General features: G+C 36.2%; 3 protein-coding genes across 3 annotated transcripts; 1 reads left to right on the top strand and 2 right to left on the bottom strand.

Annotated features, from left to right (window-relative positions):
• Nucleotides 1-4,667: 4,667 nt before the first annotated feature.
• LOC131597896 (uncharacterized) lies at nucleotides 4,668-5,444 on the bottom strand. Its single transcript, XM_058870555.1, has one exon. The coding sequence runs from the start codon at nucleotides 5,442-5,444 to the stop codon at nucleotides 4,668-4,670; it is 777 nt and encodes a 258-aa protein (XP_058726538.1).
• Nucleotides 5,445-31,178: 25,734 nt separating this feature from the next.
• LOC131597894 (uncharacterized) lies at nucleotides 31,179-32,462 on the bottom strand. Its single transcript, XM_058870554.1, has one exon. It carries the CDS (start codon nucleotides 32,460-32,462, stop codon nucleotides 31,179-31,181), a length of 1,284 nt encoding a protein of 427 aa, XP_058726537.1.
• Nucleotides 32,463-33,698: 1,236 nt separating this feature from the next.
• On the top strand, nucleotides 33,699-34,889 carry LOC131599701 (disease resistance response protein Pi49-like). The gene is made up of 2 exons (XM_058871974.1): nucleotides 33,699-33,946; nucleotides 34,222-34,889. The coding sequence occupies exons 1-2, from the start codon at nucleotides 33,766-33,768 to the stop codon at nucleotides 34,515-34,517; spliced, it is 477 nt and encodes a 158-aa protein (XP_058727957.1). The 5' UTR covers nucleotides 33,699-33,765; the 3' UTR covers nucleotides 34,518-34,889.
• The last annotated feature ends 37,200 nt before the right edge of the window (nucleotides 34,890-72,089 follow it).

Below are 72,089 nucleotides of genomic sequence, written 5' to 3'. Positions count from 1 at the left end.
AATAATTTACTTGTTTACTAGTACAGTCTGAATCCCGGACTCTGCGCCTGCAAAAGATTTAATTCTGTACCAATTGCGTCAGTACTATTTATCTGTAAACAAATATCAAATAAATAGCGTGTGTGAAGCAATAAACAGTACTTGGCGTTTGCGTAAGAATAAATTCAACAGCAAGCCAAAATACTGTATAAGAAAAAATTCTAAAAATCAAGTATTCATAAATCAGGATGTGAAAATCCAAGATTATATGAAACTCTTAATTTTTAGATTGAAGTTTTCTTGAAAAAAGATGCGGGAAAATTTTGGGGTATAACAGAGTGTCTCTATCTCCTTCAGAAAAATTAGATGAAAAGGAAGGAGCGGTATGTAATTGACAATTGTGACGTTGTCTTTGATGGTATTCTTTGGAATCAGATTTAGAAGGGTAACATCTTAGGGAAGTAAGAGAACATGTTCTTCTTCAATGACCGTGTAGTCAGTGTTGTCAAGAAGACTCGAACTGTTCTTCATCGTGATACGTAAATATTTCATCATTAGCTCAGGACAGGCCTTTTGTGGGTCAAGGTGGTACATAATGCATGGGTCAATCGTTTTGATTCTCTGGAGTCATTCACTATATTTTTACAATATCTTCGATTGTCTCTAGACAACCATCAGTAGGTCCCATAGTAATGTGTTTGTTTTGTAAGTATGTATTAGTAGCTGTGAACAATTAGTTTCATGCATGTCAACCATTGATGAGTGCACAAGAAAAGAGAGAGAAACTGAATGTTAAAGAAGAAGAAGAGTGCAAGTCTATATTGATCAATCTCAAGAAGCATACATTGATTACATTGGTAGTTATATAGCTATCTAAGATAAGAAGTTCCAGCTAACTAGCTAACTGTCATAACAAACTTATTTAACTAACTAACTAACCCTAGAAGGTTAGTTATTCATCACACGTGGCTTTGTCATTCACAGCCCCCCTCAAGCTGGAATGAATATCAATCATTCCAAGCTTGGATTGAAGATGATTAAAAGGACCTGGATGAAGAGATTTGGTGAAGATGTCTGCAACTTGTTCTTGATAGGTAACCGACATTATATGTATTATACCATCAAGGACACGTTCACATACAACATGACAGTCTATCTCAATGTGCTTGGTTCTCTCGTGAAACACAGGCTTTGCAGCAATATGCATGGCTGATTTGTTGTCACAATAAAGAATAATGGGCAAGGCAGGTGGAAGATTAAAATCATTGAGAAGTGAGAGTAACCATATTCCTTCACAAGTCGCGTGAGCTAATGCTCGATACTCAGCCTCGGATGAAGAACTGGAGATTACAACTTGCTTTTTGCTTTTCCAACTAATGAGGGAATCCCCAAGAAAGAAGCAAGTGCCAGAAGTGGACCTGCGAGTGTCGGGACATGCCCCCTAGTCTGAGTCAGAAAAGCCAGTGAGACGCAGGCAGATGAAGACTTGAATAGGAGACCTTGGCTAGGGTTGTGCTTGAGATATTTAAAAACATGAATTCCAGCAAGCATATGCTTGTCTGTAGGATTGGCAAGGAACTGAGAAAGCTTACTTACAGCATAAGCTATCTCAGGTCTAGTGTGCGTGAGATACAATAATCGACCAAGGAGGCGTCTGTATGTTAAGGGCTCAGAAATGGGATTACCAAATGTTTGATGAAACTGGATATGAGGCTGCATAGGTGTATTGCAAGGTTTTGCACCAAGAAGACCAGCATCATTGATGAGGTCAAGAGCATATTTTCTTTGGCATATAGAAATTCCTTGGGCATTACGAGCAACTTCAAAGCCAAGGAAGTATTTGAGAGTGCCTAGATCTTTGATGCTAAATTTAGCATCTAATAATGCTTTGATGTTAATGATCTCTTCAGGATCAGTGCCTCCAAGTACCAAATCATCAACATAGACTAGGATGATAGTGAATCCTGAAGCTGATGGTTTGGTGAATAAGGAATAATCTGCTTTGGACTGTAAGTAACCAGATGCTATGAGGGTGTCAGACAGCTTAGTGTTCCATTGGCGGCTAGCCTGCTTTAATCCATATAAGGATCTTTGTAGTTTGCATACAAGACCAGGTTGAGGGAGTTCCAGACCTGGAGGAGGCTTCATGTAGACTTCTTCAAGAAGATCTCCATGGAGTAAAGCTGTATTCACATCCAGTTGATAGAGAGGCCAATTGGAAGCTGCTGCAATTGCAAGGAGAACTCGAATTGTAGTCATTTTGACCACAGGGCTGAAAGTATCTGTATAGTCAAGGCCTTCAGTTTGTGTGAAGCCTTTAGCAACTAGCCTAGCTTTGTATCTCTCAATAGTCCCATTTGCATGAAGTTTGACTTTAAACACCCATTTGCATCCAATTGATTTGTTCTGTGGAGGCAAATGCACAAGTAGCCATGTATTGGTTCCAGTCAGAGCAGACAACTCAGCTTTAATGGCTTTTTGCCAATTAACATCAAGCATAGCAGTCTCATAGGATTGTGGTTCATGAATGGAGGAGAGATTTAAAACAAAATGTTTGTGGTCAGGAGACAAAAAATTGTAATTGAGTGCATCAGAAATAGGATACTTACATGTGGAGGATGATGTGGACCCAGCTGAATCATGCTTGGTGATTGTATCTGATAATAGTGTGCAATGGTAATCTTTAAGATATGAAGGTGGCTGAGTATGTTTGGCAGATTTTGTGACAGGATTAGGAAAAGGATTAGGATCAGGTGACGAAGGATTAATGTTATGAACATGTGATGCAGGTATAGGGGAAGCTGACTTGGGAAGAGGAGAAGGATTGACACTAGGAGCAGGTGAAATGTTGGAAGGCAGTTGGGGAGAATTGGTTGGCTCAGTCATGAAATGATGATCAAATAAGTCATCCAAGGATGAGTTTGGAGGTTGTTGTGTAGAAGTGTTGGAATGAGAGTTAGGTTTGTAGGGAAAAATAGTTTCAAAAAATGTGACATCTCTAGATAGGAAAAGTTCCTTGCATTGAAGATCAAATAAGAGATGCCCCTTGACACCTGGTAGAACCACGATCATATGATCTGAGTTCGATCTCGGAATCCCTTTGGTTTATACCCTAAGTAGATACATTTTCTAGACCTAGCATCAAGTTTCTTTCTGTTAGCTTTCAGGGTAGTGGCATAGCATAAGGAACCAAACACTTTCATATAGGACATGTCTGGAAGGGTGTTATGAAGAACTTGGTAGAGTGACTTGTGCTTTAAGAAAAGAGTAGGTAGTCTATTGATGATGTGAACTGAGTGACTAACAGCATGAGCCCAAAAAATGTGTGGGAGATTGGCTTGAAATAAGAGTGCTCTAGAGATGCCAAGAATGTGTTGATGTTTCCTCTCAACAATACCATTTTGTTGAGGGGTACCAACACAAGAAGTTTGGTGTGTGATGCCAAGTGTCTGATAAAACTCAGGAATTTTAAATTCATGACCATTGTCAGATCTGATACTTTTAACTTGGCAATTAAATTGTGTCTTAACCAGGGCTATGAAAGATTGGACAAGTTTAGAAGTTTCAGATTTCTGTCTCATGAGAAATAGCCAAGTAAATCTACTCTTATCATCTACAATAGTGAGGAAATATCTAAATCCCATCATGGAGGGAGTGGCCAAAGGTCCCCATATGTCCATGTGGAGAAAATCAAATACATCCTGAGATATATGAGTGCTGTGTGAAAAGGGTAATCTCTTTTGTTTGGCATAAAAACACACATCACATGGTAAAGTAGGGTTGACAGGTTTGATAAAAGGAAAGATTTTATTGAGTTCAACAAGTTTTGAAAAAGAAGTATGACAAAGTCTTAGGTGCCATAGGCTACAATTGGAAGAACTATTTACAGGTACATGCACATTTGAATTAACAAAATGACTAGGTGGATTAGGGTACAAGGAAACAGATGGAGACTTGAGGAGATACAATCCACCATGCAGTTCAGTTGTGCCAATCATCATCTTGGATGATAAATCCTGTATGACACAATCAACATCAGTAAACATAAGTTGACAATTAAGGTTTTTGGTTAACTTGGGAACATAAATAAGATTCAAAGCAAAGTCAGGCATGTATAAGACATCTGTGATATAAAATGATTCAGTAAAATTTATGGTGCCTGAAAATTTAGTGGTTACAAGGCTACCATTAGGAAGTTTGATTGTGATAGGATTGATTTGTTTAATGCACTGAAAATAGTTTTGTGTAAAGCATACATGATAAGTTACCCCTGTGTCAAGTACAATAATTTCAGGATGAAAGGAATTTGGAAGAGCACAAATGATACCTAAACTAGGATTGGTTTGTGAAGTAATGTGATTAATGCTATGAGACTGTAAGTTTGATGCATCTTGGAGTAAAGCCAGCAAAGCTTTGTGCTGCTCAGGAGTAAAAGCCAATCCAGGGTTTACCTATGCACTAGCTTCAGAATCATCACTTGGATGAGCATTAGATTTGTCATGTGAAGTGGTATAATTGTTGACTGTACCATCTGGTTTCCAATTGGGAGGATAGCCATGCTTTTTGAAGCAAGTATCAACAGTGTGATTTGTCATTCCACAATGAGTACAGACACGATTACCTCTACCTCTGCCTCCAAGGGATCTTCCACCACGAGAATTACCTCTGCCTCGAGAATTACTTATGGATTATGGATCACGATTAGTGCTAGGAGTGGCTAACACTTTTGGTTCATCAAGAGGGATGCAAGATTGTCTTTCTTGTTGAACAAGCAAAGAGTAAACCTTGCTTATGTTAGGCAGTGGATCCATCATCATAATTTGAGATCGAATTGCGGCATACTGATCATTCAAACCCTTTAAGAATCGAATAACTTGATCACTATCTCTGTAGGTGCGAATCTTAGTGATAGCACAACATGTAGGATCACAGTCACACGTAGGAATGGGACGAAAATTATCTAACTCTTGCCACAAGATTTTTAACTTAGTGTAATAGGAAGAAATAGATGTGTCACCTTGCTTTAAAGTGCAGATTTCTTCCTGTAGATCAGAGTTGCGAAAAACATCACCATGATAGAATCTTTCCTTCAGTTCAATCCACATGTCAGCTGCATTTTCAATCCAAAGAATGCTTTGAGCAATTTCATGTTCTACAGAATTCTTGATCCATGACATGATCATGGTGTTGCATCTATCCCAAGAAATGGAATTGAAATCAAGATCTGATGGACGAGGAAAAGCACCATTGATGAAGTGAAGTTTGTTCTTAGAACGTAGCGCCATTGTCATGGAACGAGACCAAGAATGATAATTGCTGCTTGATAAGAGAGGAGTAACGAGAACCAACGCCGGATTTTTGTTTGGATGCATGAAGTATGGATTGAGAGTATCATTTTGATACCCTTTTTGCTGATTGCGAAGAATGGTTTCACCATGAACACTACCTTCTGAGGACGCGGACATGGTGATAACGAAGGTGTGGAGTTAACGAACGGAGAAGAAGGAGATATGGAGATTGAGGACTTGCAAAGTGCAGCGGAAGAAAGGATCACATGTCGATGATACCATGTGAACAATCAGTTTCATGCATGTCAGCCATTGATGAATGCACAAGAAAAGAGAGAGAAACTGAATATTAAAGAAGAAGAAGAGTGCAAGTCTATATTGATCAATCTCAAGAAGCATACATTAATTACATTAGTAGTTATATAGCTATCTAAAATAAGAAGTTCCAACTAACTAACTAACTGTCATAACAAACTTATTTAACTAACTAACCCTAGAAGGTTAGTTATTCATCACACGTGGCTTTGTCATTCACAGTACCAAAGGGGTCGAGGTGGGTGGTGCTTTAGTGCCTCCTTGTGTGATGGTAGGCGGTAGTAGGGTTTCCTCATTTGGTATGGATATCACCTGAGCTGGGAGATGCAAATGAGAAGTAGGAAACAACTCAATTGTTGGAGGTGGGGGATCGATGATCCCTGGTGAAAATAGGACATTATGAGTCTGTTGTTAAGTTTATGCTTGACCTTAATGACTTTACTAGCTATAGATCAACGAGGACATTTGGCTTTTTGAGTAATTCTTTTGTGGTTCACCATTCCGACGTTGATTTATGTGATAAAATGACAAATATTTCCATAGATGACACCAATGAGTGTAGTCTAGGGGTAAAGATGAAAATTTGTTTACACCCTCCAAGATTAGTCTGGCGTACGGGAGAAGTAGTTGCAATACTCTGACACTCAAGTGATCATCGATAGTAAGAAGTATTTTTAGGATAAAATTGCTTGTACTTGATTTCACGTCTTACTTGTCTTACTTTCCTTTTTACAATAGGGTTCTAAAGTTTTGAGAACATAAAACCTTCTATGCATAACATTTGTGTTAAAAGAAATGGTAGTTTGGATATTATTATGCAATCATGTTTGTCTTATGATTAAGTGTTTCTTCCAAGGCAAATCCATGTTTATTCCTAAGGCGTTAGAACCTTTCTTGAAATCATAATTAAAATAGTGACGTCTTTGGTCTGATGTCAATGGTGCGTTGTCTTCCTTAAAAATTTGTAGCCCTTCAAGGTTTTGGAAGAGGTTTCAAGAGGCTAAATGGTTTATGAGTTGATTGTTTGACAGGAGATGCACGCACACTCAGATTCCATAACATCTTGTGCAAGACATGGTCAGGCAAATGAGGCATCCCAACAAACCAAGGTGCAGCGAAATGGTTGGGGCTAGAACTTAATGGAAAAAGTAATACCTGCAGGATATGAGACATAAAAGTAACACAATTGATTTAAAATAAAGGTCCTATTTATGGAAAAATAGGAAATTATTGATGATAGTGGGGCAATTATTCTAGACAAAAGTTTTTAGGAGTGCAATTAATGTAGGGGATAGAGGTGGCAAATAAAAAGTGTGGTATTATTGGTAATGGCTCGGCATGACACAATATGGATGGATTAAATTATAATGGTGAACATGCAAGAAGCAAGGGATGCTGTCACTAAGGTGGAGCCCTTCAAAGTGATAAGAAAGTTGGCAATAGGTCAACTAAATAAAGTGCATACTATAATCTGTGAACATAACCTTAAATATAAAGTGGATAAAATATGAGTTGTGGTGTTGAGATTGTTCACTTATCTTGGGTCCCTAATTCTTCAAAGTGATATGAAATCTTCTCAGGTGGTTTTGATAAATCAGCAATATTGGCAATGCTGATACCCCACTTAAATGTATAAACTCTACACATTGCCGTCTCTAATTACATATATGTGTGCTGAACTTATTATTGATCAAAAGAATATGTGTGCGCTTAACTTATTTTATTAAAGAAGGATCCAAAAAAATCAATTAAGGTATTTAGTTTATTCATGATAAACAATTAAGTTACTTTGGTGCAACATGGTCGATCATTCAATCATAAGATTAATAAATAGGAAGCGGGAATCGAACCAGTATCGTTAGCTTGGAAGGCTAAGGGTTATAGTCGATGTTAACTTCACCTATAGCTATCTAAATATGCCTCTTACGTTATTGCAGTTCTATATATTCGGGACAACCTTCAGAATCTCAATTAATCAAATCTCCCGCTCCCGGTATTATTTCTAGACGTTCCGTGTATGAGCTATCTTTCGATACAATAAAATTGAGGTTGTGACTATTGATTTCTAGAGATTAAATATATGGGATGTCTGGATTCTCATAAATCGTTGATACTAGGGAATCCCTCTATCAACGTTGGTCATGTTCTTATGCACATATCATAGTTAGTCACATTCATTAAAAGAGGATAATCAACAAACGAAAGGAAAATGGATAGAGAATGGTACATAAGCAAGAAGATGAAGCGAAGAAACTAGCTACAGTAGGAACAACTTGACAATGCGTAGACCCTAACAAGAAAGGAAGATAGCAAGAACATGAATAACCAAAGTGTTGAAAATGAAGATGAAAGGTCACAAGAATGCCAAGGTCAAGTATGATAGGTGGCAAAAAGTTTTTTGAAATTGCAAAGCGGCCTTTATAATATAATAAAAGGGGTAAACAAAATGAATGCTACATAATAAAAGTGAATTAAAAGTGAAAAACAACCGTCCAAATATACATCGGAGACATAACTGCAGTTGACTGGACTCGAGCGCCCTAGATAGAAATGTCACTCTCTAACCTATAAATGTAACGCCCGAATTTATTTACATTGTTTTTCTAATTATTAATTATGTGGTGATGTGAATTACATATGTTGTTGGATATTTTGATGTGTTATGATACCCTTAGAATGGGGGTAGTTACCTTAGATAAAAAGGTAGATGTAGGAGTAGAGGAGATTAAGTGATCACTAATATTATTTAATTAACAATTGAAAGAATTAAATAATATTTAGCAATGGTTAAATATTAGTTAATTATTTAATTAGTTAGTGAAGGCACTTTATTGTTAGAAAATAATAGTAATTTTAATAGTAATAATTTTGTGTAGAGATGTGAAGGGCCTAATAGTAATTTTAAGTGGTTAAGTGAGGGCATATGGGGAAGATCACATTAGAGGTCTAAGGATCATATTTGGGAAAATAAGGAAAAGTGAACATAATTTTGTTGAACAGATTGTAGAAGTGAGAAGAAGAGAGAAGAAGCTAGAGCACATAGGAAGAAGAAAAGAAGGCAATAGAATCTGAAGGAGAGAAATCTTCGCCGAAGAAATTACTAAGGTAAGGGTGTGGTTCTTATAACACCCTTCTAAACCCCACGGCAAATTAAATAAGTTTATTTAGAGTACATGAAATAAGGGTGCCACAATTCGAAAATAAATCAAAAACATCGTTCAGTCATGTCATGCATTCACTGAGGCAATTCTCATTAATCATAACAATTCATGTCAACACAGCGGAATTAAATCTAACAGATTAAGTTTAACATCTTTCAAACTAATCCTTCAAACATCAAAACAAAACTAGAGTTACAAAACATAAACTCTAAACATCGCGTCCCCAGTGTTACAACTATCAGAGCATGACACCTGACGCTAACTAAACAACTGACTCATGAGCTAATCCTCACCGAGTCGAACATCCGCTATCCTCAATCTGAAAATGATCAACAGTAAGGGTGAGTCTCATTCACAATTAAACAGTGTTATCAGTTCATAAACGATAGAACAACAACAGTATAATATTCACCCAACATCAACATATATTCAGGCAAGTTTCATCATCATAAAGAACCAACACATTATCAATATTTATAACACTGGAAAACATCCAATCATGTTATAAAATTATGCATATGAATGCAACTGACACTATGCATGTGGTACCAACATCATCAAATGGGAATAACCCATGACCGATCCAACATCATCAAGATACGGCCCTGCCGGCACAGATTCCACACAATGGGAATCATGCCCTTCACTGATCCAACACACCCTTATGGATACAGTATCATCAATGAACATGAATGAATGCAAACATACATGAACATACTTATAACATCGTCAAGTCTAATGAGTAACATCTCCAAATACTCATTTCATCATCATCATCATCATCAAAGTATGTTTATATATATGCATCATCCAATCACAATAACATCATTAGACATCAAAACAATCACCACATGATCACATTATCAATATTATAATCACTTTATTACAACATCACCACTTCAATCATATGAGCAACATTATTATATCTCGACTCATCACACAATGCATACAACAATAATACATTCCACAATTATGTACCAAGTACATCAATCCACACAACGACACCATGAGATTTACATCATCATAATACTACGTCTAACACATCCATCACAATTCAACATATTGAATTATCCACCATTGGTATAACATACATTCATCATGTAACAATCACAACAATACATAGAAATTATCATTCATCAATTCCATGTATCACAATTAGCACATAATACACAATCTCCATACATGTTATTCTTAAATAACATTAATCCATGGCATACACAGATACAATTACATGTCGTTTTAAAATAACATAATAATTAAATTATCTAGTGCTAATTAATTTATTTTAATCATAAAGAGCATTCCGTTAGCTTTCTAGTGCTTCGAACGGCACCCAAAACGGACTTACGGATCAAAAGTTATGAGTTTTATAAAAACAAGTATTTTTCAAAAACGTACAGCGGTAACCGATTACCCAAACACCAGTAATCGGTTACTGAAGTTCAAAATCCCATATTTGCTATTTTTACTATGGGTAATCGATTACACCCCCTTTCGGTAACCGATTACCTCGTACCTGCAACCCAAAAACCAGTTTTCAGCACCTTGAATCCCCCCAAACATCCCCCAATCGAACCAATACGATTGTATACGAAAAACAGAGGGATTTCACATGCATTATGAGTTATATCATCAACCAACAACACTTTTAACATCAACAATCACTACCAACAAGTAATCACACAAAGTTCACAAAATTGAACCTAAATACCAAAACCCCAACCTATAACATATTCTCTATCGAATCAATAGTATACAATTTCAATCCTAACGCCTACGACCCGATAATAGAGGTTAACCGGAAGAGTCCCCCCTTACCTTAGTCAAATTCTTGAATCTTCCTCTTTCTCCATTCTCCTATTCCTCTGCTCTTTCACGTGTTTCAGTCTTCTCCTCTTTTGCTTTCTAACTCCTCTTCTCCCAATTTCCTTTATTTTATGGAAAATAGCATAACTTAGTAAAAGGCTCACTAATTAACAACTCCCCTTTACTAATTGTCACACTGGCCCAATTCTCTTATTTTCCATAATTTTCAAAGAAATGCCAATTAATTCCAATAAATAATTTAAATTCTAATTAAATTAATTTAAGGAAAAAATACGGATGTTACAACTCTCCCCCACTAAAAAAGTTTTCGTCCTTGAAAACATACCTCAAGTGAAAAGTTCCGGATAGGAGTCCTTCATCTGACTCTCCAGTTCCCAGGTAACATTTCCCTAGTCGATCCTCAAAATTCATCTGACATAACCAACATAAAGCGTGTCTCATGCATTCAATCTCAACTCTTACGTCGCATATGACCCTCCAAAGGTGTACCACTTGTTATCCCTCCAAAAGGTTAACAACAATGGAATAATTGAGGTACAACCCACACAATACGCCCAATGACTGAATAAGACATGAATAGTCAACCAAACGCGTACTCATAGTTGTACACTATCCTTCATCTTACCATCCCGAAATCAAATTCATCCTCAAACTGAAAGAGAACTCCACTCACGTCAGCAAGATGTATAGCATTGCTCTAACCTCTCCATCTTAGAAGGTTATACATACGCACTAGGATCCCATCCTAGAAAGCGAGATCACAACCTTATTTAGGACAAGGATCTTCCCACAATCCTATCCGCCCTTCTCAATATCCTACTACTTAGTATCACTTTCATTAGGACATTAACTTATCTGCATATGTGAACAAGGTTGTCATTTAACACTTATATAGATTTCCGCTACACACGTCTGTGTAATATCATTCCTTATCCATAGCATGATCACACCTGATCAACACTGCAGTAACACATTCCATCTAACGAATGTGCGAACCTTAAACATACTTTTCCATTTGAGCGATAACATAATACTAACACTTTTCACCAACTATTTCCTTCAAGAAAACTCAATAATCGTATTCCTCATATCATTAAATTTCAACTATCTGACTCCTCTCAAGTCAGACCAACAATCATCCAACACGTTACATTTCATTCCCGCTGCACTGCTCTGATTACTCATTACAATCATCATTACCAATTAGATTTTCGAGTTTTTACCCAATTCTGGCCCTCTTTACTCGTTCGTTCAAGAATCATTCTTTACCATACATGGTACCAATCTACCACTTAGCAATACTTACTCGTACTCAAAAACTAATTCCTGCTTTACTTTATTTATAAAAAAAATTCTAACCATCAGAACGAGTACACATAAGTAGTTATAATCACACCCATCAACCTCAATATACCATTGCTTACAAAATAGCTCAAACAGAGTTCCGCTCTTCTCTAAGAATTAAATCAACTTCGTCCTTCTTAGAGTATAATTCTTCATTATATCTGGAATCTACAATAACACTTTACAACAGCATAAAATTGTTATAGCATCATATAGTATCAACTCATCGTCCTCACTTCGCCGAATACATACTCGTTAACTACGTACAACCACAATAACATACTCATCGTCTCGGAAATTATTCAAAAGAGTCATAATCTTCCGGCACGACATCCTTACATCCACTAGATTCTAAATCCAACATATAGATCAATTCATATTCTCTACGTAGGCTTCCGACACATTAATTCCTCACTATCCACTAGTAGTACCCATAACACTACTCCACATCACACTTTCGTTGTGCGACTCCGATTACCCGTCTTAAGTCATCGTCCAATATGTCGCACTCTTTCACATTCATTTCTTCATAAATTCACACAACATGGTGAGTGATTATTCTCACGGCTTAGCATTCACCACATCTTATACCATTAAGGTAACAAACAATTTCATCCCATCCATATGATTCCGTCTACTATCAACAAGAGATTAAGAGTGATCAAGTCCTCAATTTGTCAATAGATAGCCGACAACCATATGTAAGCATAAACCGTCTTTACTACATAATAGTGTCCTTTTCGAGTTTGCACTCAAACTCATTAACATCGTCATAGTTCAATAATTCACTTTGAGTCTTTACAACTCGCGCACTTCCCTCTTATTGAATCTTATCGGTGAGACACCGACGTCCAAACATTTTACACAATCCGCTTCATAGTCACTTAGCATCACACACTTGTTAAGTACTTCCAAACTTCATAATCACTAATATACTTGTACATTACTATTCATCTCGTTCCAAATCAAAATCCTCCTCTTAGCAAAAGACCGCGACAACATTCATAACTCGTGGTTTTACTCTAAATTCCATGACATATTTCGCGCCCAAATGTCATTCCACTCAACATCTCAACAAAGTCTTCCTCACATCAACAGGTGTTAGAAATTCTCTACAATTCTTCCTTTATACTTGTTACTTTGGCATCACAAATACGACCTCAACCGTTCTAAAGTTTATTCCACCTTTACTACTAATTCACTTCTCACTAAAATCCATCGGTACTCAAATCATCTTTATTACCGAACATCTCATCAACTTATTCATCAACAACATGTTCTCCTCAATTTCGTTTCAAACAATCGCGGTAGTAGACATTCCTATTCAACAAGTTTCACGCTTCCTTAACCGACTTCAAAATCTATCTTTATAGGATCGCCTCACTGTATTTATAACTCTCTTATAAGGTAGAACATAATCTCTCTTCTTCGTAGGTTCAAATGGCACATAATTCCGACACTCGGAACTCAAGATATGAATTTTCCAATCTTTATCCGAAAATGCAGCACCGACGCCATACATCGACACTTTAAACGATATTTCCAAAACTCCTCAAATGGTACACTCAATCTCTAAAATTACTTCTCAGCAATCCTTTAATTATTCCTTCAATCCGTTCAACTCTGACACTAACATCCCGTGCAGTACCAATAAACAAATCTAGTTATAAGAACAAGAGTAATCGTAACTTCACCTCTTTCCAACGTCATCCCGTCACAATTAATTACGTTACAGCTGCTGCAACTATTTTTATAACAAAGTTCATCTCGTTAGCTTTCCGACGCTTCAAACGGAACTCAATTCGGATGTCCAGAACTCCAGTTATGAATTTTTGAAGTTCTGCACCTATTCAGCAATTTTCCTGCGTTTTACTTACGAAAATCTCACTCGAAAACTCATTCTCTTCAACTCGATCGCATTCCAAATAGCCCCTTATCATATCTCTTCACTTCCAAATGTTCTTATAACTTGAGTAACACATCCCATCACCGAAGTGCAATTTCTGAAATATTACGACGACAATCCTTTTTGCAACTTGCAGCTGAACCTCTTCTGAGACGTAAGGCTACTCAACTGACAACTTCGCAGCCCCTCAGCAGAGCTGATACATTGCAACTTCTTAATTTCCCTCTCCTACAACTAATCATCAATTACTTCTAATCATCTTCCTTCAAGATGTTCCAACTCAATTACCAGTCAAGTCTTAATTTCAAGTCACCTTCGATTCGGAAAACAACAACTCCAACAACGCTCGCACTGTTGCCAACAACAACCTACTGAATCAATCGTCTTACAACTGAAACATCAGCGAGAAGCCAAGCTTCTTCCCCACTTGTCTCAATCCAACACCTGCAACAAAACAAACAAGTACCGACAGTGATTCACTCACATGTCGTGTACCAAGGGATAAAACACCGACAGTATACAACTGTCGCGTAACTCAACTGACTCGACAATTGGCCGGACGGACCGACCTGCTCTGATACCACTATTGTAACACCCTTCTAAACTCCGCGGCAAATTAAATAAGTTTATTCAGAGTACATGAAATAAGGGTGCCACAATTCAAAAATAAATCAAAAACATCGTTCAGTCATGTCATGCATTCACTGAGGCAAATCTCATTAATCATAACAATTCATGTCAACACAGCGGAATTAAATCAAACAGATTAAGTTTAACATCTTTCAAACTAATCCTTCAAACATCAAAACATAACTAGAGTTACAAAACACAAACTCTAAACATCGCGTCCCCAGTGTTACAACTATCAGAGCATGACACCTGACGCTAACTAAACAACTGACTCATGAGCTAATCCTCACCGAGTCGAACATCCGCTATCCTCAATCTGAAAATAATCAACAGTAAGGGTGAGTCTCATTCACAATTAAACAGTGTTATCAGTTCATAAACGATAGAACAACAACAGTATAATATTCACCCAACATCAACATATATTCAGGCAAGTTTCATCATCATAAACAACCAAAACATTATCAATATTTATAATACTGGAAAACATCCAATCATGTTATAAAATTATGCATATGAATGCAACTGACACTATGCATGTGGTACCAACATCATCAAATGGGAATAACCCATGACCGATCCAACATCATCAAGATACGGCCCTGCCGGCACAGATTCCACACAATGGGAATCATGCCCTTCACTGATCCAACACACCCTTATGGATACAGTATCATCAATGAACATGAATGAATGCAAACATACATGAACATACTTATAACATCGTCAAGTCTAATGAGTAACATCTCCAAATACTCATTTCATCATCATCATCATCATCAAAGTATGTTTATATATATGCATCATTCAATCACAATAACATCATTAGACATCAAAACAATCACCACATGATCACATTATCAACATTATAATCATTTTATCACAACATCACCACTTCAATCATATGAACAACATTATCATATCTCGACTCATCACACAATGCATACAACAATAATACATTCCATAATTATGTACCAAGTACATCAATCCACACAACGACACCATGAGATTTACATCATCATAATACTACGTCTAACACATCCATCACAATTCAACATATTGAATTATCCACCATTGATATAACATACATTCTTCATGTAACAATCACAACAATACATAGAAATTATCATTCATCAATTCCATGTATCACAATTAGCACATAATACACAATCTCAATACATGTTATTCTTAAATAACATTAATCCATGGCATACACAGATACAATTACATGTCATTTTCAAATAACATAATAATTAAATTATCTAGTGCTAATTAATTTATTTTAATCATAAAGAGCATTCCGTTAGCTTTCTAGTGCTTCAAACGGCACCCAAAACGGACTTACGGATCAAAAGTTATGAGTTTTATAAAAACAAGTATTTTTCAAAATCGTACAGCGGTAACCGATTACCCAAACACCAGTAATCGGTTACTGAAGTTCAAAATCCCATATTTGCTGTTTTTACTATGGGTAATCGATTACACCCACTTTCGGTAACCGATTACCTCGTACCTGCAACCCAAAAACCAGTTTTCAGCACCTTGAATCCCCCCAAACATTCCCCAATCGAACCAATACGATTGTATACGAAAAACAGAGGGATTTCACATGCAATATGAGTTATATCATCAACCAACAACACTTTTAACATCAACAATCACTACCAACAAGTAATCACACAAAGTTCACAAAATTGAACCTAAATACCAAAACCCCAACCTATAACATATTCTCTATCGAATCAATAGTATACAATTTCAATCCTAACGCCTACGACCCGATAATAGAGGTTAACCGGAAGAGTCCCCCCTTACCTTAGTCAAATTCTTGAATCTTCCTCTTTCTCCATTCTCCTCTTCCTCTGCTCTTTCACGTGTTTCAGTCTTCTCCTCTTTTGCTTTCTAACTCCTCTTCTCCCAATTTCCTTTATTTTATGGAAAATAGCATAACTTAGTTAAAGGCCCACTAATTAACACCTCCCTTTTACTAATTGTCACACTGGCCCAATTCTCTTATTTTCCATAATTTTCAAATAAATGTCAATTAATTCCAATAAATAATTTAAATTCTAATTAAATTAATTTAAGGAAAAAATACGGATGTTACAGTTCTTACTTTCTAAGGGTAGACATGATGATGGGTATGGTAGATGTTAGGTGTTCATAATTTTATACTCATGTTTGTGTAGCATTTGAATGTTTGAAGTGTTGATGAGTTTGTGAATTGATGTGTAAATTGTGTGTAATTGACGAAGTGGATATGTGCAATTGGATAGTCTTAGAACACTATTGTTAGACTTGTAAAATGAAGAATTAAGAGATGTATTGAATTGGTGTGAAAGTGGGTGAATGAAATAGAGTAAAATGCTGTCAAAACTGATATTTTTGATTCTGGGTATGCTGTAACCGGGTAACAGCCCTGCTGTAACTGATTACAGCATGAAAAAAAACGAGAAATTAGAGATTTTTGAGTGCTGTAACCGGGTAACAGCCCTGCTGTAACCCGTTACACCTGACACTTTTTCAAAAATTAATTTCTTAAATAATTCATAACTTTTGATCTGTAAGTCTGATTTAAGTAACGTTTGGACCGTTGGAAAGCTAAAAATATTATCTTTAACATGATTATAATTTTGGGATTTTAAATTAATAATTTTCTGCAATAATTAATATTCGGTGTGTCAGTGTTGCGTATAATGCGATGATTTTGGTGATAATTGATGAGAAGGTTATTGGAATGATAATTCCATAATTTGTAAAATATATTATTATGATGTGATTGTTATTGTTGACCTGAAATGACATTATTATTGTGTAGGCTTATGTCTTATTGTTCATGATGAATGAATGTTGTTGTATTATGATATTGTTGTGTGATGATGATAATTGTTGTTTGCCTTGATCAGTAAATTGATGAAGGCTTATGCCTTGATGTTTCATAATGATGTTGTCGCTGGCCTTGATTGGCAATTATTGAAGGCTTATGCCTTGTTATTTCATAATGATGATAATGGCCTGGAATGACATAATTGTTGAAGGCTTATGCTTTGTTATTGCATATTTATGCTGTCGCACGTAGATGTCGCATATATTGCATTGTTGAAGGCTTATGCCTTGTTGTTGGCATAGATTGGCAAAATGTTGAGGGCTTATGCCCTGTTGTTGGCTTATGCCTTGTTATTGCCCATTATTTGAAATTTTGGAGAGGGCTTATGCCCTGATGGTACCACATGCATAGTAGGGAGTCGGTTGCATTGCATTATCATGGTTATGATATGATTAATGAATTATTTGTTGTTGATGATTACAAATGTGTTGTTGAATGATGAACGTTGCTAATGTCGTATGGAGCGATGAAATTATGTATGATCTATATCTCCTATATTATTTATCATGCATTCCTTTATATTGTAAGATATCTCATCCCTTTTGTTTGAATGTTACCCCTATGTCGGTAACGTGCAAGTAATCAGGAATGAAGGCTAGTTACCTTCAAGTAGATCGAGTCGGGATTGTCGCTCTGATACGTAACACTCGGGGAGATGAACGTTATTATTTGTTATTTGTTTCTTATTGATATTTTAAGTGCTTATTGAAGTATGTCTACAGCTTGAAGCTAAATTTGTTGGATTAAAATGTCACACGTTCCTAAGATTGAATATGTGGAATTCCGCTGCGTAATTGAAAGTTGTTTCATTTTGGAGATAATATCGTTTGAAAATATCATCCGTTTATATGTGTTATGTATCTATTATGATTAGGAGCAATTGTTTTTGTATTATGAAGAAAATGTGACATCCTGGTTTCAAAGAATTGTTTTAAATGAAGATTTTATACTCTGATTTTTATTAATGTTATGCGGGGTAAATCGGGGTGTTACAATAAACCTTAGGCCACGTATAAAGAAACCTATGAAACGCTTCAAAGATGAGATGGATATTTAATGAAATCGTCTCCTAGCCTTTCCGACTTCTCAACATGGGATCACAATTAGACGCATTCGACCTAGCTCCTTAGAAGCTTCCTATGCACCACGCCATATCAAGCCTTGAGGGAAACTATTATGTGTCGATCTGACTCAATAACAAGGAATGCCGAACTTTGTATACTACATAATACTACCATTTGGGCATAAATGCGTATGATTTTTCAATCCATAACTAACTCTATCCCCATTATTTCAAGAGTAACTAGAGAGTTTGAGTGGTAACCTTACAGATCTATTCTACACAACTGCACTGGAGCAACGCGTACCACCACCTTAAAGGTCTGCACCAACGATTCTAATTAGTATTATCTATTTTATGTCGATGGTAATGAATTACTTATTTTAATCTATTTTCATTTTTATTACTTGCTGATTTAAAAAAAAAAAAAACTTATATCACTTTATAAACTTACATATTTTATTTTTATTATTATTATTTCCTCTCCTATCAAATTACTTAATTATTATACTATTTTCTATTTTCATTTATTATTGGTTTTCTTTTCTTTTATCTTTTTTTCAACCGCCTATATTCGGTCAAAGCTGGCTGAATACTACTAATATTATAGAGCATGCCTACCGAATATTCTCTTATTTTTATTGTTATCTTTTTTTAATTTGTCAACATGTCAACATATTATATAAAAATGGGACCGAATCAACCTGTGAATAAAAAGTATTTCAATATTTTGTTAATATTTTATTGTTTTTGATCGATGTGTAAAATAAATTAATGATATATTATACACAAATTTATTAATTATAAAAATATTTATTAAATTTGTATATCTCATTTGATTTAATAATACTTATCAATCAGAGGTGAATTAATTCAATTGATATTTGGTAGTGTAAATAAATTATTGATAATTATAATAAATCAACAACTTAAAAAAAAATATAAACAAATACTTAAAAATTAACAATTAAAAAAAAACAAACTTGTGTACAATATATGACTTATTTCATTTGTACCCCCAACTTTTTTTATTTAGCACTTTAAACTTTCAAGCTAATAGACTAATAAGAATGAGAGATTGTGTTAAACCATAAAAATAGGAGTTTAACATGCTTTTATTGCTATTTAAAGTTTCCTCTTAAAATAAAAAGCCTTAATTGTTGTAACAAAAAAAAAAGGCTTAATTGTAATTTTAAACTATTTATTTAGTTTATTTTGGTCTTTTCATTTTTAAAACTGTGATTTTAGTTTTTTTTTAAATTTTTTGTTAAAAAAGAGAAAAAATAAAAATTAATTTTATGGTAAAAAGCAAAATAAATAGACGAAAATTATATAGAAAACTTAAAAAGAAAAATAGTGATATTTAAATTAGAGGAATTAAAATTTAAAAAAAAACAAAATTGTATAAAAAAATTTAAAAAGAGAGACTAAAGTTACAAATAAGCCAAATAAAAATTACATTCTAAAATCATAAAGTTTGTCATTATGAAAAAAATAAATAAATTGTGAAGTAAAAGTTCCATATAAATTTTAACAATAACAAATTCAAATAATTTAAATATGAATTGTTTTGCGATCATTGCAATCTCCCTTATCCTTGTGAGTGGTTATATTAAAACATTAACAATCATATTAAAGTTATTTAATGCTCATTTTAATCTACTGATGTATGAACTAAGTACTTCAACAAGATAATAAACTTACTCAAGTTATCAAAAATGTATATTAGTCCTATGGAACGTGGTCTTAAACTCTTGAAAAGATAAATATAATGGACAAATGATCCAACTCGTTTTTAAAGAGTTAATACATTCCTATATATTTTACATATTTTAGATGCATCTCATAAACAGTTTTAATGTCAACTCCTACAATAGGCATAAACAAAAATATCCAATTTACCACGGTTCTTTTAAACACCGTGATAATATTTTTAAACTATGTCGTTAATATTTTTTTAATTTTTTAATAAAAAATTATTAGGATAATATAAGGTTGATGACCAAACCATGGTGATACAATTAAAATTTCATGGAATCGAACCTCAACGTCCTCAAATATTTTATTTCTTTAATATTAAGAGTATTTTTTTTAAATAGAAATAAAAGGAATATCACTGCACTTGTGAAATTGTTTACCTATAGAATTGTTCAAAAAATTCAAGAATTGAACTGAACCGTCGAACTGAACTGAAGTTAAAATAATCGAACCGTTATATATGGTTAGTGAACCAAACCATTATACACAAACAATTCTAAAACCGAACTGTAACTGAAACTGAACTCGAACCGAACCAAAACTAAAAATAAAAAATATTTAAAACAAGTTTAAAATTTTTATAAAAAAAATTAAAAAATAGCTTAACGGTTCGGTTCTTTGATAAATCGTTCGGTTTGGGAAAAATTGCGTTCTAACGGTTTGAAATTTTGAAATGGTATACCAAACTAATAATTTTAGTTCAGTTCGATTCTTAGTAAATTGAAACGGTTTGGTTCAGTTCGAGTGAATTTTTATAATGGTTCAAATCGGTTCGGTTCAGTTTTTTTCACGAACCCTACTATGAACACCCTTATATATATATGTTTATGAGATGCATATTGTAGGAGTTGACATTAAAAATGTCGCAACGACCGCATTCTGTATCGCAACACCCACAAAATCCGCAACCGTAGTAACTGCAACTGCATCCGTAGCCACAACCACAATTTAAAACCATGAGTGTGATATCCTTCTCTTTGAATGGGAAAGACCCAAATCAAAAGAAACCTTGATCCCTTTCCATTTGAAGTCCAATGATATGCATTATTATATTTGTTTTTTACCTATTGCAGGATGCAAATGAATATGAAGCAAATCCAATTAAGATTAGATACTTGAAGGTAAATTTTGAGTTACAACACTATGGACATAAAAAAAATATACAAGGAACTTATGTCAAAATGTAATAATTCAAATTTAGAATTATCATGGAAAGTGCTAATATTATTAGGAAATTTGTTTTGTTTGGCATAGTTAAAAATGTCACAAACAACTTTATTATCAATAGTTATTGATGGATGTTATTTTGATACATGAGTCATCCTAGTGTGAGATAAATACCCTAATCTAAAGTGCCACAAAGTAGATAAATGTATAATAAAGTTATATAAAGTCTATATGTAGAAATTACATAAGTAATAACATGTTCATTGATAGGTAAAATGGAAACATTATCTTGAACACGAGTATTATCCATCAATCTACATATGTAGTTTGGTTTTCATCATCCCTCAGTTGTCGTATTTCCCCAGGTACGGATGTTCATGGTTGGATTGCGTTGTGCTTACAAGCAAATGATTCATTTGTTGTATAATTGAGCTGTTAGATTTTCTGGAAAATTTGGGAGGCCCGTCACAAGTTAGTTTTCAAACAAACTACCAGATTACCATCTGCAGTTGAAATGAAGGCACTTGAAGCTCTCATGGACTTCAATACTGCTTCCCCTTCCCCGAAGGCAAAATTCAGAATGAGATTGTGTAGACTGATTTCGCTGACCACGATGATTTGGTTATGATTAACGTGGATGCTGGATGCAATGATGATGTTATCTTTTCCTTTAGGGCATTTTTAAGAACAAGAACAATGAGGTTTTTCTTTCAACTTGTAGCAGGAATTAAGGAAGGGTGGAACCGTGTCTGGAAGAACTGTTAGCAATCAAATGGGGACCGCAAATGTCAAAAGATCTTTCCTTGGAGAGAATCATTCTCCATTCCGATTCTCTTTTTGTGGTAGATTGCATCAACCAAATCCAATTCTATGAATCTCTAGATAACATAGGGGTTGATTGTAGAATGATGTTGGATTCTTTCTTTTATTGATGCGTATGTTGTTTTTATGAATATAACATTGAACGGGGATGCCTATTCCATGGTTGGCTTTGGTAAAAGGCTTGGTTCAAGGATTTTGTTGAGTTGCATCCTAAAGTCGAACTCTATTTCTTCTTCCGGTAATTTAGGCTTTTGCCTCTTTAATTGGAAATGGCTTCCCCGTAAAAAAAATCCACCATCTTCAAGGACTTCATATTAAGTATAACAACGACTAAGAGAGAATTGAACATTAGATAAAACCTTACACAAATTTGAAACCAAGATCAAGTTAAGTTTAAAATTAGGTGAATACAACACAACATATTTGTGATGTAAAGGTGAGAGGAAAAATGAATATTAGAAGAAAATTGAACTGTATTAGAATAGTCATTTGGAAGACTAATATTAATGTTTTTAATTATATAAAAGAGAAAAAAAATTCATAGAGAAAATTGGATATAGAGTCAATGATCCTAAAGCGTGTTTGTTGGAGCAGGATACAAGTTGTTCGTAATTGTATTGATTTTAGTTCTTAGTAACTTCACTATTAGATGCATTGGAAAAAGAACTTGTCTTTCTCAAATTGAGATATTCATGTTTTTGATAGCAATACTCACTGTATGGCCATGTGTATTACAAAGTGCAAAATCTTGAATTGTTCTAGTTGCTAGAAGTACGAAATCTTGAGTTTAATTCTTATCAAAGTTATTTCATTTCACAAAAATACCCCAAAACACGGGGTTAATTTGAAACCTTACGAGTGGAAACACGAACTAAATCAATTTTGGAGAATCGTTCCTTCAAATCTTTCTAAACATCAATTAAATTTTTCTGGAAGATCATATCTATTGAAGAGTAATTCATATTCATAAGATGAGCATCAGAAGTTCTGAGCATCAGAAGTTCTGATGCGGGTTGATCTTCTGAAGGTTACTCAGAAGATAGTGTTGACCAGAAGTTCTACCTTCTGGGTCCAGATAGCGTAGCTGTTTAGTAAGGGTACTTTAGTATTTCTTAGTATTGTACTGTTTGTACCTTTAGACTTGTTCACTAAGTTTACTCTATTAGGGCTTATGTGGCAACAATTTCTTTCGTATAAATAACCTTGTAGTAGCTATCATTTATTAACAACGCAAGTAGAATATACAACATTTATTCTCTCATTCCTTTTGCGCCGTTATTCTTTTGTTATTCTCTTTGTTATCATCTTTAATTCTTGTGCACCAACAATTGGTATCTAGAGTTACGGTTCCAAACACAAGGAAACACGAGTGAACGTGAGTTTGTGTGCCTGTGTGATTGATTTTGTTTCAGGGAAATAAAGTTGTGTTGAATCACATTTTTCTTGGTTGTTTGTGGGTTTGGGAAACACTGTGTGAGTGTGAGTGAAATCTGTTTTTTTGCACAAGTTTAAAGATGAGTGGAAGCAACTTGAATACCAAACTTCTAGTTCTTGATGGTAAAAATTGGAATATATGGATGATTCAAATGCGTGTATTATTTGGTGCTCAAGATGTTCTAGATCTTGTCACTGAAGGATATGTTCCGGTTGCAGCGGATGCAACAAAAGAACAAAGAGATGCGTAGAGAGAAACGAGGAAGAGAGATCAAAGGCGTTGTTCTTCATCCATTAGTGTGTGGATGTGAATGTGTTTGAGAAGATTGATGATTATATGACGTCAAAGGAGGCATGGGATATACTGGTCAGGTGTTACGTTGGTGACGTATCAGTGAAGAAGGTGAAGCTTCAATCCCTGAGAAAGCAATATGAGAATCTCAACATGAAGAACAATGAGAAATTTTCTGAGTATATCTCTAGAGTGATTTTGATCACTAATGAGATGAAGGCTTGTGGAGAAATCCTTTATGAACAAGTAATCATAGAGAAGATATTGAGGTCACTTACTCCTCAATTTGAGTGCAGAAGGCTCAGAAGGTGATAGTAAGTTGTGGCATAAGAGGTTGGGGCATCTAAACTATAGAAGTCTGGGATATATAAGTTCTAAGAAGCTTGTACATGGAATTCCAAAGATTGTGAAGCCTGAGAAGTCATGTGAGGTATGCATGAAAGGCAAACAACCTAGATTGCCATTTGTATAAGAAGTTGCTCCAAGAGCAAAGCATGCTCTGGGAGTAGTGCACTTTGATGTGTGTGGACCATTTCCAGAACCTTCACTTGGAGGAAATAGGTATTTTGTGTCTTTTGTGGATGAGTTCACAAGAATGACGTGGGCAACACTTATCAAGTTTAAGACTGAGGTGTTCATAGAATTCCAGAAGTTCAAGGTGAAGGATGAGAAGCAGAGTGGTCAGAAGATAAAGATTCTCAGAACGGATGGTGGAGGTGAGTATAACTCTACATAATTCCAGAAGTTCTGTGATGATAATGGAATTGAGCATGAGGTTACTGCTCCTTATACTCCTCAACACAATGGTCTGGCTGAACGAAGAAACCATACTTTGCTTGATATGACGAGAAGTATGCTAAAAGAGAAGAAGCTTCCTCACAATCTATGGGGAGAACCTGTTGCTACTGCATCATATGTGCTCAACAGGTGTCCAACGAAAAGGCTGAAGGAAATAGTTCCTTTAGAGAAATGGACTAAAGAGAAGCAGAGTGTTAGTTATCTGAAGGTTTTTGGTTCTGTATGTTATAAACACGTTCCAGAAGCTAGAAGAAAGAAGCTGGATGATAGGAGCAGAGTGATGTTATTGGTGGGGTACCACAGTACAGCTGCATACAAGCTCTATTGTACAGAGACTAACAAAGTTGAAGTCAGCAAAGACGTCATTGTGAAAGAATCAGAAGTTTGGGATTGGAGAGAGTCTCAACAAACTTCTGATGTAGAGATAACTTTTGAAGAAGAGTTAGAATCAGAAGATGAATAATCTTCTAAAAATGAGTCATATGGTGAATCTGATTCTGATCCAGATTCTGATGATGATCCAGAGTCTGGTGGTAGTCATGATTCTGGAAGGGAAAACTCTGAAGATGTGGAGTCTGGAGGACAAGCTTCTGGAGATGATCATGAAGGTGGCGACTCTGGAGTAGCTGACTCTGAAGTAGCTCAAAGGCCACAAAGAGTCAGAACTATACCTAGAAGGTTTGCAGATTTTGACATGTTGCAAGACGCAGAAGTTGACTCAGATGGAGATGTCATTCAGTGTGCCATCTAAGTAGATTCTGAACCAGTGGGTATTGAAGAAGCGCTCAAGAAGAAAGTCTGGTTGAATGCCATGAAAGAAGAACTTGAGGCTATAGAGAAGAAACAAGACTTGGAAGCTGACAGAACTTCCAAAGAAGAAGAAAGCCATCAGCATCAGATGGGTTTTCAAGGTAAAGGTGAAGCCAGATGGATCAGTTGGTAAGCACAAAGCAAGGCTAGTGGCCAGAGGTTTTCTTCAGAAACCTGGACTAGATTATTTTGAGGTGTTCGCTCCTGTAGCTAGACATGAAACAATCAGACTGGTGATTGCTTTAGCTGCAAACAGAGGATGGGCCTTGATGCATCTGGATGTAAAGTCTGCATTTCTGAACGGTCCATTACAAGAGGAGGTATACGTGGCACAACCCCCCGGCTTTATGAAAAATAATCAGGAAGGAATGGTGGTGTACAAATTACACAAAGCTCTGTATGGATTAAAGCAAGCACCCAGCGCTTGGAATTTGAAAATTGATTCATTTTTCAAGAAGAAAGGGTTTAAGAAGTTTGAGATGGAATATGGAGTTTATGTGCAACATTCTGGAAGCAATATGATTCTGTTGTGTCTTTATGTTTATGACATATTGCTTACAGGGAGTTGTCCAGAAGATCTGATGAAGTTCAAGAAGGTGCTGATGAATGAGTGTGAGATTACAGACCTTGGAAAAATGTCATGTTTTCTAGGGATGGAGATTCTGTATTTAGAAGATGGTATCATTCTGCATCAGCTGAAGTATGAGCTAGAACTTCTGAAGAAATTCAAGCTGGAGAATTGCAAAGTTGTTGTTACACCGTCAAAAACGAATCAGAAATTGGACTCTGACTCTGAAGGTGAAGATGTTGATGCTACGATCTTCAAACAGCTAGTTGGTTCTCTAAGGTATTTGTGTAATACCAGACCTGATATATGCTATGCAGTTGGATTGGTTAGTAGGTTCATGAGTAAACCTAAGTGGTCCCATTACCAAGCTGCTGTCAGAATCTTGAGGTATATCAAGGGAACTCTGAAGTTTGGCATATTGTTTCCTTCTGGGAGAAAGGAAGAATCATAGTTATTGAGTTACTCTGACTCTGATATTGGTGTGGAGGCAAAGTTGATAGAAGGAGTACCTCTGGATATTTGTTTATGTTTCTGGGAGGTCCTATTTCTTGGAGTTCCAAGAAGCAAGCTGTTGTTGCTCTATCAACCTGTGAAGCTGAGTACATTGCAGGTGCTGTAGCTGCATGTCAAGCTGTGTGGCTTCTGAACTTACTAGAAGATCTAAAGATTAGAGTGAAGAAGCCTCTGAAGCTGATGATTGATAACAAGTCTACAATCAATCTTGCAAAGAATCCTGTGTTACACGGAAGAAGAAAGCATATTGAGACTAAATATCATTTCTTGAGAAGCCAAGTCCAAAATGGAACATTAGAGGTTGTGCATTGCAGCACCCAGAAGCAGCTGGCAGATGTTCTGACGAAGGCAATCAAGACTAATCAATTTCTGCTCTTAAGAGATAGAATTGGCGTTGTCAGCTTTGATTGAGGAATATGAATTAAAGGATGGTATTGAAGAGTAATTCATATTCAGAAGATGGGCATCAGAAGTTCTGAGCATCAGAAGTTCTTATGCGGGTTGATCTTCTTTTTTTTTTTTGATGTGAACCAAATTTCATTAACTGGAAACAGGCAATACAGATGAAACAGGGTCTCCATCAGGGACACCCCCTAACCAAGTTCTAGACCCAAGATGTTTACCCCATCTAACCAAGTTGTGGGCATCAATATTACAATTTCTGTTAATAAACATAATAGAAGAAACAGTAAAACTCTTAAGCAGCTCCCGGCAATCCGCCGCAATAGGTTCAATTACCGCAAACTTTTGGATGCCATTAATGCAGTCCACCACCATCATCGCATCAGACTGAACCAAAACCTTCTCAACCTTCAAATCTCTTGCCAGCCGAAGGCCCCAACGGATAGCTAAGATCTCCGCGACCGCTGGTTCCACTGTGATCAGTTCTTTGCTGCAGGCTGCAAGAGAAACACCTTGTTGAAGCTTCCTGAACACGCAGCCAAAAGCTGCAGAACCATCCGTAAACACTCCAGCGTCAATCTGAACAATCTGCGTATCGCTACAGCACATGTCCTCTTGTTCCCACGCCACGCCTGGTTTGCCCTTTGCCACCCCGAATCTGTTGAACTCAGCTACACAGTCCAGCGCTTCCGAAGCAATAACCTCTGGCCGCTTTTTCAAGTTTTTAAAAACTAAGTCGTTACGGGCGGACCAGATTTTATGCAAAAGAAAGCTCAAAAGTTGAGTACTCAGAGTATCCGTGTTGCTCACGATGCTCATCAGCCAATCCTCCACAGAGCTTTCAGTAGGGACACGGTACGATAATATAGATGCGAAGAAGGATTGCTTGGCAAAAACACATTCCATAAACAAGTGAGCAGCAGACTCAGGTTCACAATTGCAAAAAGGGCAGCCAACATCAAGATTAATACCTCTTTTCCATAGCTTGGTCCTGGTAGGAAGAATGTTTTTTGCAAGCCTCCATAAGAAGTTCCTGATATTGTTGGCCACCGGAATGCGCCAAATCCCGTGCCAAAGTTTCTGAAAAGGTAGACTAGAAGGTCCCGGTCTCAACGCATCTTTCGCCTCCATACGCACACGATACGCAGATTTAACAGAGTAAATACCATCCCTCTCAAAGTGCCAAATTAATTTATCCTCAATATCCCTTGCTGCCAACGGAATGCTAATGATGTTGTGAGCAGTGGCCTGATCAAAGTTCTCATAGATAAGCTGTCTGTTCCATCCTCCAAAGTCCCTGTCAATTAATTCACAGACTTTTGCTTCTTCCCCAAGAGCGCAATCAAAGTCTCTCAGTCGGAAACCCGGAATATTTGGAAGCCATCTGTCCTTGTAGATACGAACCTTTTCTCCGTTTCCAATTCGCCATCTTGCCCCAGTGGATATAAGGTCCCTGGTACCAATAATGCTTCTCCAAGAATAGCTAGGAGCAAAACCTTGGCCACAAGATTCAATAGATTGTCTTGGAAAATATCTCCCTTTAAGCACTCTCCCAACAAAAGACTCCTCATTAGACAGCAGCCTCCAGTAATGTTTTCCAAGAAGACATAGGTTAAAGTCACTTATTCCTCTGAACCCCATTCCTCCCACATGCTTTGCCTTTGCCAACTTGTCCCAACTTAGCCAATGCACCTTCCTTTCTCCGTTCTTCGCACCCCACCAAAACCTAGCTAGCAGCGCTTCGATCTCATGGCAAGTGGCTTCCGGAAGCTTGTAGCATGACATAATATAGCTGGGAATTGCTTGAGCCACCGCCTTAATCAGAACCTCCTTTCCGGCTCTAGATAAGAACTTCTCTTTCCAACCCTTAATCTTCTTCCACACTCTTTCCACAACTAAAGCAAAGACCTCTTTTTTCGACCTCCCAAAGACCACCGGCAAACCAAGATACTTTAAGTGGCTGTTCACTGTCTTTACTCCCATCCTAGACCGGATTAAATCTGAATCTTCATCACGCACATTTCGACTGAACGACACCTCTGATTTATCTAAGTTCACCATCTGCCCCGAAGAATCTTGGTACTTCCTAAGAATATTCATGATCCGCTCCCCTTCTTGAACACTGGCCCGAGTAAACAACAAACTATCATCGGCAAAAAATAGGTGTGTTATCACCAGCGCCTGACGAGCAATCCTTATGCCGTGGATCTGACCTTCAAGGGCTTCCTTCTTTATCAAACCGAAAAGGACATCTGCACATAAAATAAACAAATAGGGTGAGAGAGGGTCTCCTTGACGGAGACCCCTGCTAGGGAGAAAATCTACAGAAGGCTGCCCGTTGACAAGGACTTTGTAGGACACTGTCGATATGCACCGCCTAATGACATTCACCAAATGAATTGGAAAGCCCATGGAGGTTAAAACTTCAATGATAAACGGCCATTCCAAACGATCATACGCCTTCGCCATGTCTAACTTAAGAGCCATGACACCACGTTTTCCTTTCCTTTTCTTTTTTAGCCAATGAAAGCATTCCATCGCCACCAACGCGTTATCCGTAATCAATCTCCCTTGGACAAAAGCACTTTGCTCCTCATCGATGATCTCCGGAAGGAAGCGCTTGATACGGTTGGCAATAGTTTTAGTAACAAGTTTCAGAGCCACATTACAGAGGCTAATGGGTCTGAAATCTTTTGGACTTGCTGGATTTTTGCATTTGGGTATGAGGGCTATATGTGTGTTATTGATGGTAGCCGGATCATCATTGTCATTCAGAACCCCAAGAACCATTCTGCACACATCCGGTCCTACAATATGCCAAAATTTTTGAAAAAATAACGCTGGAAGTCCATCGGGGCCCGGAGCTTTTAAGGGATGCATTTGAAAGAGCGCTTCTTTTACTTCCAGTTGAGTGAAACGACCTTCGTACCAGCTAACATGATGGGGTTTTAACTTCCCTTTAACAATAGAGCACACATCCCTAATGTTTGTTGGAGAGGAAGACGAAAACAAACCAGAAAAGTATTGCACTAACAGCCTCTCACACTGCTCTTCTCCTCTCCACCAAGCACCCCTGTCATCTTTCAATTTCGAAATCGAATTCGTTTTCCGCCTTTGATCAGCTTTCCTATGGAAGTACTTAGAATTTTTATCACCATGTTCAAGCCACAGGGCTCTACTTTTCTGCCGCCAAATCACTTCTTCCACCTGAATCAGCCTATTTCGTTGGAACAGCAGAGCCTTGTGCTTGGCAGTTGCCTCATCACCCGCATCCCACTCTACTTCCTCACTCAGTTCATTCTCTACGCGCTTCAGCTCTTTGCTGACATTCCCCACTCTGTACTCCTTAAAATGATCACCCAAACATTGCATACCAGCCAGCTTGTTAACAGTCAAACCACCTTGGCCACCCCATAGCTCTCTAACTAAGTCTTCACACTTCGGGTCATTTCCCCAAACCTCCTCGAATCTAAAAATATGCTTCCTATTCCTCCTAACTCCCCCATCAACACCCATCTCAATTCTGAGCGCAGCGTGATCAGATCCAAACCGAGGAAGATGAGAAACTTTGACCGGTGTAAAACTTTGAGAGAAATCTTCCGTAGCGAGGCATCGATCCAACCGGCATTGAATATTCTTCATCCCTTTCCTCCCATTTGTCCATGTATACTTATAGCCTTCAAAACCCAAATCAACAAGACCACACACATCCATAGTTTGTCGCCCTACAGAGAGTTGGTTTGCCGTTCTTACATTCCCCCCTTTTTTCTCATTCTCCAGTATCACGTCATTTAGGTCCCCAACACATAATGTTTTACTACCTCCCCTGTTGGTCAGCTCATGGATAAGACGCCAAGTAAGACACTTATTGTGTTCCTCCGGAAAACCGTAAATGCCGTTAAAGCACCACTCATGGCTACTAACCTCGTCCTTCACCCTCCCTGCTATATGGTTCAGAGAAAAAGATAAAATATCCAGGGATAATGCTTCCTTCCACATTAGCAGCAAGCCACCAGACCTCTCTCTACCAATACCTCTGCAGTCCACTGCTAAGCATCCCTTAAAATCGCTTTTGAAACGGATCTTTTCCGTCTCCCCTTCCTTGAGCCGTGTTTCCATAATGAACACCAAATCGGGATTTTCCACTCTAAGGAGCCTTAACAAGGCTCGAACTGCACGGGGACTCCCTAACCCCCTGCAGTTCCAGCTTAGAATTCTCATTGTTGTAGGCGGTGTTGGACTTCCAACACCACCTCTGGTCCCTGTGAACTCTTCACTATTGGAGCCTCATCAGCCTTCAGTTTTTTCTCTCCACTTCCCCTCCCCTCAATAGTTCCGTCAATCACCATTACATCAATCAAGTTTCTTTTCCCCATTTCTACCTCCATTTTCTTACTCAGAGCAGAATTATTTTTCCGAGCGCCGGTCTTCCTAATCCACTTCTTCCGTTTCCCAACCCCCATCTTCTTTGTAGCCTTGTCTTCCTTCCCCACCTTAGAGATATCAACTGCCCCTAAGGATTCTGCCATAGCTTCAATCTCCAAAAGGTTCTTCCCATCTGCCGCCACTACCTCTTTCCTATTCGATGGCACTCCCTTCTTTTCTTCGCTAGCCTTCCCTTTCCCCACTCCTTGTTCGACTTCCCCTTCCTCTACCTCCTTCCCCTTCTCCTTTGTCTCGCACCTGCTCTGTCCCGAAGAGATGTTGAAAAGACTTTTGCTACAAGAGCTAGTATTTGACCCCCTCCTCTGACTATCCTCCTGCGTTCTTGGTAGTGGAGAAGCCCGAAGCCAAGCACCATAAGACAAATCCTGTTCTTCTAGGTCCTCAAAACCTTCTTCACTGAGTTCACCCACTGATTCACAATCTTTTAATTGATGTCCAACATGGCCACAAATGAAGCAGAAAGTTGGTAGTCTTTCATACTTGAAATGGACTCTCAAGTTCTTCTCTTTGAACCTCACCACTGTTCCCCGTTTAAGTGGCTGTTTCAGATCCACTTTCACCTTGAGTCGCAAAAACCTTCCGTTGCGGTGGGCCTCCTTAAGATCCATCTCTTCGAACTCTCCCAGTATTCCACCCAGTTTTTTCGCCATGGTTTCCGATCTGAGTTTGAGTGGTAATTCATAGACTCTCACCCAGAAAGTTCCAAAGTGCATATTTAGATCCGATGGTTGCTCATCTCCTGAAACTCGAGTCAGCACCAGAATATTCCTGTCGAAACTCCATGGGCCGTTTCTCAATACCCCTTCGAGATCCCGCTTGGATGCAAATCTGAAAAGGAAAAGATTCTTGTTCAGCTCTTGTACCTCCACCGGGTTTTTCAATCTCCAGGCGCTTATCATTGTGCTAGTGAACGCTCTCGAGTTGAAGCTATTGTCAGTCCACAGCTTCCCTGCTAATGTTCGCTGGAAAATCTCATCTTCACCACCTTCCTCTGCCTCAATCGTCACCCCTTCCTCCTCTTCCTTCGACAGTTGAAAACTCTTCCACTTTTCCATGTCTGATGGACAAATAAGACCCTATCTCCGATTAAGCAGATAGAGAGAATGCACCACAAAAATATGGGAAAAACCAAAAACAATTTTGGAGAAGGGACCAGATAACTGGGGGTAGATGAACCGCCGCTTGAAACCCTAGAAGGGAGAAAAGGGGGAGGGAAACACGATAAGTCTTAGAGAGAAGTTGGAGCTTCTCTCACTAGAGACACGTGGTATAAAGGGCAACAACGTTTACTAGGCAAATATGCGGGTTGATCTTCTGAAGGTTACTCAGAAGATAGTGTTGACCAGAAGTTCTACCTCCTGGGTCCAGATAGCGTAGCTGTTTAGTAAGGGTACTTTAGTATTTCTTAGTATTGTACTGTTTGTACCTTTAGACTTGTTCACTAAGTTTACTCTATTAGGCCTTATGTGGCAAGATTTTCTTTTGTATAAATAGTCTTGTAGTAGCTTTCATTTATTAACAACGCAAGTCGAATATACAACATTTATTCTCTCATCCCTTTTCGCCGTTATTCTTTTGTTATTCTCTTTGTTATCATCTTTAATTCTTGTGTACCAACAATATCTTCAGCAATCAAATTAGAGGTTTAGTTGATAATATTTGAATGTATCAAATGATTAAGTTCATCTTTCTCAAGTGTTTATGTTTAGGTCGAGTGAAACTATAATGAAATGGATCCATAATAATTTGTTCTCAAAACTCGAGATTGAGAAGTCAACTTTAGAGTTGTTAGATTTAAATTAATAATCAAAGAAACTACGTGTTAGATTTATATAGGAAATGACCATTCTAATTAATTTATGGTGTACAATAAAATAAAGTAAAGGAATTAACAACTTTAACCAAATTAGTAACTTAAAAACTAACTCTAAATCTCATATCCTTTATCATTATCAAGTAATAGAGGGTAGAGAGTAAATATATAATGTATCAGATTTTATTATATTATACGTCGTTTTACATTTAAATTTGACCGGACTTGAAGGATAGAAAAATTAGCGAGAAAGAAAAAAATAATAGCAGATTCAAGAATTTTGCATCCAAATAATTTTTTTTTATTAAAATCAAAAATTAAGAATCAATATTAAATAGTATTATTCAAATTCATGTTGCAAATAATGTGAATAAAAAATTTCCCCCGACCTGGCATGAATGAGTCATCATCTTCTTCTATTGGTTATCTAAGTTGTTGTAATACATGTTCAGTTCCTATAAATACTAGCCATATCTCCACTCATAAATCACACAACTAAGCAATCAACTTCTTAATTCTTCATCTAGCTAGCATTATAAATCATCATGGGTGTTTTTAATTTTGATGATGAAACCACTTCTATTGTAGCACCTGCTAGACTTTTCAAAGCACTTGTTATTGATGCTGATGACCTTACTCCAAAGGTTATTGATGCCATCAAAAGTGTTGAAATTGTTGAAGGAGACGGTGGTGCTGGAACCATCAAAAAATACACTTTCGTGGAAGGTCAGTATATACCTACTAACCTACATATATGTGTGTGTTTTTTTTTTTTTTTTGTTGGGATTCTATGCATATATATGCTCTCTCTATGACTATTCTTAATCTTATCTTGATAAATAATTAATTATATATGTAAAATACAATTTCAAAAAAATATACAGGAGAGTGTCTAAGGTACATACGTTGACTTAACATCTTAGGCTGAATCAGAAAACTAATTATGAAACTTCCATGCTGTGATGTTTATGATTGTGAAACAAATCAATTATGATGTGCAGATGGTGAAACCAAGCATGTGTTGCACAAAGTGGAGTTGGTAGATGTTACTAACTGGGCTTACAACTACAGCATAATTGGTGGTGCTGGGCTTCCAGACACAGTTGAGAAGATCTCATTTGAGGCTAAATTGTCCGAAGGACCAAATGGAGGATCTGTTGGAAAGCTGAGTGTGAAATACTTCACAAAAGGTGATGATGCTCCAAGTGAAGAGCAACTCAAGAAGGACAAAGCTAAGGGTGATGGTCTCTTCAAGGCTCTTGAGGGTTACGTTTTGGCTCATCCTGACTACAACTAAAACATATAATTATTAAATGCTTGCTTTATATATGGTGTGTTGTTTTACTATATATCCAGTGTGCTTAATTTGGCTGCCAATGTAATTCTCTGTTTTATTTTATCCCTTTCCTTTTGTTGTGGAAGTAAAAGTATGAGATTGTAATTGATGTGACTCACTCACTAAGTCTCTTGGGCAGCATATACATAATGGTCATACTAAGTTTATGGGTATTAGGTGTATGTCTGGTTGGCTTCATTGCTAGTGGGATATTGTTTGTGTAAGCCTCGGCAATAATTATATAAGAATTTGATACTTGTAATGAATTATATATTGATAATATTTGCCTAGAGGGCAATAATTATATAAGAATTTGATACTTGTGCTGAATTATATATTGATAATAATAAAATATTTCTTTATTATGTTTGTTTTTTCTAAAGTAATTAAGTTTTTAAAATAGCTAGTTTATTTGAGGAAGCATTAAGTATGATTAATCGTAAGACTATTAAACATAAAGATATTATTCTTAAAACATCAATAGTCATTCTTTATTGTGAAGTGAGATAATATTAAAATAATTAGACTATTATCTGGATAGATTGATGATCATGTATCACATATCATGGATAAAGAGTTATCCAGTCTTCAGACACTACAATATTTATTACTTCTGGCAACACTTTTTTATACAGCATGTGTACATTGTATCCTAAAATAAGATTGGGCTACAATTTTTGTCCGTTGCCAAGAAAAATAAATGTCCCTTAAAATAATAGGCAACACTCGCATAGAAGACATCTGAAAAACGCCCCTATTCTTTTTGACAACGTTTTCCCCTTTTTTAGCTACACTTATTCAACTGTTGTTAAAGAGGAAAAAATGATGTAGTGACATATTTATACATATTTGGAGCAATATTTATATTGAATTGACACATCATAGAATACTAATTAGAATGTTATGCAAATGTCATAAGTTTTTCTCAAGGTGATAATAATATATATCACCCTTTGACCTAAAATTAATATAGATCATAGATGTGGAGTTGAATACTTTATTGTCATACAAACGTTGTTTGTAACATGATGATTATAAAGATGATTGATTGGTACTGTATAAATCATGACGAGGGATATGAGTGACCTATATGACATTTTCCCATCTTGCGGAACAAGATAAATTCCTATGAGCTCAATATTGAACAAGACAAGTTGTAGCGGTAAAAAATACTCGACGTGTTCACACACTAGAAATACAACAGAGTCGCCACTAAATTTTATTTATTCCAAATGGAAAGGGAAGATAATGATAAAACCCACGAATAAAAAGGAAATGGATAAGATGGTCATCGCAACCAAATTAGGGTTCGGGAGTCGGTTAAGCAAGGGGAAGGTGTTAGCACCCCTCACCTCCATCGTACTCGATGGGACCCATTTAGGTAATTTCGTGTTTGAGTGTTAGCGTAATGTTTGCGTTCTTGAGCTTAGTAATCGATAAAAGAAAAAAGAAAGGATTTTAGGGTTTTTTTATTATAGTGAAGGAAAAGAAATGATTTTTTATTATTATGCTCGCCAAGACATTTGGGTCTTGTGCCTACGTATTCCCTCGTGCAATGGGAAAGTCAGAGCAATCGTAGTTCAGGCGAAGAACCACGGAAGTTTGTTGGTTGATTTTAGCGAGAGGTACTCGATCGCTTTCAAATGGAAACAATACTACGCACACATTGATAAGAGATCACTACAAGAATGGATGACTAAATCAAGAGTAAGACGAGATTTTGGCCATCATCGCATTCGAGTGGAAGATATTCGATCTTCACATTAGGAAGTATGTTTGCATTTGAAATTGACTAAGTGTCTCGTTTATGAAAAAAGATTTAAAAATGAAAAGGCTATTAGGCAAAAAGGTTGAATGAGATTGAGATTGTTTTTTAAAGGACGTTTAGCAAAGGATTAAGCATAGGTGTTCACCTAGCGCGTTCTTTACCCAAGGTATTCAACAGCTCGATCACTTTCAAATGGAGACAATACTACGCGCACATGGATATGGGATCACTACAAGAATGGATAACTAAATCAAGAGTAAGACAAGATTTTAGCCATTATCGCATTCGAGTGGAAGATATTCGATCTTCACATGTGGAAGTATGTTCGCATATGAAATTGACTAAGTGTCTCGTTTATGAAAAGAGGTTTTAAGATGAAAAAGCCATAAGGCCAAAAGGTTTGAATGAAATTGAAGTTGTATTTTAAAGGGATGTTTAGTGAACCTTTTGAGCATAGGTGTTCACCTAGCGCGTCTTTACCCAAGGTATTCAACAGGAGCGAGTTCCATTGTCACTTGTTATCCAAGTTTATTTAATATGGTTTAATTCAAAAGATCAAAGGTACTCAAAAGGTGTTCACCAATTGTCACTAGATCTCTTGATTTGATTAATGTGTTTTAATTCAAAAGATCAAGTTATTCAAGAAGTGTTCACCTCTTGTCACTTGATCTCTTTGTTTGATTAATGTGTTTTAATTCAAAAGATCAAGGTATTCAAGAAGTGTTCACCTCTTGTCACTTGATCTCTTGGTTTGATTAGTGTGTTTTAATTCAAAAGATCAAGGTATTCAAGAAGTGTTCACCTCTTGTCACTTGATCTCTTGGTTTGATTAATGTGTTTCAATTCAAAAGATCAAGGTATTCAAGAGGTGTTCACCCCTTGTCACTCGATCTTTCGGTATGGTTAAAAAAGATTTTTGTGAAGAAGAAACTCAACGTTGGATCGAGAGATTTATTGAAACGACTTGGCATTAGACCAAGGTTTATTGAATTTTGAATTGAGATTAATCTAAATTTTTTTTGTATTTTTAATATGCTAGAGGAAATCTAAAATATTTTTAATATTTTTTTTAAAAAATGATAAAACATCTATTAATTATCTAAAAATAAAAAATTTAAACAAGTGATAATCTTGAATAAAAATGTGTAAAGATGCGAAATGCAAGTTATTTTTGTTGACTTTAATAAAAGTCAATTTTTGAACGATGAACACACACGAAATATGAGTGTGGCATGCCTAAACGAACAAAATGCATATGGCAAAAATTGGAGTATGACAGATTCCCCTATTTAAGTTACTTCTATCGAAGATGTGAAGAGACTTAAATACAAAGTACACAATTTTTGTCCTAAATGATATGAATGATTACCGAAATGCAATTATTTGTGACAACTGAGGCAGACTCTTTTGTGCGGCAGAAAAGGACATATGGTTCCTCAACACAGAGAACATTGCCAAAAGCTATTATGCTTAAACATGGTTTTTGTCACATCGATGATCCTTTTGAGAAGGACTGATAAACTGTTTGGGGATTGCTGAAGAAGAGTGCCCCTAAGTGGCTGATTGTTAATTGATTGTTGCTTCAGTTATTGAAATGAATGTTGGGAACACGTGCCCCAATATAGGTCTTGAACAACAGGATCTTGAAGTAACTTGCCCCTAATAGGATCACTGATCAAGTTTCTCGACTGTTTGAACTTCCTGAAAGATGAGTACTTACTTGCAAATAAAATGTTCATTCAAGAATGGTAATTTTAATGCAATTCTCAAAGCATATTTTAAAATCAAAATCATTTATTGGAATGATTTTATTGATGTAAAGCAAAGTAATAAAAGGTACAAGCTTAAAAGTCTAGACATTCAAAGTGAAATATGAAACAAAGGTATGGCAAAACAAATGATTTGCAAAAATCTTTAGGAGTCAGGTTAACGCAACCTTGTTATAGTATGCTTTCAAAATAAACCTTGCTTCAATTAGGTCTTTTGAAGGTTGTAACGAGGCTTGGTTCACGGTTTCAGAAACAAAATATATAGGCTCAAAGTATATTTTTACCCACCCCATTCTTCGTGATGATCTCCAATCCGACGCTCAATTAATTCAAATTATGCATTCAGGTTCCAATAGGCTTTAGAATTGCACCTATAATGATGATGACTCTGAAGTCAAGGGAATCTTTGAAATGACAGTCACTTCTTCCTTTTGATAGTCACAATGTTTTATTGTTGTTCAGGGAACTTATTGACTTCTATTTTTTATGATATCTCTAAATTTTGCCTGAACTGTCTTCATTTGAAAATATAGTCAGCGATATGCCCCAATTTTGCCTAAGTCTCCTTGGTAGGTTTTGACTTAGCGGGCTTTTTCTTTGATTTTTTTTCATATTGGAAAGATAGTTACTGCCTTGATAATGACTAATGATAACCATCTTGGTAACTTTTTATTGAAACCCTTGTTGGAAGGTGTACTTAATTATTCTCTTCAAATTGAATGCACAACCAAATTAACTGATAACTATCCTGCCCCAGGTTAAGATTGCGGTTTTTCATACAAAAAGAAACACCAACTTCTAGGCTCAAAGGGGTTGACGAGGGATTAACTTCCTTATTTCTCCAGTGTTTGGGAATGGAAACAATGCTTGTACATCATCAAAAAAGTTCTATTTGAAAGCATACAATTCAACAACTTGGGTATTTTGTTTTCATCATCCTCCCTCCAATCTTTGCATAAAACACAAGTTTGATAGAAAAAAGTGAATAAGAGATATATAATGTTTGAAAGATAAAGCATAAAGATAAACACAATGAATGTAAATGGATTGATTCAAATATGTAATGCTCATTTCATTAAAATTAAACATTCAAGAACAAACAAAGTTCAAATGCAGTACACGAAACAAAATAAGGAAATCTCAAATAGAAGGAAACAAGGCCTAGTGACTAATCAGTGACGAGGAGGACCTATCTTGTCTGAAACACTTGGCTTTAGGAAAGTAGCTTGTCAATCTCATTCTTTAGCCACTTTTGTCCTGCTCAGGCAAAGGATTCTTGATAACAATGGGACCAACGTCCTTGAAAGAGAGAATCTTCTTATCAATCAAATCTTGAACTTGTTCTCTCAAGATTCTGCAATCTTCAATTGAATGACCCACTACCCCATTGTGGAAGTCACATTTGACATTTGGGTTGTATCCAATAGGGAATGGAGCTATTCTTGGTTGAGTTGGCCTAGAAGTTACCAACGAGTTCTGAATCAACATAGGATACAACTCAGTATAAGTCATAGGAATATGATCAAAGGTTGTCCTACTTTGACTCTGATTATGTCCAACAACTTTCCGTTGAGGAGCTTGAGCTTTTGAGGAAACACATTACCATGCATCATTGGAATCCGATCAAAGCGGCGAGGCCTCTTTTGTTGCTTCCTTAATGTTTTGTTCAGATTCTTGCCTTGCCACTGATTTCCTTGGCTTTGTCGAGGGATAGACAAAGATTGTTGATCAGGAAGTTTTAAGAAAGAAGGTTGAGGAAGATCCTTGGGAGACGGGCCATAGGCTTCCACTGGAGCACTCATTGGATGATATTGCCTTTGGGCTATGGTAGGATTAGGAAAAACTATAAGAGTATGAACTTCTGGTGCAATGATTGGTGGAGAGCTTTCTTCTCTTCCCAATAAGGATTCCAGAATTCCCATAACCTGGTTCATTTGCTCCTTCAACTAGCTAACTTCCACTCTCAACAACTTTTGTTCTTGTTGAAGTTCTTCCACAATCTTGGGATACATGCTTCTAATCCAATGTGTCGAGGAATTAGCTTGACGATTGATAGCAACTGGAAAGAGACAGTTGGAATGAGGTACTTGGACAACATGGATGTATGCATGATACAAATGATATGCAATGCAATGTTGGATGCAAAGCATGGTAACAGAACATCCTATCGAGGAAGCTTCCTTAAGTTAGGACAGTTCTAAGTTATTTACCCAAGAATCCCCTCACAAGGTTAGCTCTAGAGTTTTTGGATATAATGGTTCCTAGAGGTATCCGAGCATAATCAAAATTTCGCAATGCAACGGGCGAACCATCTTATAACAAATTTCATGAATACGCATCCTCTAGGTGAGGTTATTGTACCAATCATACAAGGAGTGCACCTTGGGGATTGATACATAACTTCTATAGATGGAACATGTTCTAAAGGCCATTGGAGTTAGCGACGAAATCAGATTTCTGTCATGCAATGGGCTAGCCATCTTATGACAAATTTCATGAATAAGTCTCCTCCAAGTGGGGTTTTCGTATTAGCCATTCAAGGTGTTCACCTTGGGGACTAACACTACACAACCACCTCCTAACTTATGTTTTATCTCTTATTTTTCAAAACTCGGGTTGAGAGCTTCACTCAAGTGTCATTCCCATACCCACAAATGATTATATACATAAATAAATAAAAAGCGGTAAAGCAAGAGTGAAGAAACATAAATAATACAAGAATAAATATAAAGAACATAAGCATAAAAAACACAAGAATAAACAAACAAAATCAAACACTCAAACATAAAACAAACTAAACTAGGGTTAACCCTCTTAGGATTGTAGTCCCCAGCAGAGTCGCCACTTTATGTAGCGGTAAAAAATACTCGACGTGTGTAGCAACCTGCCCTAAAAATTAAGACTTAGAGTCGCCACCTATTCTACCAAGGCGAATAGGAAACCTTACGCAGTTAAGAGATTCGGGGTAAGTTATTATAATCAGGTCGAGGGAAGGTGTTAGGCACCCTCAACCCTTTCCTAAGGCTTTTAATCTAAGGTAACAGTTTTATGGCTAAATTCATTAAGGTTTAACAGCTAAATAAGTGAATAGGGGAAAAATTGAGATTTTAGGGAAGGGGACTCGCCTTGGTTATCCAAGTGCCTACGTATCTCCTTAGGGAGAATCAGAGTCAACGTAGTTCGGGCACAAGGTTGTACGCCTTAGAATTAATATGAGGTTGTTTGAAGGCTTTTTGAATGACCTATCGTAGTTTTTGAATTTGTGATTTGAAAGGCATTTTGAATTGCCTTGTCGAGAAGGATGAAAATCCGTAGTGTCGTGGTTTAGTGTCTTTTAAATGTTGGGCGTACAACCCTGATTTGATATGCCACCGTTAGATGCGATGATCAATAGATTTGATTAGTATAGCTAACGGATTAATGGGGCATTGCTGGTTACTCAGATCGATAGATTCGATCGTCGCGGGCAGCAAATTAAATGTATTTTAAATTATATATTTTTTTATCTCTCGTCTAATGCGACTAATAGCTTTAGTCGGGTCGAGGAGAAAATTAATTGAAGGTTAATGTTTTGCCAAATGGCAGTGGGATTGTGCAAACCTTAATTTCTTAAAAGATTTTTCTAGGGTTTTTTGTGATTTAATATTAATTAAAATTTATTAAATCAATTAAGTCGAATAATCGAAATAATTGAATAATCGGGATGATCCTAAAGAATTATAATCCTAAGCCTAGTTTACATCTAATCCTAATCAAATAAATTAACTAAATTAATTATAATCACTTAATATTTAATCTAACTAAACAAATAATAAAGTAAATAAAATAAATAAAATAAACCTGGGCGTGATCCTATGTGGTGAAGCCCTGAGGTTCCATGGGGGTCTAGCAATTCTGATACGTCAGATCAAAGTAATGGGAGATCCTGTGGCTGGGCATTGAAGGTTTATTGTGTGCGCGTGGGGTTGTATGCACCTGATCTGTGAAATAAGAGACTAAAAAAAATCCTTGTCAAAGCAAGGACTCGAACCCAGGTTTGGGTGATCAGTGATCCTTGCCTTCAACCACACCTTCTGCGTATGATTCTCGTTAAATAACCACTTACCAAATAATAAATGTGATAGCAAAATGTTTCACAAAGAAAAATTCAACTTAGTCAAATCGCGGGCCCCATTAGCATCTGAACGGACCAATCACGTGGCCTGGTAGTGGCCACGTGTCGCACAACCATTGGAGTGAGGGAGATAACGTTATCTCCTCGTTCCTCTTCCCCACATCCCTTTACCTTTTTGCTTTTTTTTTGATTTCCCAAACACCTCTCTATCTTCCTCCCATTCTCTCTCTTCGATTTCAGCATAAGAAAAAAACGAAAGAAAATAACAACACTCCCTCACCTCTCTCTTCTCGCCGAACCACACACCACCCCCACTCACCGTAAACCGCCATGGCTCCGCCTGATTCCTCCATAGCCACCGCCCAAAAACCCAGAACATGATGAAGATCATCACAACTTCACCGACCTCAACCCAAAACTAAACCCATCCCCTAAGAAATATATGAACCCTAACCCTATATAGGATGAACCCTAACCCTCATCAACCCAAATTTCAGAAAAAAACAGCATTCGAACACGAAAATCAAGCATGCAAACCAATATCATGAGCTAAGTGTTTTTTCGGCTGACCTCAATCAATTGTGAATTTGAATTCGTTCTCTCCGGATCCGCGCTTCTAATCTCCCTCTCCTTGTGTTTTGCAGGTTCGGTAATCGTAAATTCAAACCTCGAAGGGTTCGTGCTCGCGGCGGTGCTTCAAGTTTCTTTTTCCCAAAATCCCCTCTTCTCTTCTAACTTCTGTGGATTTATACTCTTAGGGTTTAGACCTATGTTAGGGAATGTTAGATTCAATTAGAGTAGATTCCAAGTTATTTGATTTACGTTTTAATTTGTAAATTGATTCTCTGATTTAATGAAATTTGTGTAAGTTCATGTTTCATTCTGATCTGATTCTGTTCTGAGATTTGATTGAAGATATTATTCTATTTTTGTATTGTTTTGATTTGTTTGCAATTCGTTAAGATTCATGTAAGATTCAATTTCGTTTACTGAAGATTCAGTTACAATTTCTGGGCTTGGGTTAAGATGGAGATTAGGGTTTGGCTGTTGTTGGAGATGGTGGCCGCCGCTGTGAACGAGGAAGATGAACAGTGGTCCGGGTTCAACCCGGTTCGCTTCTTGGCCCACTCGGCCCAGTTTTTTTCATGACCCATTTAATAACTCTGATATATAAAATTTCTAAATAATTGATTAACTAATTAACTAAAAATAATAATAATTGAAAATAACACAATAATCCTAATAATAATAACTAACCTATTAATAAAAATCAAATATAAAATCTCTAGTAAAATGATTAATTAAAAATGAGATTAATGTATGATTTAACCCCCCACTTAATTGATAACCATACTATTAAATAAACATTAACATGGGTAAAGTTTATTTTAAAAAGTAACAAAATTTTATTATTAAAACAAAATTTTCCTTTTTACATTAAATGGGCCTAATACTTCAATTGAGCCCACATTTTCTATTCCTTAGAACACACCCCCTTATTTTTAGAAGCAATTTGTCAATGGGCCATAAGTGTTAATTGGATTTGGGAAGATTTGCTATCTACACCTCCATTTCATTTTAAACCAATTTATAAGGAAATTTTATAAGAGATCGAGTTTAATAATAGGTATATTAAACCCTATGGCTCTTAATTTTTAACCCCCTTAATAAATCATCAGATGTGAATTATATCGGGTAAATTTTGGGGTATGACAGCTGCCCTTATTTAATTATTCTTTGATCGAAGGGTGCGAGAGTACGCAGTTCTCGCACGTTCGAATTGAAGGGTTATTAAATACCGGAAGACCCCAAAATTTGACCAGAAGCTTGGGATTAAATGATAGCTTCCAAACGGGAATTGGAACATTACCAGACGAGAACTGACTACCAAACGAGAATTGGATTTTGATTGTTTGCCAGGCAGGAACTGGGTTTTGATGTGATCGGCCAGGATGAGAACTGAGCTTTGATGTGACTTTTTAGGGCAAGAACTGTACTTTGAAATGATTTTCTAGGACGAGAACTGGACTTTTAAATGACTTGCCAGGACAAGAACTGGACTTTGAGATGATTTGGATTGCCAATGAAAATTGGTCTTTTGTGATATGCTGTATGTGAATGCACCAGAAGACATGCACGGTTTGATGCCAGAGGGCAGTAACTTAATGAATGCATGAAAATGATTTATGATGTCGACTCGAATGCTCATGATTGATGCCCCAAATAGTAGGTCGTGGATAACGAAGGCGTAGAAAGGTCGATTATGCAACAATGCTTCTTGTCACGTGATGGTAGGATGTGATGCTAGCATTATTTCTAAATACTCGTTTTGAGTCCGAAGAATGCAGATGTAGGAGAAGGATCCAATGGAATTGTTCACAGAGCTTGCCCGTTCGTGAAATGTATTGCCCCAATTTGCTGATTTGCTGAGATTTTTCTTGATACCGCCATGAGAGTAGTTTGCTTTTAATATGAATGACCCCATCTCATTGCACTTTGAAAATATTACGCCTGTAATACGGTGAACTGACTTTATTTGAAATGTGCGGATATCAAGAGTCGCCACCGACTTTTATTTTATCCAATTGGAAAGGCAAAAAGAACAGGAAATACCCTTGAAAGATTTTGAGTTCGGGGGGTAGGTTATACAAAGGGAAGGTGTAAGACACCCTTTGCATCCATGGTTATCCATGGGCTCTTAATTGCTTAGCTCACTTGAATTGTTTGAAAAGTTTGAATAAGAAAAGATTTGTTTAAGGACTTTAGCTTGTAAATAAGCGTAGCCTTGTTTTGAATTGAGTTGGAAAAGAGGTGTGAAAAGTAATTTAAAATTTTGTTGTGAGCAAGCAGTTAAGAGCTACCTACCCTAAGATTATGGTCTTTCTTGTTCTTTAAGTCTTTCGGGCGAAAGGGTCTATCCATACCATGAGAGGGCAGGAAGCCTTTCAATTGGATGTGCGGGTCATCAAAGGGTCATCGAGAATAATCGTTCACCACAAGACTATCCCTACCATAAAGAGGGCATGTAGTCTAAGGGAAGGATATAATAGTCATTAGGCAACAATAAGGATACCTTAGCAATCGAAGGGACTATCACCATTTAATCGAGGGACGAGATCATATTTATCGTAGGCAACTCGAAGGGACTATAATCTTTTATCGGAGGGACGTGGTGATTTGTATTGAAGGCAGCAAGCTAAGGTATCCCTACGCTCGAAGGGACTTGACTATTTGATCGAAATCGAAGGCAACAGGCAACAAGAGGCGTTACCCTAGAGGTGGGTGTGTGTAGCAATCACGTGAGTTAGATTCGAGTATTTATCTTGAATTAGTGAATTACGTTCAATTTATTTATCTTGCCACTCCCTATTTTACTAACCACGCAGTTAATATATTGACAGAAAATAAATAGCGGAAATTAAATCCTACGCTATTACAAAGCTTCGGGATTGGGGGGATACATAATAAAAACCGGGGGATGCGGAAAGTAAAAGCAGAAAGATAAATATCCTAATGAACTATTACATTAAAACAAATCTGCGACCTATACACCTTCTAGAATTTAAATAAAAGGAATTAAATAATCATGTAAACGGCATAATTAAATAAAAGGTAAAAACTAAATAAAGACGGAAATTAAATAGCAGAATTTAAATAATTAACTCAATAGCAAAAATTAAATAAGCAAACATGCGCCAATCATAGAATATGGGATGAGAAGAGAAATTCGCGCGATAACAAACCCAATAGAAACCACACATTACAAACAAAAATTAAAATAGGATTAGAATATAAAACCAGGGTTAGTAAATAAAAAAGAAATTAAAAATTATTTAAACAAAATTGTCTCTCCTAAATTATTGATTAATTAAAATTATTACGAAAACTATTAACCTAAAACTAATTCTATTAATTAATTTCACCGAATTGTTAACCTAAAATTAATACTAATTTTATTGACTAAAAAAACTTTGATGATTTTTTAAAAAAAGATTTAGAAAGAGTTTTGCATTAAAAAACTATGTAAAGAACTATGTGGGTTGATTTAATTTTGAAAGAAAGAGAAAAGAAAAGGATTATGTTAATAAAAATAAAAATACAAAAAAAATTAGAAAAAACCTGGCGCATAATCAGGTGTGGTGAGGTCCGGAGAGTCCATGGTGGTGCGCAAGCTCTGGAGCGTTGGATCTGGCCTCGTGATTGATTTGAGGGCGCAAGGTTGAGAGCGCATCATACTCGTGTGGGAAGCAACGCACTGAATCTGTGTGTTGAACTTGAGAATAAAAAAGTAGTCCTCTGCGAGGATCGAACTAGGGAACCTGGGATTGCAATGAGAGGTTTTGCCATACGTGCTGCACGTTAATTCATATATTAATGTCACTCATAATTATTAAATACAAAAACAACCAAACCAAAAAGAAAATCAAAAAATGAGTCAAAGTGGGTCCCGTGGTTTCAAACGAGCCAATCACATGCTGAGAGAGAGAGAGTGTGGATTCATTGACCGACCAACGAAAATTGGAGAGAGGTTTGAATTTGTTGACTTCCCAACAAAAGAACGCCACGCGTATCAGCCAGTGGTCCCAGGTACTATTCATTGTCTTCTTCAAAACCACCTATGGAAATTGCTGCGCATTTACTTATGGAATTACCTGCAGATTTTTCCGCAGGTAGGTCTTCTTCGTGGCTGCGATTTAAAAGCCTGCAAAAACAAATGGAAACAAAGAAACTATCGGCCCAGATCCACGTATTAGGACATTTTGAGTTAATTGGTGGTGTTATGTTGTCCGGAGACGGCCTACACCATGAAGAACGAAGGCTTCCAACTTCCACGCCCTAACAATGGTGATTACTCATCCTCACACTAAAGCTTCAAAACAACTGTTCTATACCACCCTAAAAACTTGCACAAGCACATTAGAAGCAACAAAACTCATGGAAAACAAATTATATAACGAAATTCGAAAATCAAAACTTTGAATAAATGTGAATGACATGCAACATGGTGCTTACGTGATTTGTTGATGCTGTACCAATCCTAACTTACTCAGAATTGCCTCAGGGAAAATATTATGGCCTTGGTTCGATTTGAAAGTAGCTGCATAGAGGAAATTCGTTTGCCCTATTTTTATGAAACTGTTGCTACCTTGAACCCTAGTCCTTTGCTCTCTATCTCGTCCCCCTCTAGCTGCCATGTTTTAGACTATATATGAGCAGAGATTAGGGTTTAATCATGGGCTTGGATCCTTTGATTTTTGTGGAGAAAGAAATTTGATTGAAGCAAAATATTTGATTTTTGATTTTTTGCATGAAATCCTTCTAAATTGGCCTCATGCTATTTTCCACACATTTTCACGTGTAATATTAGCCATCCAATCTTACCAAATTAATCTCATAATATTTGAAAATTAAATCTTGATTTTACTTGATTTAATTTTGAATTTAAATGAATAAATTCAAGAATAAAAGAATAAAATCATGCATTATTGCATGAGATTGTCTTATGGGTCCCCACATGATTTTTGATTTGGTCAAAAAATTGGAAAATTATTTTCAACATCATTTATCAATTAATTATGATTATATTTGATTTTAATTGAATTTAAGTGATTTAATTCAAATAAAAAGATAATATAATCAAAAAATAAAGGATAATTTGTTATTGGGCCTCTTTTGAGCTTAGAATCACGTGGATGGATTAAAATTGTAGGCCCATTTAGTCAAAAATATGAAATTTGTCAATTAAAGCTTCATGCATTTCTCAAATTTTTCCCAACTTCGACAAGGCATATCTCCCTCATTATTTATCATATGAAGATGTTCGAGGACTTTTTAGAAAGCCCAAGATGTCTTCTAAAAGCTACTTTGGGACATATTTTTCATTTGGAGAATTAACTTGATGATATCGCTCCTGACAAAAAATAGCTTTTTGGCGATCTTCTAGAAGGGCCTGTAATGTTCTGGCTCATATCTCTTATGCAGAAGCATTTCTTAACCTTGGGCCCAACATCAAAGTTGTAGAGAATCAAATTTACTTGAGAATGAGCTTTGGTTGAGGAATTTCTGAGAAAGTATGAGAGAGTTATGCCCAGTCAAAGTTGAGTTGACTTTTTCTCCTTAAACCCTAATTTGGAAACTTTTCCTTTTGATGATCTTTGAGCTTTTCTTGATGAATAATGATCAATCCTTGATAAAATGATGAATGATACTTCAAAATATTGATGTTGACCAAAAATCAAGAGTTTTGACTGTGATTTGACCATAGTTTGACTTTTATGTCAACCAGTCGATTATTGATCGTTTGGGCCATTGAGCGAGCAATCTTTTGAATCGAGGCTTGAAACTTGGCATGAGGGTACTTTGAATCATATGAGAGACCATGGAATCCACTTGAGGCATCAGAACCTGATTTTTCTTTGAAAAGATCAAAACCCTAGTTTGAGGGTTGTTGTTTAGGAGAGTGTACAGTCAATCAAATTTTGAGCTTCTGCTATTCAAATGAGCTTGAGTATAAAAATGTGGTGGGGAAATTTTGGGGTATGACAACGCCCCTGATTAGTTGACTCTTGAAATGATTTCAATATGATAATCTATTTTGAGTCAACTCCTTTTGATCGAGCCTCGTAGTGATTGCCCCGACATTTGAAATTTTGAAAGACGTGCCCCTTAATCTGAAGGAAGTATCCTTCGAGGGAACTCGAATTTTACCATGTCATGATACGAACTTGATATGCACTGCCCCAACGTTTGATAGTTGAAAGGTCTGCCCTGAATCTCCAGGATATGGAGGGCTAACCGTGGTGTGATATCAATTCGATATGAATTGCCCCAATATTTTGAATCCTTGAAAGATATGCCCCTAATTGTTATTGCTTCGATATGTGACCCAAGTTGATTGAATCTTAGAAGAATGCCCCTAGTCAATAGGATCTTTTGATTATATGCCCCTGTAGTCCTTGAAATTCTGCCCCTGTTTAGGAGAACCCCCTAGATGTGGTTCACCCATTCGGGAGTCTTTATCAGAAATGATTACTTTTAATTAAACCAATTTCGGGATCTCCTTGATGCCAAGTATTTATTTGAATGCAAAGTTGTACCCTTTGAAAAGTAATTCAAACGTGATGCACATGCAAGTTTTGAAATCAAAGTTTTTACAAGGACGTGGATGATTAGAGATGGAAGATGCGAAGAAGTGATATGGATATTCATTAAGAAACAATAGGAGTCAGTTTAACCAAATTATGCCAAGTATGCTTTCGTATTTGACCAAGCTTCAATTAGGACTTTTAAGGGTTGTAACGTGGCCATGGTTAGTGATTTAAGAAACAAATGATTTAAGGCTTAAATCTTATATAAACCCACCCCTTTCTCCTTGATGTTCTCCAAATCCTAAAAATCGACTAATCCAATGAATGTGCTTTGTTTGTAAGAGAATCGTTTCAGTTCTTTTGATGTTGAGCAGAAGCTTGGTAAAGACCCAAGCACCGGTGAAAAATGTTGTAAATATCCAAGCATTGATGTGAAGCTTTGATGGTTTAGCAGTCACAAGATTATCCTTTGTATTTTGCCTTTGTATCCCTTATTTTTGCATGAACCAATTATTTTGAACTTGGTCCATCGGGATGCCCTGATTTTTGCCTAAGTCATTTTGTTTTCTTTTCATGGAATTTCCCATTTTGACTTAGCGGGCGCTTTTCTCCCTTTTTTTTGAATGCTCCTTTTGATCCTTGGATATGGACTGTTGTGACCGCCATGTCGACTTTGATTTGTAAGCTTCGACTTTGATACTTCCTCGATCTTGAATGATGTGTTGAGGAAGAAGATTGTTGGGAGTGTTATCTCCATTGCTCCCTCATCCTTGGATGAACGCGAGGAAGAAGATATGCTTAAACTTTTGCTTTGCTTGAATCCTTGCTTGGATTGACTGATTCTCTTGACAACCAAAATACACCATTGAATTAGCCAAAATCTACCCTGCCCCTGGTTGAAATCAAGGTTTATTTGAAAAGTAGAAACAAACTCCAACTCCTGGCTCGAGGGGAGTATGAGGGATTAACATCCTTATATCTCCACTGTTTAGGAATTGAAACAATGCCTGTACATCATCAGCTCGGTTTTGCATTGAAAGCATACGTTAGCAAAATTCGATTAATTTTAATTACATCATTCTCCCTCGAAGTTTTTTAAATGTGAGAAATAGAAAGAGGATCAAATGGATTGACTTTTTTGTTCCATTTTTAGAAAGAGTGAATACGAATGAATTGGCTTCAAAAACATGCATGCTCATTTTATTAATATTAGTCGAAGAGTACAACTTTAAGAAACAAACAAAACTTAGCAATAACAAAATTTCAAGTGAAAACTAACAAAGCCTAATGATCTTAAGGATGAGTTTCCTTGACTTTTAAGAGATGCTGCTTTCCATTTTTGTATTCGTCAAAGTAAGGTGTGACCATTTATCAACAATTCTCCTTCTTGAAAGGTTAAGTACCTCATGTCAATCAACTGATGAACTTTGGCTTTAAAAGCGTTGCAATCCTCAGTCGAGTGCCCTACTGATCCATCATGATATTCACATCGCACATTGGGGTCATACTCAGGAGGGAATGACTTTAGTGGCTTAAGAAACTTGGGAACCACCAATGAGCTTTGGACCAGATGTGGCAGGAGTTGACTGTAGGTCATAGGGATTGGATCTAGGGGAGCATTCCTTCTCTCTAGATTATTTCGGGGCCTTTGCTAATTACGCCCACCTTGTGGTCGACGGTTTTGTTTATATCTTTGCTGTTGTTGCGGAGCATACTTAACTGATTGATTATATAGAACAGGCTCTTATTGCACAAATTGAACTGGTGGCTGGCTAATAGTTGCAGCACAGATTTGTGGAGCATCCTGATCAGGAATAATTTTTGTCATCTGATAGCAAGGGATCTGAACTGGAGAATAGGCATGATCGTCCTCTCCAACTTCGGAAATTGTACTTGTTTCTTCACCATCCTGTTCTGGGAATTCAAAATTAGTAGTAGCATTCTGAATTTTACCAGTCATAAGACCGTGCTCAATTCTTTCCCCTATGACAACCTTGAAGTTGAATTCTGGTAGGAGCCATATCACTGTTATGTTTGTAATGATTGAAAAAGGCTTTGGCTAGATATTTCCAAGTTCGGATGTTAGTCCTTTTAAGCTGGGTATACCATTCAAGAGATGCCCCACTAAGACTATCCTGAAATGAGTGTATTAGAAGTTTATCATTTTCTGCATAAGGAGCCATCTTGTTGCAAAATGCCTTGATGTGTGTTATCGGGCAAGTGGTACTCTTGTAATTCTCAAAGTTGGGGACTTTGAACTTAGGAGGAATCTTGATATCAGGCACCAGGCATAAACTAGAATCATCCAAGCCAAGGCAATCACGATCCTCAACAGCTTTCAATCTCTTATCCAAAAGACGAAGCTTACCCTCATCTTCATCCATTGGAAACTTAAAGGTATCATATGACGAAACAGAAAGATTTTCACGGTGCGGAGCCTCATTGACAGGAACTTGCATAATGTTCCTAACATTCTGATTCAAAAGGACCTCTTGGGTAGGATTGACGACTTTTTGATGAACGCCACCTGGATCAACAGTAACATCCGGCCTCTGAACAGGCTGCCTTAAATCTCCTTGTCCACGGGTAACGGTTTGGATAGCTTCCAAAAATTGACCCATAGAAGTCCCTATCTAAGCCCTAATCTCTGCCATGTCTGTCTGAATTTGTTCCATGATTAACATCGACTGTCGGGAAATCAATTTTGCAGTCTCTGATTCCAAATACAAGTAAAGATGCGAATGAGCTCCTTGTAGAAATGCATGTCGTGTATGAATGATAAACTCCTATGATGCAATGGTATACAAATATATTTTATTTTATATTTTTTTTCATGCAATGCAATGTGGCATAGAGTGGGGGTTACAATAAGGATCCCCCACACATTTTAAGGGATAAACCAAAGGAAATCCCTTAAGGGCTGGGATAATGGTAGATAGATGGCAATCCCTACAGGCTAGGGACCATGACACAATATAGGAAATCCCTACAGGCTAGGGAACACGTAGGAGCGGGCACATGATGACCGTTCAAGACAGTCACCAGATCTCATGGCCATCGAGAGGCCAATCAACGTGCATAAATGTAGATGTCCTTTGTGGGAAGGACGTGTTCTTGGAAATAGGATCCCTATAGGCTAGGGAATACGTAGATGTAAGCATGGGGTGACTGTTCATGACAGTCACTAAGTCTCATGACCATCGAGAGGCCAATCAACGTGCATAAATGGAGGTGTCCTTCGTGGGAAGGACATGGTCTTAGAAATGGGGTCCCTGCAGGCCAGGGAACGCGTAGAAATACTTGCAAAAATTAAAACGCAAGACGCTCGCAGTATACAAATTGTAAACACATAATAAGCACATAAGCACATAAGCCCTAGGTTCATAGGTTCGACGTAACGGCTTAGGGTGCCTACCCTTCCCATTGATATGTTCTAGAAGGTCTCATGGGGTCGTTCGTAGCCGCCGAGACTTTTTGTCTCTTTGGATTTTAGAACAACTCATTTTATCCACGAGGTTCGAGTTTTTGGGGTAGGTTCCCAGAGAGATCAGCCAAATACCAAGTCCATCCCTTAACAAGGTCAAGCCTCGTATCAGACCTTTCCGGATATTCAGCCCACTCTGAGTGGAATTATAATAAGACTCGTAGGCGATGCAATTCCCCTCTGGTCTTAAATACACTTCCCACGCTTAGGTTTAACAACAATTTTATAATCCCAGCAGTACAAATATATTAATATTACATTTAAACATTTAATGAAAATATATTAACATAAACAATTAACCTTTAGGCGAATAATAAAAATTAAATAAATAAAACAGAAATTAAATATTTAAAAAAACCATAACCCTAAACCAAACCCTAAAAGGGCGAATTAGCCAAACCCTAAAATTTCGCCAAACCCTAATTAATTTGCCAAAACCCTCTCAAACCTTAGGAGCATAATAATTAACCTCGGGGTAAGTTATTATAATCAGGTCGAGGGAAGGTGTTAGGCACCCTCAACCCTTTCCTAAGGCTTTGAATCTAAGGTAACAGTTTTATGGCTAAATTCATTAAGGTTTAATAGCTAAAGAAGTGAATAGGGGAAAATTTGAGATTTTAGGGAAGGGGACTCGCCTTGGTTATCCAAGTGCCTACGTATCTCCTTAGGGAGAATCAGAGTCAACGTAGTTCGGGCACAGGGTTGTACGCCTTAGAATTGATATGAGGTTGTTTGAAGGCTTTTTGAATGACCTATCGTAGTTTTTGAATTTGTGATTTGAAAGGCATTTTGAATTGCCTTGTCGAGAAGGATGAAAATCCGTAGTGTCGTGGTTTAGTGTCTTTTAAATGTTGGGCGTACAACCCTGATTTGATATGTCACCGTTAGATGCGATGATCAATAGATTTGATCAGTATAGCTAACGGATTAATGGGGCATTGCTGGTTACTCAGATCGATAGATTCGATCGTCGCGGGCAGCAAATTAAATGTATTTTAAATTATATCTTTTTTTATCTCTCGTCTAATGCGACTAATAGCTTTAGTCGGGTCGAGGAGAAAATTAATTGAAGGTTAATGTTTTGCCAAATGGCAGTGGGATTGGGAAAATCTTAATTTCTTAATTGATTTTTCTAGGGTTTTTTGTGATTTAATATTAATTAAAATTTATTAAATCAATTAAGTCGGATAATCGAAATAATTGAATAATCGGGATGATCCTAAAGAATTATAATCCTAAGCCTAGTTTACATCTAATCCTAATCAAATAAATTAACTAAATTAATTATAATCACTTAATATTTAATCTAACTAAACAAATAATAAAGTAAATAAAATAAATAAAATAAACCTGGGCGTGATCCTATGTGGTGAAGCCCTGAGGTTCCATGGTGGTCTAGCAATTCTGATACGTCAGATCAAAGTAATGGGAGATCCTGTGGCTGGGCATTGAAGGTTTATTGTGAGCGCGTGGGGTTGTATGCACCTGATTTGTGAAATAAGAGACTAAAGAAAATAATTGTCAAAGCAAGGACTCGAACCCAGGTTTGGGTGATCAGTGATCCTTGCCTTCAACCACACCTTCTGCGCATGTTTCTCGTTAAATAACCACGTACCAAATAATAAATGTGATAGCAAAATGTTTTACAAAGAAAAATTCAACTTAGTCAAATCGCGGGCCCCATTAGCATCTGAACGGACCAATCACGTGGCCTGGTAGTGGCCACGTGTCGCACAACCATTGGAGTGAGGGAGATAACGTTATCTCCTCGTTCCTCTTCCCCACATCCCTTTACCTTTTTGCTTTTTTTTTTTATTTCCCAAACACCTCTCTATCTTCCTCCCATTCTCTCTCTTCGATTTCAGCATAAGAAAAAAACGAAAGAAAATAACAACACTCCCTCACCTCTCTCTTCTCGCCGAACCACACACCACCCCCACCCACCGTAAACCGCCATGGCTCCGCCGGATTCCTCCATAGCCACCGCCCAAAAACCCATAACATGATGAAGATCATCACAACTTCACCGACCTCAACCCAAAACTAAACCCATCCCCTAAGAAATATATGAACCCTAACCCTATATAGGATGAACCCTAACCCTCATCAACCCAAATTTCAGAAAAAAAACAGCATCCGAACACGAAAATCAAGCATGCAAACCAATATCATGAGCTAAGTGTTTTTTTCTGTTTACCTCAATCGATTGTGAATTTGAATTCGTTCTCTCCGGATCCGCGCTTCTAATCTCCTTCTCTTTGTGTTTTGCAGGTTCGGTAATCGGAAATTCAAACCTCGAAGGGTTCGTGTTCGCGGCGGTGCTTCAAGTTTCTTTTTCCCAAAATCCCCTCTTCTCTTCTAACTTCTGTGGATTTATACTCTTAGGGTTTAGACCTATTTTAGGGAATGTTAGATTCAATTAGATTAGATTCCAAGTTATTTGATTTACGTTTTAATTTGTAAATTGATTCTCTGATTTAATGAAATTTGTTTAAGTTCATGTTTCATTCTGATCTGATTCTGTTCTGAAATTTGACTGAAGATATTATTCTATTTTTGTATTGTTTTGATTTGTTTGCAATTCGTTAAGATTCATGTAAGATTCAATTTCGTTTGTTGAAGATTCAGTTATAATTTATGGGCTTGGGTTAAGATGGAGATTAGGGTTTGGCTGTTGTTGGAGATGGTGGCCGCCGCTGTGAACGAGGAAGATGAACAGTGGTCCGGGTTCAACCCGATTCGCTTCTTGGCCCACTTGGCCCAGTTTTTTTCATGACCCATTTAATAACTCTGATATATAAAATTTCTAAATAATTGATTAACTAATTAACTAAAAATAATAATAATTGAAAATAACACAATAATCCTAATATTAATAACTAACCTATTAATAAAAATCAAATATAAAATCTCTAGTAAAATGATTAATTAAAAATGAGATTAATGTATGATTTAACCCCCCACTTAATTGATAACCATACTATTAAATAAACATTAACATGGGTAAAGTTTATTTTAAAAAGTAACAAAATTTTATTATTAAAACAAAATTTTCCTTTTTACATTAAATGGGCCTAATACTTCAATTGAGCCCACATTTTCTATTCCTTAGAACACACCCCCTTATTTTTAGAAGCAATTTGTGAATGGGCCATAAGTGTTAATTGGATTTGGGAAGATTTGCTATCTACACCTCCATTTTATTTTAAACCAGTTTATAAGGGAATTTTATAAGAGATCGAGTTTAATAATAGGTATATTAAACCCTATGGCCTTTAATTTTTAACCCCCTTAATAAATCATCAGATGTGAATTATATCGGGTAAATTTTGGGGTATGACAACGTGTTCACACACTCTAAATACAACAGAGTCGCCACCAAATTTTATTTATTCCAAAAGGAAAGGGAAAATAATGATAAAACCCACGAATAAAAAGGAAATGGATAAGATGGTCATCGCAACCAAATTAGGGTTCGGGAGTCGGTTAAGCAAGGGGAAGGTGTTAGCACCCCTCACCTCCATCGTACTCGATGGGACCCATTTAGTTAATTTTGTGTTTGAGTATTAGCGTAATGTTTGCGTTCTTGAGCTTAGTAATCGATAAAAGATAAAAGAAAGGATTTTTAGGGTTTTTTATTATTGTGAAGGAAAATAAATGATTTTTTATTATTATGCTCGCCAAGAGGTTTGTGTCTTGTGCCTACGTATTCCCTCGTGCAAGTCAGAGCAATCCTAGTTCGAGCGAAGAACCATGAAAGTTTGTTGGTTTATTTTAGCGAGAGGTACTCGATCGCTTTCAAATGGAAACAATACTACGCGCACATGGATAAGAGATCACTACAAGAATGGATGACTAAATCAAGAGTAAGACGAGATTTTGGCCATCATCGCATTCGAGTGGAAGATATTCGATCTTCACATGTGGAAGTATGTTCGTATTTGAAATTGACTAAATGTCTCGTTTATGAAAAGAGATTTAAAAATGAAAAGGCCATAAGGCAGAAAGGTTGAATGAAATTGAGATTGTTTTTTAAAGGACGTTTATAAAAGGATTGAGCATAGGTGTTCACCTAGCGCGTTCTTTAGCCAAGGTATTCAACAGCTCGATCGCTTTCAAATGGAGACAATACTACACGCACATGGATATGGGATCACTACAAGAATGGATAACTAAATCAAGAGTAAGACAAGATTTTAGCCATTATCGCATTCGAGTGGAAGATATTCAATCTTCACATGTGGAAGTATGTTCGCATATGAAATTGACTAAGTGTCTCGTTTATGAAAAGAGGTTTTAAGATGAAAAAGCCATAAGGCCAAAAGGTTTGAATGAAATTGAAGTTGTGTTTTAAAGGGATGTTTAGTGAACCCTTTGAGCATAGGTGTTCACCTAGTGCGTCTTTACCCAAGGTATTTAACAGGAGCGAGTCCCATTGTCACTTGTTATCCAAGTTTATTTAATATGTTTTAATTCAAAAGATCAAAGGTATTCAAAAGGTGTTCACCAATTGTCACTAGATCTATTGATTTGATTAATGTGTTTCAATTCAAAAGATCAAGGTATTCAAGAAGTGTTCACCTCCTGTCACTTGATCTCTTGGTTTGATTAACGTGTTTTAATTCAAAAGATCAAGGTATTCAAGAAGTGTTCACCTCCTGTCACTTGATCTCTTGGTTTGAATAACGTGTTTTAATTCAAAAGATCAAGGTATTCAAGAAGTGTTCACCTCTTGTCACTTGATCTCTTGGTTTGATTAATGTGTTTTAATTCAAAAGATCAAGGTATTCAAGAGGTGTTCACCCCTTGTCACTCGATCTTTCGGTATGGTTAAAAAAGATTTTTGTCAAGAAGAAACTCGACGTTGGATCGAGAGATTTATTGAAACGACTTGGCATTGGACCAAGGTTATTGAATTTTGAATTGAGATTAATCTAAAATTTTTTGTATTTTTAATATGCAATAGGAAATCTAAAATATTTTTTAATATATTTTTTTTAAAAAAATGATAAAACATCTATTAATTATCTAAAAATAAAAAATTTAAACAAATGATAATCCTGAATAAAAATGTGTAAAGATGCGAAATGCAAGTTATTTTTGTTGACTTTGATAAAAGTCAATTTTTGAACGATGAATACACACGAAATATGAATGTGGCATGCCTAAACGAACAAAATGCATAGGGAAAAATTGGGGTATGACACAAGTGTTACACATTTATGTCTTGTGTTCAATATAGATATGAAGAAAAAGGATAATTATATACATAAACATTATTACATAAAAGGTTTCGTCAGATCACATGACATATTTGTGACTTGACACTACAACAAACTTGGCTTTTCATGACAAAGCTTTCTTGTCATCCAAAAAAAATTGAGATTTTATATATATAAACTTGTTGCCTCGGTCTTTATAAAAACCGAGGTTATATACCATTCAGGACATGATTCGAATCTCAGCTAATGCACTTTATATTTTTATTTGTTAACAACGGTAAAATAATTTATTTAACCCTTCGGTTTCTTTGGTAACCCAAGACATAAAATAATTAGATTTTACTATAGAACACTCGCTGAACATACTTTACCCTAATGCTATCTTATTTGTAACTGCCCCACCTTCGATTGCATCATTTATTTTAGGATGGATAGCAAAACTGAAAAAAAATGTTCTTCTACATTGAACAAAATATTTTTTTCAGCTTTTGCAATCCATCTGAAACATTGGGGTTGATGTTTTTGTTGTTGTTGTTGTTGAAGGTTTTGAACATCTATGATTGTTAGAATCCTAATTGTACATATTTTGTGTATAGATTTTGTGGTATTTCTTAACTCTTTCACCAAGTTTGATTCCTTTTTTTTTTTTGTAATAGCATGTACATAAATAACATTTTGTTTATCTTGTACATAAGTTAGTTTTATGACTTTTATTTACTTTGTTTTATAGGTATGGATTATTTTGGCAAGCTTGGAATGAAAGAGATTAATGGAATAAGCTTGTAAGGAGGTTGGGGATACTCAAAGAAGAAGAATTGTACCAGAAGGTCCGCTTAGCGGACCATAAGCGAAGCTGGGCAGAAGCAAAATCAAACCCAAGTCCGCTTAGCGGAGCACAAGCGAGGTTTGGAAGAGGCGAACTCCAAAGTTGAGTCCGCTTAGCGGACCCCCTCCGCTTAGCGGAACCTGAAGACAAAGCATATATTTTGGTGTGTCCGGTTAGCGGACCTACCTTTTGGTCACTTGTGATTAGGCACTTAATCATGATATTTTTGTGGTTCTTATCATTAACAACACAACACACTTTTTAGAAGAAGTTAGGGCAAGAGAAAGGAAGGAGAGAAAACCATTTTTCAAGTAAATCTTCAAGATTTCAAAGCATCTTCCTTCATCTTTCTTTGAGTTTGATGCTACCAAATCTTGTTTTTTTGCTTGTTGTTGAAGCTTCCATGGCTATGGAGAGCTAAGTTTCATCTTGTGTCAAGATTAGAGGTAGTTAGTTTGTAAATATGTATTTTCTTTGATCTTTTGTGTATGAACTTGGTTGATGATTAATATATGGTGAATATCTTGTTATTCATGTTTTATTTGTTGTTTTGGATCACTATTGAGAGATATGTTTCAACTCTTGACCTAAAGGATATTCATCTATCAAAAAACAAACTCTAGAGATAGATTTGTGAGTTGATAATCACTTGTATCAAGCTTTTAAGATTATCATGTTGATTGTCGGCATGAGAGATCATCTGACGATTAATATGATAATAATCACAATATTGCTTTAGAGATAAACGGTATCGAGAGGATACGTGGTTGTATTAATCATTAATAAGTTCATAGACATGTTCATTAGAGTACATATGAAGCAAACTAATGAACCCTAATCTTAACACAGTTTTCTCAAATCGTTTTCAAATCCTATTTTATTGTCTCTATTTATTTGTCATGCTCTCTACATTTTATGTCACCAAACGTTTACCCAACCTTAACTCAAAATACACTAAACTGTAGAACGGCGGTAGTATCACGCCAATCCCTGAGGAGACGATAAAAGAAATACTTATCCTATGCTTTAACAATGATTTATTCCTAAAAGTCTTTACTGATGGATTGCAAGTGCTGAAAAAACATTTTCCAATTTTTGGAATAAACACCTAATTAGAAGTTGGATGCATTCCAAGCATGCAAATTGTATACGCTAGTGAAAGCAGTGATAATGATAGCATCAACAATCAATCGTGGTGAATGCAGGTCTGACATTCAAGTGCATATCTCTAGTGTCTTGTTTGGTACCTAGACATGCTATATTTTTAATATTTTGGGTAAGAAATCTTGTTATTCTGCGAAGATTTGTTGCATATGTCATACCCCAAAATTTACCCGATGTGATTCCTGTTTCAATTTATTAAGGGTGTTAAAAATTAGGAGCCATAGGGTTTGATATATCTATTATTAAACCCGCTCTCCTATAAAACTCCTGTATAAATTGGTTTGAAATAAAATAAGGGTGTAAATAGCAAAATCTTTTTAAATTCAATTGATACTTGGCTCATGCCTATTTTGCTTCATGAAAAAAGAAAGATAAAAAGAGGGGGTGTTTTAAAGAATAAGAAAATTTGGGCCCATTTACTTCATGTAACCATTCTATTATCATTTTTTACTTTTTTGATGTGTTACTAACTACTAAAATTATTAGTATTATTTAATATTAGTATTTTAGATAATGTTGATATTATCTTAAGTATTATTATTAATTAATATTATCATTAAATTTTTATTAACTAATTAGTTTGTTGTTAATTAGTTAATTGAATGAATATTTGTTTTTTTTGATGCTGTTGCTGTTCGTTGGGCTAAAAAAAAACGCACACAAGAGCAATGGGCCAAGCGCATGGGTCAAGTGGTGGACCGGGTCAAAACGACCCGGATCCTTTTCACCATCCCTTCCCTCACGCAAACCCTAGTTCCCTCCCGCGGCCGCCGCTGCCTCCACCCACCAGAAACCCTAATTTTTGTTCTTTCATGCCCAGGCCCAGTGAAACAAGAAAACGAAATTGTAACAGAAATCAAACAAATCAAATCTTAACATTGAATCAAATAATTTTATTAAATCAAAGAATATTTCTATTAACAATCAAAGATTTACAGAATCAATTACAATTGATATGCTCAATCAAATCTCAGATCAAAAGAAACGGAAATCAAATCTCAGATCAAAATAACGTAAATCAAACTAACCTAAGTGAATCTAATCTTTCCTAAACAATTCTAACCCTAATGTTATAAAAGAAGCAGAAGAAGAAATTGAGAGGGGTTGAAAAATTGATCGCCGGAGAGAACCCTTAAAGCCGCCGCTTGTTCTTCAACTTTGTACCTGCAAATCACACACGGAGAGAAGGAGGTTAGAGGAGAGTTGGAGCTAACACGATCTAGAAAATCAAGATCATAAGGTAAACACGATGAACCGCTTAGCTTAGAGTTGATTCAATTATGAATGCATGTTTGCGATTGTTTGATTCGGATTCTGGAAATTTTGGGGTTATAATGTTGGGATCTGGGTTTTTTTGATGAACGAGGGGTTTGAAGGAGATGAAGATCATATGGATCTTCATCATTCTGGGCAAATCTGGGTTTTAGGGGTTTTAGGGGCAAATCTGGGCAAAACTGGGGTACACGACGGTTTTGGGGGTGGTTCGGGGTGGTTTTCTGGGTACCACGGTGGTCAGGGGGTTATGTTCTTGGGCTTCTGGGTTCATGTTGAGAGAAGGAGAGAACAAAGAGTGAGAGAGGAAGCGAAGAGAGAGAAAGAAAAGAGGAGAATGAGAGGGGTCGGAGATAAGCTAGGGAAGATGCATTCCCATGTGTCACCGGATGAACGCCGCGTGGCCCTGCTATGGCCACTTGGCAGGCGCCGAGATTTTGATCTCATGCCACTCCCTAATAACACGCCTTCCCCTAGGAGGCATGCAGACCGTCAGATCACCCTTTGTCTTGATCTAAAGCCATCAGATCTGGATCAGATGACCATGCTCACTGAACACCCACCATACACCATGCGCCCTCACCGTACCTGGTCCAAACGGACTAAATCCTATTGGGCTTAACCCAATTACTATTCGCACTCCCCAGTTTTACTATCCTTCAATAAACCACACCCCCCCTGCGCCTAATAAAAATAATTAATAAAAAACTCACTAATTTCTATATGATAATTTTAATAATTGATTAATTGTTTTTTGGATGATTCAATATAATTTTCTCCCCGAACCAACCATACTTATTGGTCGCATTAGGCGAGAAATAATTTGGATCAAGTTTAATTTAATTTACTTATTAATAATGATTTAATTAATATGTTTGTTAATGATTCTATTAATTCTAAATCAATTCTCTCCTCGACCCGACTAAATCTATTAGTCGCATTAGACGAGAGATGAAAAATACATAAAATTAAAATACATTTTAATTTGCTGCCCGCGACGATCAATCTATCGATCTGAGTAACCAGCAATGCCCCTCAATCCGTTTGCTATACTGACCAAACCTATTGGTCACCGCATCTAACGGTGCCAAATCAAATCAGGGTTGTACGCCAATTTCAAAACACTTTCATTTTTCAAATCAAATTCAAAACTACGATAGGCCATTCAAAAAGCCTTCAAACCTCCATAATCAATTCAAAGGCGTACAAACCTGTGCCCGAACTACGTTGACTCTGATCCTCCATAAGGAGGTACGTAGGCACTTGGTAACAAGGCGAGTCTCCCCCCTTAAAATTTCAATTCATTTTAAATCTTATTTTTTACCCTTTTCAATTCATTAGCTATAAACCTTATGATGCCATAAACCTTATCTTTACAAGGTTAGCCTTTAGGAAAGGGTTGAGGGTGCCTAACACCTTCCCTCAACCTGATTATAATAACTTACCCTGAATCTCATATCTGCGTAGGGTTTCCTATTCGCCCTTCAGAATAGGTGGCGACTCTAAACCTAGGGGTGATCGCGGTGCGGTTTGGGCGGTTTTGACGAAAAAAATCATCCGAACCGCAAGAGAAAAAATCGTGCGGTTTGGTTTGGTTCGGTTGGCTTTTAAAAAAAATCCGAACCAAACCAAACCAACCTAATGCGGTTTGGTTCGGTGCAGTTGGTTCGGTTTTTTAGATATTGAACCATTCATATACATATAGATGATAACATAACTTTGTATTTAGACATTCATACACTATTAAATAACAACAAAACCCGTCATATTTTGACAATAACTTTCTATTTAATATGTAAAAATTAAATTAGACAAAAGTGGAATAATAAACATAAAATAATAGTATAAAACAATATAAAAATTATTAGAATGAAACAAAAAAATAGAAGATACGAGAGATTAGTGAAGGTGAAAAAGAAAAAACAAAAGAGTTGAGAGATTAGAGAAGAAGATGTGCGATAAAAACGAAATTAAAATAGGGAACATTTGCCTAAAAATGAGAAGTTGAAAAGGAAAGAATATAAGAGAGTAGAGATTATAGAAAAAGAGGGAAGATGTATGTGGCAAAGGAGACGCGATAATGCTATTAGAGATTTGAGAAGATCGGGACTAAAATCATGTGTAAGGATGAGAAAATTGTTCGTAATCATAAGGTTAAGGTATTATAGATTTAAGTTTGGATTGGATGTGAGTTAAGTAAAAGTTAGGTTGTAACATAATGCGGTTTGATTCGGTTTGGTTCGGTTTATAAAATACAAACCGCAAACCAAACCGAACCATGCGGTTTTGTTAAAAGATGACCCAAACTAATCCGAACCAAATGCGGTTTTTTGCGGTTTCGGTTTGGTTTGGTTTGGTTTGCGGTTTTCTATTGGGTTGGTTTGGATTTGATCACCCCTATCTAAACCTTCAATTTTAAGGCAGGTTGCTATAGCATACAATGTATTTTTGATACTCTCGGTAAACATTGTAATCATAAAAAAAAATTCTAACCCCTCATTTTTTTTAAAACCGAGGGGTTAGAGTAAAATAATTGTTCTTTTCCAAAAATGGTTGCATTGTTTACAAAAATTATTTTACTCTAGCCCCTCGGTTATTTTAAAAACCGAGATGATAGTTAAGTGTTTTTTTCTCACTATTTTCAATCAACGACCTTGAACAAAAATTTTCCGTCCATTTAAAGGTTATAAACGCTCAAGAATCCACCACTAATGATCCGCGTGAAACCTAAGGGACGTCCATTATATAAGTTCTCTTACGATTTTGGAAATCTAAATGAAACCTAAGCAAATTTGGAAAAGTTCTCTTCGATGGATTGCAAGAGCAGAAAATCATCTGGATTCAAGGTTTGTTCTGTTAAATTTTTATTTGTACCGAAAATATTTATTATTTTAGTTTTTAATTATCTTACCCTTTTTTCCACCATAATGAAATACATGCAAGATCAGTACACGAAAGAGTTTCCTGGAATATCAAGGAATTAAAGATTCAACATATGATCTTCATGGACAATTAATGTAATATTCTTTGTAAACACTGTAACGAGTTTTATTAAAATAATATAATATTATGGTTAACACCGTAACGAGATTAATTAAAAAAAAAATGACCCTACAATTTTTATGATAAACCGAGATACAAAAGGCGTTAGTTTTTATATATAATAAAAGTGCAGAAATTGGGGTTCAAACCCATGCCATGATAAACCTTTACCTCGGTGTTTTAAAAACCGAGGCGATAAGGCTTTAATTTTCATGTCGCCCTGCGTTACTTCGATTCTTTTGTCGAGGTTAAATGCATTTTGGGTCCGACGTTAAAAGCGCTTTTTATAGTAGTGTGGGTAGCAGTGATGTGTTGTTAGATACCACTTACTATTTATTATATTAAATGTGTGACTTAGTGTAATTGTCAATGTCATGAAAACCTAGAAGGTTACACACTTATGGATAGGATGATGAGAGAAAAAAAGAGTAAGCAACACTTATTTGATTGTGCAGTCTTATGAAGTACTAGCGTTAATTAGAGAAGAACGACACACAGTAAGACACAATGTACTTAAGTGAATTACAAAACACCATAAGATATTGTGTTCTTAATTGAATTACGAACACCGTAACATATGATGTAATTAAGTTGGATACATAACACTGTAAGATATGATGCACTTAAGTGGCATACTGTACACTTTAAGACACGTTGCACTTAAGTGAGATTGTTTAGCTTGTAATCCACATAAACAACTCTATAAATAAAACTCTTATGCTGGAGTATTTACATTTGATAAAATTTGGTTTGTGAAACTCTAGTTGTAATCTCTCTCTCTCTCTCTCTCTCTCTATCTCTCTCTCTCTCTCACTCACACACACACACACACAAAGTCTTCATTCAGAACAGCTAGAACCAAGATCAATGGCACTTTATTCGTGTAAACTTAATAGAGGTGTTGCTTTTTATTAAGAACTCTTGAGCGTTCTATGGATTTTACATCAACGATTAATCACCATAAGAGGTAATAATTTTATCACTGATCATGATCATTCACAAAGACCGACTTAAGGGAAAATTTTGTTTAATGCTGCATATTTTAATCGCAATTTCCCGTCATGCCCCACCCTCATTTTTTTTTGTGAAACGAGCTAAGTTTTAAGGCTCTCACCCTCTATTATGTCTTTCCAGCCATGTTCTTTTACGGGCTTTTGCAGGTCAAGTCTAAAATGGGAAAAGCACACCTATTTGTCACTCCCTAAGCCAGAGTGGTGGTTATATTAGAGACTATAGGTAGATAAGGTGGTGATTATTGGTGGTAGGCGGTGGATAGAATAATTGCTGAAATGGTGGTCGGTGATGATCGATGGTAGTCCTAACAATAGTTGAAGTTGTGGTCGACGGCCATTGTTGGTGATATCTTAATTTAAACAACAAAAACAAAGAGTTTAAATTTTTTAAGAGAATAATTAGTTTTACTTTTAAAAATAAAATTTATAATTTATTTTATCTAATATGAAAATATTAATGAAATGATATGATTCATCTACAATGAACATTATTCTACTTTACTTTAAAGTCTATGTTAGATTAAGCCTTTAAAAAACATTTGACCTATTTTTAAAAAGGTTAACATAAAAAAGAATAACAAAAATAAATTATTGAAAACTTTCTTTATTATATAAGTGTATGTTTTAAATTATTAAAGTTTCAGTTTTTTTAATTTATGCCTTTTTTTTTATATTAGATCTTTTAGTGGGTTAGATCTTAAGCTTGTTTTAGGTGTATCTTAGGCTAAAAATCAAAACAAAAACCAACCTTCGATCTAGAACATTTAGAGATGAGAGATCTGAGAACATGAAACAATAGTCAAAAAGAAAAGTAAATGATTCAAAGCCTAAATCAAAAAAGTCAAAATTAAAACATTAACCTTGCAAGGAACAAGAAGGAGGAATGATAACATTTTAGGATGGTGAAGGACAATGGTGTAGGTTGACGAAGATAAAGGAAGATGGGAGACAAAGTGGGACTGGGGTTGAAGAGAGTAAAGAGAGTGATGAAACAATTCCAAATATTTGTGAATATTTATTGGATATTCTAAAAGTTCTGATAAAAATGTATAGTTTTCCAGATATTTTGAATATATCTGGTAAAAACTCATACGTTCAACAAGATATTTCAAATCAAAATATCTTGTAAAAATGCATAAAGTTCTTCTGAATATTTAGAAATATGCGGTAAAAATGTCTAAATATTTTTGAAATTTTCAAATATCTGGTTAAACCGTATACATTCAAATGTAAATTTTAGAAAATCCAAATGTTTACTTGATATTTTTAAAAAACCGGAAAACCCTTTGGATCTTTACCGCATATTTAGAAAAATTTGAAAAACCCATAATTTCTGGATATTTTGAAAAATCTGATAGTTTATTCAATTTGTTTTTTTCAAAGTGAAGACTAGAGGCACAAATGATACGATTGTTGGTCGAATGCGTGATAGAGATGCTGTAAGGGCTAGAGAGGGAAGGTGTTATAAATGACTCACATCTCAGGGGAGAGAGAGAGAGGCATCTGACTAATCAGTCTCAGTTTCATGTACCCCAGGCAATCCGATGTAGAGGATCTAGATCTGCTTCTAGATGGACGAGGGACGATGAGGATGGGCCCGTTTACATTCAGGTACCATCTACACTGATTCAAGATGACGTTCATATGTATGTATGAGGCAACCGCTAGGGTATACATGCTACATCTTGTAGGATGTACTATCTCAACGGAGAAGTCTCATGTATATATCGATGCAAAGTACATGTGGTTGTTTAACAGTCTACCGTGTTGCAGCTGGTCACGAGGGTGTGTTGCATTAACAGTTCTATATGCAGCATTTAGAGAGTCTATTTCAGGTATAACTAAATTATTATTTCTTATATGTTAGTTCTATTTACGACATAATTTCTGGTTATGTGAGTCTTTGTTATTGAGCAGTGCTGGATATACGAGCATTTCTCATCCACTTGTGAGAGGCGAGTTATTGCTACTACTGTTAGGTCCCCATAGGCCAAAAAAATGGAGGGGCATACATGCACATCTAGAAGGTGTTGTGGAGTATAGAAAGAGGATTGTTGCGCTGATTGTAGACGATGTCATCTGGACACCTTACAATGTTATATGTGTCGGACAACAAATCATTCAACTTGGATATCAAGACGGCGATACATGCATTGTCTGTTGGAATCTGAAACTCTACGGGAGCTTTCGCTCTGTTGAAGTACACTTCTACCTTAGAAAAGAAACAGAGGAAGAGACATTGTAAGATGTTATTTTGAACAACACACATGACCCCTATTTATACAACTTCGAAGTCATTCTGAACCAGAGAATACAGTCGGTGCAATCATAATCATATAAATGTGTTGACAAAATCGCAGCCGTTCAATTGTGAACTCCTTTATAACTACCAGACTCTTTAAGTATGGACTAAATATCTGGTAATTTCCGAATTTACCAAACAAACATGTATTATGCAAAAATTTTAGATATTTGTAAAAATCCGATGCAATAGATCATTGACATATACTATTAAATATTTTGATCAGTACGTACCGAATTTTTAGATTCAATTATCGGACTTTCCGCCCGAATTTTTTGCCTTAATTTACCACAAAGGCAAGTTAAATATTATTGAAATATGGGGGTGTTAGGTTGAAAGAATCCTCCTACAATTCTAGAACGGCTTCTATAGAGGCTGCAATTAATTTTTGTTTATATTATAAAAAGAGATAGACTGCAATATTTCTCTTATTTTTTGGGTTTGCATTTGATCGTGTGAAGCAGTAAGCTACGAGTACTTAGATTTTGAGTACAATAATGTTGATGTATGCCGCTGGTTCTTTGAATGTTTCAAACTTAATATGCTGTCATCGAATAAAAGAATCCCAATAGTAAACTTAAATGGTTGTATCAACAAGAAAATTTGTCAACATACCCATTGAAATAAATATGTCTGTCACACTATTTTGCTAATAATTTGATAATCAATATCAATTTCAAGTTAATAACAAACATGAAAACAATCAATTTATGAGACTTCAACAAGAATGAACTATAATTAAGTTCATTACATGATCCTTTGATTTTTTTTTTTTTTAATCAAGATATACTATTAAACGGAGAACTAAGGGTTCTCCAACCCGATTACAAAGGAGGAGCGGGATCCTTACTAAAATCATAAAATGAATAATTGGGATGAGTAATCTTTCCACAAAAAGACCATTTCCAAACCAAGAACTTGATGTTCCAAACGGTATTGTTAATGCTCCAAGCTTCCTTCCGAAAATGCACACCATTCCTAAGTAACCAAAAAGACCAAACGGTGGCAAGCCACACCACGTCCAATTTACTATCTTTAATCTTACGAGAGCAGAAAAACAAGTGCCACTCCATAAAATGCGGTGGACACTCATTTTCCAAAACTCCCCCTTTACCAATCCAAAAAGCTATGTCACTCCAAATATTTGTACCCACCAAACAACCAAAAAAGAAATGATCCCTATCCTCCGGAAAAATGCCACACAAAACGCATTTAGAATTATCAATGGAGAAATTCATACCTCTATACACCAAACCATCAACCGTTGGGAGCCTATCTAGAAAAAGTCTCCATCCAAATGCCTTGTGTCATACCCCAAAATTTTCCCATCTCATTTCTCCTATTCAAGCTCATACCAAAGTTCAAGGCTCAAAGACAAATCCTCCTAAACAATAGCTCAAGGAACTAGGGTTTTGATTTCTCTGAAGAAAATAAATGAATCAAAGTCTCCAATGGATTTCATATGGCCTATGATGCTTCAAACTATCTCTATGGCAAAGTAAAAGCTTCAATTCCAAAGATTGTCCAGTCAATTGCTCAAAAAGACAACAGTCGACTAGTTTGACCTAAAAGTCAATTGTGGTCAAAGTACAGTCAAAATTCCTGATTTTTTGTCAACATCTTTATTTTGAAGTATCATTCATCATTTGATCAAGGATTGATCATGATTCATCAAGGAAAGTTCAGAAATCAACAAAAACTAAAGTTTCTAAATTAGGGCTTTTTGACCTAAAGTCAACTGAACTTTGATCGGCCATAACTTTCACATGGAACATCAAAAATTTCCCATCCAAAGCTCACTTTGAAGGAAATTGAATTCTCTACAACTTTGTCTCTCACAAGCCAAGTCCAAAAATGCTTCATTTGAGAGATATGGATCAAAACATTATAGGCCCTTTATGAAAGACAACCAAAAGCAGTTTTTTGTCAAAGCCTATATCATCAAGATAAAATCTCCAAATGAAAAAAAGCTTCCAAAATGGATTGTAGAGGACATCTTGAGGTTTCCAAAAAGTCCTAGAACTCCTTCATATCTTAAAAATTGAGGGAGATATGCCTTGTTAAAGTTGGACAATTTTAAAGGGAAAAATGTGAAAGAAAAGGCCTCAAAATGAATTTCTTTGCAAATAGGCCCATATTCGTAAGATCCAATCTCCATCCTCATGATATGCAGAGCCCAAAATCCAATTGCCACGAATTAATTTGATTTATTATGGATTTTTATTCATTTAAAAAGTGAATAAATTCAAATAAATCAAGGGAAAAATCAAAGATTTAATTTGGCTCATGATTCTAATCAAATCCAATAAACATTAACTCCAAAAATCAATCAAATTTCGTGCAAATTGAGATTGGAAAGAAATTGGATCTAAATTGACCAAATTTGGAAAGTTTTATGACTCATATTTTTCAAGATTGCAATCATGGATTCCAAGAGATTTAATCCAACTTTATTTATCTAATTCCAAGTGATATAAGTACTAAACCTATTCAGATGGCAAGGGGACGGATTTTCTGGCCATAAGAACCCTAATTGAGTTCTAAAAAACTCAAGTAAATTTCAAATTTCAAATCAAGGTTGCAGGCCAAGGCAAGGGATTTTGTTGATTCTAACACGTCTCTGAAGGATTCCTGAAGCTATCCCGATCGTTACCAGCAGCCAAAGCGCCAAGAATCGTCCCTCATACACTCACGGTTTGCTATTCCTCTTTTTGTTCTATTGGAATGATTCATGCATTGTTATTGAGTTATAATGACATGCTTGTGATCTTATGAATGTGCGGAAGCTTTTTGGATAGTTTTGGAACGTGCGTGGGTAAAAGCTATGGCAACGGATGGATCCAGTGCCTCTCTCTCACATACGTACGGTGTACTCCCCTTCTATCAACCATCAGATCAGGAGCTCATCTGATCCAACGCACACTAAGGCGTAGGTCTACCATGGTCTGCCAAAGAGCGCAGCACAGGATCATAAGCTAAGTTTTCCAAATTTTTTTGTTTTTTATTATATAAACCCTTTTTATTCTTTTTCTTTTTCTTTATATTATAATTTTTTTTCTTATTTTTTAAAACAAATTAATATTTGTATAATATTTTTATAATTATTTAAATTTAATCGAAAACTAGATTTTCTTTATAATCCTTTAATTTTAATTTTTATTTGTTTATACGCTTAATTAGTTAAAATATTAGGTTTAACCCTATAATTATTAAATTTTATTTTGGTTTATCTATTTAATCGAACTTTCGATTTCGTTAACCTTTTAGGGTTTGTTCAACATCATTTATTCATTTTATTTGCCTTTTGGGGTTAAAATAGGGTTTGTACCAATAGTCATTGAATCTTTAATACACTAACATTTCTCTTCTTCGTGCCTAACTTTCAGGGTTAACCAGATTGATTAAAGCTCAAACCTTGTGGTAACCCTAAACTTATCATCTATTTAATTATTTCTTTTCTTGTTGTTTGCCCACAAACTGTTTTTTTGCCTTATTATGTAACTGCTCCGAGGTTGTAATAGTAATTAGGGTTTAATTTTGCTGCTTTATTTTCTGTATTATTACTGCGTGGTTAGTAATTCTAGGGAGTGCAACCCTTAACCAAATTAGAATAACTAATTTATAAGATAAATACCACTGAATTGAACCACGTGATTGTGCACCCACACACCTTTAATGGTAGCCCCTCTTGTTGCCTGTTGCCTTATTATTTGCTGCCTTGTTGCCTTGTTTATTACAGAATAGTCAAGTCCCTCGGATACGAGGATGCCTCAGCAAATGTTGCCCTCAGTTCATTCTCATCACTAAAGATCATAAGTCCCTCCGATGTTCCCTTTGGTTATATGATCTCGTCCCTCGAGGTTGCCTACGATATGATGATGATAGTCCCTTTCGATTGCTGAGGTGTCCTCATTGGTTGCCTAAAATGACTATTTTATCCTTCCCTTAGACTACCTTCCCTTCAACCTCCAATAAAAGGACTTCCTACCCTCTTATGGTATGGATAGCCCTGAAAGGCTAAAAGAACCTTTTTTTTATTTTAAGGGTAATTACCTCCTAATTGCTTGCTCTGGTTTAAATCGGTTTTACCCTTTTATCAAAAACCTTCAAAAAGGCTACGCTTATTTACAAGCTGAAGTCCTTATTCAAATGCTTTTTCTATACATTTCTAAACTTTTTGAAAACAAAATGAGCTAAGCAATTAAGAGCCCATGGAAAACCATGGATGCAAAGGGTGCCTTAAACCTTCCCTTTGTATAAATTACCCCCCGAACTCAATCTCTTTCAAAAAGGTTTTTTCTGTTCTTTTAGCCTTTCTTTAATTTGGATAAAATAAATGTCGGTGGCGATTCTTGCTTACCGCGACATTTCTTAAAAGTTAGTTCACCGTATTACACCTTGATTTTGAACAGAACCTCCATTTTCCATAAAAGACCAAAGACACCGTCATGAATGTTAGGTGGTCCGAA

Source organism: Vicia villosa, linkage group LG4 (assembly GCF_029867415.1).
Source record: "Vicia villosa cultivar HV-30 ecotype Madison, WI linkage group LG4, Vvil1.0, whole genome shotgun sequence".
Classification (NCBI taxonomy): Eukaryota; Viridiplantae; Streptophyta; class Magnoliopsida; order Fabales; family Fabaceae; genus Vicia; species Vicia villosa.
This window is presented reverse-complemented; position numbering and strand designations above follow the sequence as displayed.

Excerpts from the sequence above, each read along its gene's own strand:
- LOC131599701 (XM_058871974.1), top strand. The coding sequence starts at position 33,766 with ATGGGTGTTTTTAATTTTGATGATGAAACCACTTCTATTGTAGCACCT. Across the intron at positions 33,947-34,221 it reads AAAATACACTTTCGTGGAAG|ATGGTGAAACCAAGCATGTG; the intron begins GTCAGTATATAC and ends TATGATGTGCAG.
- LOC131597894 (XM_058870554.1), bottom strand. The coding sequence starts at position 32,462 with ATGGAAAAGTGGAAGAGTTTTCAACTGTCGAAGGAAGAGGAGGAAGGG.
- LOC131597896 (XM_058870555.1), bottom strand. The coding sequence starts at position 5,444 with ATGTCCGCGTCCTCAGAAGGTAGTGTTCATGGTGAAACCATTCTTCGC.